This window comes from Phodopus roborovskii, unplaced genomic scaffold (assembly GCF_943737965.1).
Source record: "Phodopus roborovskii unplaced genomic scaffold, PHOROB, whole genome shotgun sequence".
In the NCBI taxonomy this organism is placed as follows: domain Eukaryota; kingdom Metazoa; phylum Chordata; class Mammalia; order Rodentia; family Cricetidae; genus Phodopus; species Phodopus roborovskii.
The window spans coordinates 27,368,571-27,440,659 of record NW_026125281.1 but is presented as its reverse complement, the minus strand read 5'-3'; the positions used below and the strand labels follow the sequence as shown (position 1 = coordinate 27,440,659).

The following is a 72,089-nucleotide window of genomic DNA, read 5'->3' as shown; positions in this document are numbered from 1 at the left end:
GGCACTGATGTTGCAAAATCCGCACAAGTCAACAGTCTTGCATGCTGGTACTGCTTGGAGGAAGAATCAGAACCAGTAAACTGCACTCTTTACCTCCAAATCCATTTCCACCAGCACTACTAGGAGTTTCTATTTTTGTGTTTGTTTATTTATTTATTTATTGAGACCGGGTTTCTCAGTGTAGCCTCGGCTGTACTGGAACTCACTCTGCAGAACAGGGTGGCCTCTGTCTTCCACACGCTGGGGTTAGAGGTGTGTGTCATCACTGCCCCACCCACTAAGTTTTTAAAATGCCCTTTTATAGCAATCAACAGTTTTCACTTTTCTGTTCCCATGTGTGTGGACCCCAGCCAGTTATCCATCTATTACTTTCCTCCGTACCAATGCATGGCCATTCTTACAGTACCGGAAACAGCTATATTCCATGCAATGGTCCCTCTTTCTCCTGGTTTTCTAAGTCATGTGTATTTTATCTTTTTTCTTTCCAAGGACCACCGTGCCTGAAGCCATGGGCCACTCAAGCCACAGGGTGAAAAGAACAATGCTGTGGTTTGGAGCTGTAGGGAAAACAGGCATCTTAAAGCCTCCTCAGTGGTGATATATTATTTATGATTTACTAAAGCTTGCCTGAGGACTCAGAAAGCAAAGCCAGCCTCAGGCTATAGAGATCAGGCAGCAGTGTTACCACCTTTAATCCCAGGGCTCAGGATTAGTTCAAGGCCACCATGGCCTACATAAGAGTGAAGAGTAACAGAGCTCATGCCTTTGATCCCAGCACTAGGGAGGTATACAAGACAAGAGCAAGGTCTCAGAGATGGCATGCATTCCCCAGCCACATTGAGGATAGGGAGACACTGAATCTCTGGATTCTCCGGCCATGCTGAGAAGATCTAGAAAATTCAGAACCCATTATTCTGTGGAGTTAAAAAAAAAAACCAGACTCTCCTTAGTCTCCTCAAGACTATCTTACCCCCAGGAGCTGACCTGGAATGAATGTGAACAGTTCTTGGCCACCCTCTGGATGGCTGAGGAGTGGACAGGATGTAGTTTGAGTATAGGAAAGGTGCCCTAGTCCAGGTGGAAAATCACTTGAGGACAGTGCAGCCTGAATAGAGTAGATTTTCCCCTCTGTCCAACCTGACTGGGACCTCAACACTGACCAAGGCAAGGATGTTCTGAACAGTTTTTGCCAGGAGCTGTTACTGAAGGCAGTTTCTAGAAAACCCACCACTCTAAGATGAGTGAGGCTATACAATGGCCTTAAGAAATACCTGCTAGGTTCCTGGAAAACACTTCTGTGAGGCTTATAAACCCAAACATGCAGGAAAACCAACAAGTAACCAATACTGTTTTGAGTTTTTTGTTTGTTTCTCTGTAGCTTTGGAGCCTGTCCTAGAACTCACTCTGTAGACCAGGATGACCTCGAACTCAGAGATCCACCTGTCTCTGCCTCCCATGTGCTGGGATCAAAGGCAGGTGCCACCAATGCCCAGCTTCCAACATTGCTTCTGTTACGCAGTTGGCCCCAAATATTAGAAAGAAACCTCAGAAGTCAGGAGAGTTTATGAACAGAGTTGGATGGTGGTGACACATACCTCTAACCCCATCACTTGAGGAGGCAGAGGCAGGCAGATAATTCCAGGACAGCCTGGTCTATAGAGTGAGGTACAGGACACAGAGAAACCCTGTCTCAGACAACAAAAACAAGAGTGGATGGAGATGTGCATCGAGTCCCAATTATTGGAGAGTGCTCAAAGGGCTTACAAAAATTGAGACTCTGCAGAAGAAAGGCAGAATAAAAGGTTGACCTGGGCAGTTATGACAGTGCTCAGGGAGGGGAATAAAAGAGGTCAGAGATATTGGGAAAGAAAGAAGCTAGACAAGTGTCAGTGTGCTTATTATAGGCAAAAAGCTCCTCGGAAGAATGAATGTCCAAACTGGAAGAGGGGAGAAGGGCTTTTTATCCTTCATTTGAACCAGGACTGGTGAAGCTGGGGCTGCATTTCACCGAGCCCCCAGGAGTACAGGGTAACATCAAAGGTAGGGCAAATCTGTCAAATTTCCTTGTCGACAAGGGAACAGCCCATTCAGTCCTGACAGAGCAAGTGACATCTTGATGGACCATTGTCCAAGAGACAACTAGACAGACTGATCTCCTTTCCTAGGTGACAGTGGCCTTGGAACAGGGTACTGTGACTTGGCTGCATAGAAGGCAGCCCTAGAATCAATGGGGCATCTCTAGACCCTGGTTATCCTGCCCAAACTTAAATTATTCCAGTCCCCAAACTACACACAGGAAGAAACCAAGTGGTTGAAGGAGAAGATACCACACAGAGGAAAGGTATGGCAGGTTTTGCCAGCTGGGAGACCTGTGCTCCCTGATGCCATCAGAAGACAGAGGGTCACCAAACTCCACCTGATGCCCATCTGGAGACATCCAAAACTGCTGAGTTACTCAGGTCCAGATATAACATCCTCAAGTAGACACTCTTGTCAAAGACATTGTATCTGAATGTAGCAGGTATGTACAAGTGAGCCCTGGAGAAGTACTAGAGGGAGCCTGTGCCTGAGGATGAACCCTTGGAGAACACTGTAGACTTTACAGAGATCTAACCATGGCTCTTGGGTATAAGTATTTGTTAATTCCCATAGGCATCATCTATGGATGGGTGGAAACCTAACCTAACTAGAGACAGCCTCCATAGTCACCAAGAAACTCCCCCAAGAGTTAATTCTTGGATTTGTGTTGCCTATCTCTCTGGGGTCAGACAATGGCCCTAGTTCACAGCCCAAGTTTTCCTAAATCTGACAAAGGTCTTACTGTTGATTGGAAATGGCACAAAGCTCAGGACAGATAGAAGAATCCTTGAAGGAAACACTCACTAAATATATCATTGAAATCAGTAAAAATTAGTTCCTAAAGGCTAGGTGTACCCCATATCAAGGTTTCACCCCATTTGAAATTATATTTGGAAGGCCACCCCCCTCCTCTCTAAGCTAAGAGATGTTCATGAGGCAGAACTAACCACCATTCTCTGATGGGAGATGTCTTTCTGTATATGTTCCTCATACTGGTTAATAATAAAGCACTGTTGGCCAATAGGAAAGAAAAATGGAGAGACTGGGGAGACCAGACGCCTGCCCCACTCCCCGGTAAGAAAAGACCACGTGGAAATACATAGATCAGCAGAAATGGGTTAATAATTAAGACAGAGCTAGCCGATAAGAAACTAGCACTTGGCCAACAGCATAATATCAAATACAGAGTCTCTGTGTAGTATTTGGGGCTGGTGGCGTGGCGGCAGGACAAGACCAGCGGCGGCATGCGGAAAAACAATACTCGTTACAAATGGCGCCCATGTGGTTAATAAGAACTTAAAATTTAACAAAAGCTTAAAAAAGGGTTTTAGAAACAAAAGAACAGAAATAAGCAAGGTTTCTTGGTAACAGCACTTTTCTCGGTTGGACTCTGACTTGCTAGAGACAAGCAGATATTCGCGCGGCTCCTTTAAGGGAAGGTTCCTGACAGCATAAACGGCAAAAAACCGCACAGCTTTTAAATAACTCTGCTAACAATTTATTGGTGTGTATGAGAGATGGCAATGGCAGTGACCACATCTCCAAGCCGGCAGCATGAGGCTGGATGGCAGCGTTGACTAGGGCAGTGAGCACAGCTTTCCGTGCTGGCGGTAAAATACCTGCCACCATCTTTGGTAAACCGCGGCTGACACAGCTATGACTTTCATTTTAGCAATGTTGTTGTTTACCAGATAAAATACTTGTGGCCAGACAAAGATAAATATTTACAGTAAAGACAGATTCATATTAAGAAAAACCTCTAAAGGTTTACAGTGTGTTTTAAAATATACGTAGACATGAAAAAAAAAATGGTTTTAAAGAAACAAAGAAGAACTGGGTGTTGTAGCACACGCCTTTATCCCAGCACTCAGGAGACAGAGGCAAGCAGATCTCTGTGATTTGCAAAGTAAACCTGGTATGCAGAGTAAATTCCAGGACAGATAAGAGTTACACAGTGAAACCCTATGTCAAAAAATAAAAAAATAAAAGTAAAATAAACAGAGTAATAAAGCCACATAAAGATGAAAAGCTCAGAGAGAATCTGGTTACTGTATGCTATTGTGTTGTCTCTGCATTGTTTGACTGCTGAGAAAATAACAACAACTGATAAAGGAAATGCTGATACATTAATTCAATTTATATATTTTAAAAATGCTTTGGCTCCAACATTTAAGTTCAAGGACAAGTTACTGGGGAAAAGGATTTCTATTTTTGTTTCCACAGAAAATAAAAAGCTGTGGATTCCTTCCATACTAATGTGGTTTGATCAAGCCAGACCCCCTGAAACAGAGTCGCTGGTGATCCTACATTCAAAACTGCTGAACAAAGCAGCCTTGCAGACTACAGCCAAGATTTCTGCGTCTTCTCAGGATCCCCCCATGACAGCACCCCCTGTCAGCAGGAAGTAGTTTGGAAAGAACGACGCCCAAATTCCCAAATATTGTTTATAAATGTTTGTTTTCATTTAAATGGACTTGGTTATAAATGGTTAATGATCACAACCAATATTCTTTTTAAAGGTAAAAAGGGAATTATGGTATAGATATGGATACTTTGTATTGGAATGGATTTTCATTTACTGATACAATTTAAGGTCAATGTTGTGATATGTATATTTCTCTTCTTGTTTAGGTATTGTGTTTATATAGCTCATTTAGGAATGTAATGTATAATGTAGTACAGATTATAGATAATTACCTATGATAGTCAAAGCTTAGAGTTAAGTTAGTTAGGTTTTCAAGATAAACAGAGATGTATTTGAGATAGATAGGCATTCTTCAAACCTTTCAAAGACCTACAGAATATGGCATTTAAAATGGTTTAGTGTTTTCGTGACAATGAGACATAATTGTTCCTGGCAACACCACCTGTGTCAGAAAGGAAGATGAAGATGGACATTGAAGAAACTCATTATGGAGTTTACTTCCAATATGGCAAGACTAGCCATTTGGACAAAATACTGCTCTTGTCTGGACTGTTTGACTTTGTGCTATATAAACTGGACATGCAGGGCCCACAGAAAAGTGACTGCTGATTCACGATGGACATTGCTACAGAGTTCCTGCTTCATGGAAGAGTCTGCGAGACAGTATGTAGGACACAGAGAAAAGTGACTGACAAACTGCCAATACAAGAAGACAGTATAAAGTTTTCTGCTTTACTGGAGAGTCTGTCAGACACACTATGGCCTATGGGCTGAAGATGGAAGATTACAAAAGAACTTCGGGTGACCAGGCAGTGAGTTGTCTCTGTCATTTCTAGAGTTTATATATTATCCTTCTGTGGTCTTTGAAGGAGTTGAAGACAGATAGTTATGGTTATAGTTTTCCTTAGTTAGGCTTACAGATAAGTTACATATAGGACTTTGGACTCACAAATATAGGATAGATGATATAATAGTTTCTTTTAATCTTGCTAAATGTTAATGGACTAAATATTGTTAACTGTGATTCTTATTGGATAACTGTTATGTGATATATTTTGCTATGTTAAGGTTAAAACCCTTGTTTTTATTTAGACAGAAAAGAGGAGATGATGGGAGATGTCTTTCTGTATATGTTTCTCATACTGGTTAATAATAAAGCACTGTTGGCCAATAGGAAAGGAAGATAGGAGGGACTAGGAGACAAGGAGGAAATAGGAAGTAGTAAGGAGGAGTCAAGATGGAGAGTCTGAAGAAAGCTGTATGCCGCCGGCTCCCCGGTAAGAGAAAAACATAGATCAGCAGAAATGGGTTAATAATTAAGACAGAGCTAGCCGATAAGAAACAAGTAGCTGGGCCAACAGTGTTGTATCAAATACAGAGTCTCTGTGTATGATTTGGGGCTGGCGGCGCAGCAGCAGGACAAGACCAGCAGTGGTGGGCGGAAAAAACCATACTCTTACAATTCTCTCCTTAACAGGCCCTGAAAGAAGCACAGAAGACTATTCATCAGATGGTCTGAGAAGCTGCATCCTTGCCAGTGTGAGCCTGTTCACAAAGTGCCAGGCTGGTGACCTTATGTGGGTAAAGACTATGCAGACCTGGAACCTGGAGGGTATGGAAGGTTATACCCTACGGTTCTCAGCACCCTTAGGGCAGTGAAGGCTGCCTGTCTCCTCCTGTGGCTCCAGCACACCTAGATAAAGAGGCTACAGAAGACAATGATAGGTGGGTCATTTCCGGCCCTCTGACTCACTAAAGACAAGATTGACATGGACCCTATGACTATAAATTTTCTTCTTTGCCCCTGTGGGAAAGATCCATAAGTCCCATAAGCCATCATGTCACCTACTTGTGGTCTTGGGCAATGCAATCCCTTATCTATAAAGGTTAATTAAGGTCAGGCAGGAAACTGAAGATCATTATTGGGAAATTGGTAGAACCTGGAGAGTCAAGTTACACGTAAATGGGAGAGACCCACCAAATATATTATCCAAAAGCCCACACCTGGGGCCATCTGGCCCACTGGCCCAAACCCCCATATTATGTTGGGATTGGAATTAATTAGGCAACAAGCTCCACTTCCAATCCTGACAATTGTAAATGGGACAGACATAAGCTCATCCTGGGAAACCTGAGGGACCTGCTTAACATCCCAAAGATACTACCCAGACATTTCCTCCTATGTAGATGCCTTTAACCACGCACAGAAGGTTAACTCCAGAAATGGCTATCAATTTCCAGGCCCCAGACATTGGCTGGCAGTATCAGCTTAACCAAGTGTGCTTCTTCTGAATTGTTCACACGGCAGGAGACCCCGCCCTATCCCTGTTATACCAGCATTCATCTATAATGGAGAAGAGGGCAAAGCCCACCTAAATCTAGATTGTGACTTTCCCTGTGCACCATAGTCCACCTCTATTCTTGTTCCTGTTCACAGAAGCAGGCATTGCAGGCTCCACCGCAGTAGGAATTTCTGCATTAATTGTGGGGCATAAAAAATTTAAGGGACTCACTCAGTGATCAAGTAGACAAAATCCTAGGCCATCGGGAATTTTTTTTTTTTTTTTTTTTTTTTTTTTGTCCACCTGGAAGTCCCAGTAGATTACTTAGCGGAGGCTGTTCTTTGGAATGCCTGCCAGTCAGGGTAATTAATTAGAGAAAGTTTAACCATGGTCAGAAATAAACTTAATGAAGGACAAAAGAGACACCGAGAACCTGACAACTTGTCTCAAACCTTGCTCACTTGGTTAACTTCTTCTCCCTGCCCCGTTACGTTTTGTTTTCCAAAACAGGGTTTCTCTGTGGCTTTGAGGGCTATCCTAGAACTGGCTCAGTAAACCAGGCTGGCCTCAAACTCACAGAGATCCACCTGCCTCTGCCTCCTGAGTGCTGGGAATAAAGGCGTGTGACACCACCTGGCTTTGTTAACTTCTGTAGCATGAATAGTAGTTGATCTGAACAATAAAAACCCAGAGACAGATACTGGGACTCAAGGTGAAGATCAGAAAAGCAAAAGAGCCAACCACTAGGGAGTTCTTACCTTCACCAATGCTCAGACAGAAGGGGTTATCTACCGAACCTCAGATTGCATCTCCATACTACACTGCTCCTCAGACTGCCTCAGATTGCAAGAAGTTCCTGACTCTTCCTGCCTCATATTCCTCTCTTGACCAGCCATGTCATTCCTGTCACCACCTGCCTAGTGCTGGGATTGAAGGCATGCCATCCCAAGTGCTGGGATCAAATATGTGAGCACTGTTTCTTTCTTATATGGATTCACTCTTAGGTAGCCCAGGGTGGTCTTCAACTCAGAGAGATCCACCTAATCTGCTTACTGAGTGGTGGGATAAAAGGTGTGCACCACCACTGCCTGTCCTCTACAGCTAACTAGTATGGCTGCTGGGATTAAAGGCATGTACCACCACAGCGTGGCCTCTCCAGCGGTGCCTGGCTTTGTACTCTGATCTTCAGGCAAGCTTTATTAAATCATAAATAAAATAGCACCACAAACTACTCATAGCAATTGCCAGGCCATTAATCCTTTTGCTCCTAAGCCTCACTATAGGGTCCTGCTTACTCAAATACATACTTAACTATGTAAACTCAGAGTGAATTCTATTAAATTGTTAGTGCTGAGATATATAACCCACTCCCTCTCAAGACGAGCCACCGTGATTTGACCCATGCCCACAGAACCAGTGAGAAATGTTAGCAGGCCACATTAGGGACACCATTGCCACTTTAAGTCCTAGCACATAGGCCCCAATATCTACCAAATTGGAACAAAGAGCTAGTCCATAGTTCCAGGAAAGTCTGTGAGTAATTGAGTAATACAAATACTCCAAGTGTACTTACTGTTTTTTTTTTTTTTTTTGGATTTTTGCTTTTGTAGTTCTGCTTCTTGCTGCTGACATGGTCCAACCAGGATATGGGTTTTCTGCATAAAAGAAAAAGAGCTGTAAGGCTTGGGGCTGCATGACTTGAGCCCATTCCTCATGGAGCCTCTGGCTGGCAATACAGACTTTCTAGTTGACTTGAAGAGTGTCCATGTGGTGGTCTCTGGTGGATTTATCTGACAATATAGGGACCATAAAGCTATAAAGGGGTCACTAGGAGAAAAGTGAAAGATGCCTTCAAGGAGGGAAGATAGTAGAATACATGTGAGATGAAGGCAGAGGAGAAAAATACTGAGGGTAGAAATATTTTTATATTTTTTAAAGCTTAAATATGTATGTATGTTATGATACTCTATCTGCAGGAATAGAAATATTCAAAGGAGAATGGGAGTGGGCCCATACAGAAGAGGAAGGAGTGGGAGAAAGGGTTAACCAAACTAAGCATGGGTAGTGGCTTAAAATGAGAGTGGCCCCTATAGGCCCCTGTTTGAATACTTGATCCCTAGTTAGTAGAACCGTTTCCACTAACTAGGAGGTATGGCCTTGTTAAAGGGTATGGGTCACTGGGTGAAAGGACTTTAAGCTGTTCCTAGTATCTCTCTGCTTCCTAGTTGTAGACAGGGATGTGAACCTTGAGCTGATAGCTAGTGCCATGCCTGCCTGCTGGCCCTGCTCTTTACCATGATGGTTATGGACTCCATCCCTCTGGAACTACAGGTCCCAAACAAATGCTTCGTTCTATAAGCTGTATTTATTGTGGTATTTTATTACAGAAAGAAAAAAGACTGAAATTACAGTAGGATATATGAAAAGTCATAAAGAGACTTACTAATAAGTTAATTAACCTTTTTTTTTTTTTAAGTATGAATGGAGGTACCCTGTGTGGGTATGCAATGCTGCTCCCAGAAGCCATGGGTTATTAAATGAAAATGTCCGTGCCTCTTCATGAGTGATGCCGCTGGACAACTGGCTATCTTTCACGGGACCAGAGGATGTTATACAGGCTGATGAGGCAGTCACCAGTAGATTTACCCAGTTGGGGACCTTGTGACTGATACTACCAACCATATGGGCAGGGGTGCCCAGTGGTACTGTATGGCTGGGTTTGAGGCCCATTCCATGAGAGAAAATTCCTGTTTGGTACAGTAAACTTGATGAAAAGCTCATGACTGTCAATACCATATGCCCGAGGGGTGATTTATTGTAATTTTGAGAACTAGACATGGTGCCAAATTGTTTACTAAGTATTTCTCCTTACACTTACGGATTAATACTATTCTCATCCTTAGCCATAGAAGCTGCTCTTTACAGTGGAGCTGCTCAAAGTGCTGAGAATGAGTGGCTATTGATTCATCAGTCCTAAGTGGGACATCTTTATCATGCCCTCTACAATTGAGAAAGCATCACAGAAGGGTGTCAGAAAGAGGTGTGGAGGATGGGAAAGTGCTGTCTTCTGGGCCAACATTCCATCAAGGATAGGGGAGGGGCTCATAAGACTCCACCCTCTAAGGAGGTACCAGCTGTTAATGTTTTCTGGTAGTCATATATCTCAATGGGCTAGACATGGTTCAGTTCCCAGGTGTAAACACAACTAAGTTACCCCGTGCTCCAGTAAAAAGCTCCCACCTCTGCCTCTAGTAACTGCAATTAAATTTAGTGAGTCACAAGGGCAAACCAACAATCAAAAGATATGAAACAGGAGAGGAAATTATTAGGATAAAGAAAGGGTTCATCAGGAGTGAGAGAGGAATGAGAGAAGATAACACAGGATGAAACTGACCAAAATACATTGCATATGTATGAAATTGTCAAAGGATAATAAGTTAACTCTTTAACCACCCCCAAATAACTTAGTATTATCTGCATCAAGGAGAAGGAACACTCACTTAATTATCACAATGTGTTAATTTGAATATGGTCTGAGACACAATGTATTTATAGCATGCTTACTAATTCTAAGGTATCTGCAGGCTCCAAACCCACCCTCTTGTTTTCAGATCTTACACTGTAAACAAGTTTCCTTTTGGTAATATATTCCACACTTTCAAACCTTTTCCTTACTGATTTCATTGCTTTAAATGGCTGCTACATACAGCACATACAGTGCTGAAGCTTAGTGTACCCCGCTCCCCAAGAGAGACTGTGATACACCTTAAGGAAAAGTGTTCTAGATTGTCTGAATTCAGAAAGGTGTCGCTGTGCTGTTGTCTTTGAGTCTGAAGTTAATGAATCCACAGCTTACATTAAACAAGATGTCTTTAAAGCACAGCATTAACAAAAACAAGGCTGCATAAATGATCTGTTGATGAAAATGTAACTCAAGGCTTGAGGGAATACATCCCTGTGTTACACACCTGGGAGCAATGGTCCTATGATAGTTAACTCAGCATCCGAGTAGCCTTATAGTTAACTCAGCATCCGAGTAGCCTTTATTTAGAATCAAACTTGTGAATAGCAACAATGGAATATACACTTGTTTTTATATTGTTTTATCCAATTATTTTTTAAATATTTTCATTGTTGAGAGTTTGTAATAGATAGAATAATATAACTCGTCCTCAGCAATAACTAACTCATGACCAATCTTGTTTCCTCTCTAATTCCCCCAACACTTCTCTCCTGGGAATTTGACTTTCTTTGGCAAGAGGGGCCAGGGAGACAAAATAATATAAAAATAACCTTAGTAGTCACAGTGGCAGGAGGAAACATGCTTAGTGGGAGGAGACTGGGGCCGAGGCTGAGCAGATAGCACACAGCCTGTGCTTTGGGCTTTGGTACATTCCTAAACTCTCTGTGTCACATTCCCTATGGTCAGGCAGGACTATGGGCTCCCACCCAGGATTGTTCACTGTGGGAAAGGATGCCCAGTTTTTAGAAAATGGAGTATCTGGAGAGATGGTTCAGATATTAACAGCACAGGCTTCTTTTCCAGAGGTGCTGAGTTCAATTTCCAGCAACCACATGGTAGCTCACAACCATCAGGTGCCATCCTGTCTTGCAGCCAGAACACTATATATATATATATACATATATATATATATAATACATAAATATATACATATATATATAATACATAAAACTTAAAAAAGAAAGGAAGGAAGGAAAAAAGAAATGGGACATATAAGAGCCCCGGTGGGATGGAAGGCTGTAGAAATTTCTGGGCTAAGTCAAAGCCTAAGGGGTGGGTGGCGTTTGCGTCTACTGTTGTCTGGGGTAGAAACTGCCCTAGAAGAATTCGTAACAGACAGGTGGCTGAAGTTCAAGGTCCTATCATGGACCATGTGTTAGCAAGTCTTACTAATGTTATGGAACACCATCACTAAAGCAGCTTGGGGAGGAAAGCCTTATACAGTTCAACCTCACAGAGTTTGAGATGAACTCAAACACAAGAACCTGGAGGCAGGAGCTGATGCAGAGGTCATGGAGGGGTGCTGCTTACTGGCTTGTTTAGCCCGTGTTCTTATAGAGCCCCGGACTATAGTGCATGAATGACTGCACCTATAATGAGCTGGGTCCTCCCACATCAACCAATAATAAAGAAATACAGACTTGCCTAAGTCTGTTCTCAGACATTTTCTTAATTGAGGTCCCCTCCTCTCAGCTTGTCTCAAGTTGACAAAAAAAAAAAAAAAAAAAAAAAAAAAAAAAAAGCCAGCACAGACCATGACTGACCCTGCCACCATGTAGAGCACACTGGATGCCTTTGGCTGCTCATGCTGGAATGTATGCCTGATTGATTTGCTTGGAAACAGTCTCTATCAACTACCCTCATCCCTGTTTAGTTATACAAAACTTGATAGAAGAACTAAGCCCAACCAATGTGGTGGGGTGGTGGGTGGCTATTCAGTACTGGTAGAGCAGGATGGTACAGTGGACACACACTGTAATCCCAGCATTTAGGAGGCTGTGGCAGGAAGACCATTACTTGAAGAGACCAGGCTGGGTGAGACTGCATCTCAAAACAAGAAAAAGGAAAGAAAGTTCAATTTAAATCATATTGCTTGGTTTCATTTCTGTAAGACTGTAAAGAAAATGTAAAGCTAGGAAAGTTTCCATTATTGTGTCAATAAAACTAGACTAAGGACTTTTGTTTTCTTAAAATCCTGATTTCTAAGAAAAACAGTTTGGTGGTCAGGAAGGTAAGTATTTATGGCTTCATTTGTATTTTTAGTCTGGTTTTTGGGTCCCATGAAGGAGCTTTACTCAAGACAATGCCCTACTAGAATTTGTATTCATTATCTCAAGACAAGGAAAGATGAAGAGATTCTCATGGACCTGATGAAGTGAAGGAAACACACTGCTGAAGTGTAATGTGGTATTCTAGAACAGAAAAGGAACCTAAGTGTGGAAACTAGCAGTTTGTTACGGGGTATTCATCAGAGAAGACAGTTTGGACATGGGTTTAAGCCAATAGAAAGTCTTTATTAGCAGACTAGAGACTACACTGGATATTGGGGATCCCAGTGTAGCCCTGCACCTTTCCAAGGGTGAGCTTTTAAGCACAAAAAACATGTTCTGGGTTGACAAACTTCAGTTAACACAGCCAGGTAGAAGTAGAATTACAGAAGCTAAAAAGTAAGGTTAGTACATCTTGAGACTTTCAGGAACTAAGTGGACTTGGAAGGGTTAGGTCTTTGTTTCCATTTTGGTTAGTAGTGCTGTCTAGGCATCCAGACTTTTCCAGCCTGAATGACACTTCCATCATGGAGTCAGTTGTGCTGAGGTCTGGGGCTCTATTACATGTATACCTGGAGTCCATCAACCGGCAGGCAATTTCCTTGTTTTTAAACTTTAGGGTAGTTGTGTAAGACAAGAACATTAGGGGAAGCTGAACAAGAGATGTGTAGGAACTGTGGGTACCACATTTGCAACACTTCTGTAAATCTAAAATTACTTCTAAAAGACACCTTTTTTTTTTTCTTTCTAAAAATACAGTTTCTAATTTAGTAAATTTAGCCTAGGTCTAAAAACTCTGCTTTTATAACAAATTCCTGGGAATAGTTTTAGTTAGCCCAAGGGACAGGAACTACATTTGAGAAACACTACTTAAAGGATATCGAAGGCTACATATTTTCTTCTGTCTTTTTCTTGCCGTTGTACATAATAATAATAATAAGAGTGTTTGGGAAATATGCAGGTTTCAAAACAGCATTTTTGCCTTATTTAGCGTTCTTAACTAGTTGGTTTAGCTTTGCATATATAATATTTAGATACCTTACCTTAAAAATGCAACAGTCAATCCTATGACTTCTTACTATGTTACTTAAAGATAGTTTATGTTACTTAAAGATAGTAGAGATTCTTAAAAGTTTTAACTTGAATGTTGGAAAAAATTCAAGGAAAACTTTAAATAGTGCTAGTGAACAGAATGAAACTGGGAAAGAACTATGCACACAGTTAAGTACTTACTATGTGTCTCTCTTGGCATCTGTTATTCTTCTTGGGTGGTGAGTTTCTTGATTCTCAGTTGAGCATACATTTCACAACACATGTTCCAGTTTCCCTGAAACTAAGTATTTTCAGAGAACAATGTTGTGGTTACTAGGAGGTAGACAGAAGTGGGAAATAAAATTGCTATGACATATCCTCAGAGAGCTCTGCCCTTCTTCCTCCTCCTCCTCTCTTTCCCTCCCTCTCTTCTCTTCTTCCTTTCTTCCTTCCATTCTCTCTCTCTTCTTTGTTGTATGATGGGAATTCGATAATGATAGCTGGAAGCAGAGTAGCTAGCTACCTCCAGGCCACAGGTGGAAGCGGCAGGGCCCTAGAAGTGAAACCTGGGGGAAACATACTTTTAGTTACTTTTGTTTCAGATTTTAGCTACCATGTCCCATTATGGGTTTGGATCTAAACAATGTCCTCTGAAGGCTCACACGTCAAAAAGTACACGTTAGCTGGTGGGTTTTTTATTGTCTGGCGAACCCTGTAACCCCATCAAATGATCAATCCATAGCAAAATGAACAATGTGGAGGTGGGGCTGGGCTGGAGGAAACAGGTCTCTAGGGGAGTGCATCATTGCAAGGTATATTCATCCTGTCCATGACCTTTTCTTTCTGGTGTGTCTCCTGCCCAGCAGGAAGTGAGCCACTTTGGTTTGTTCAAAGTTCCCCCAAGAACAGAAGCAATGGAGCCAAGTGACTATAAATGACATTATGAAAACATAAGCCACAATAAATCTTTCTTCTTTGTTTTCCTAGGTATCATGCCATCCGGATGTAGAGTGGCACAATGAGAAGTAACAAATTCCCATTAACTTTCCCATCGATTAATAACAGTTTTCAAGCATATGAAAGCAACTCAAATTAATGCTCAGCACTAACCCATTTTTTCTTGAATCAGCATCATGGTGATAACATGTTTTGAGCATACATTCCATAAGGAGTATGATCAAGCATACATAGTCTACCTATCACTTTTCCTTACCCAGAAACAACTTTCATTGTGCCTTAGACTGCTAGGCTTCTTCTAGAAATAGCCCTAAATGCTGTACTTAGGGAAGTGAATTTGAGACTTGCCTGTTACTTTCTACACACCTAGCTTTCTAGTGAATACATTTTCTCTTTCATAAAACATGTCATTTCATTGGTTGGCTTAGTGCATACTTGAGAAAATAATGACATGTAGTAGTTTCAGCCTTGGACAACTTTTGGATCACACTTACAGAAAAGAAACACAGACTACCATTTAAACTTCTGTTATTTTGAATTTAATGGTGCCTGTGGTTGAATCTAACTTGAATGTATACAAAAAGACATCCAAAAGTTATAGTTAGGATTTTAATTGCATAGTATGCCAGGTCAGACACAGTGAAGGCCTTAAGGCAAGCCGACCTCTTCTTTTCTGAGTTGTGTGTTCTACAGTAGGAAGACCATGGGACTGACATACTCACTACTTATTCATGGCCCTCTAGGAGAGTAGTCTATCATCTAGATTCTGCAGAAGCAGTTCCCCAGGTTCATTTACAGGCTCTTAGCAGCACTGGAAGTGGTTTTATCTACTTTCTAGACATACTTCACAAAGTTGAGGATGGCTGGGGGCAAAGTCCAATGAAGAGTAATTGCCTGGCTTAAGCAAAGTCCTGAGTTTTATCCCCAGCGACAACAAAAACTTTCTATTAAGTGGATTTTACAAGCAGGAAATCTGCATTTTACTCATCAAGTTCAGACCATATTGTTACGAAAGGCCATAATAAGGACACAGTTTATTTGCAGGGCAGGAATGAAGGACAACAGAAATTCATAAAAATGTTATACCATTAGACAGTGTTATAGGATGCTATATAGAAACTGTAGAGCAAGGTCGGAGGAAAGCATCCACTGCTGGAGATGAGTCACAGAGGCTTGTGAATGACATGTTTGGGAACTGAACTCCAGGCTGCTGGGAAAGCAATGCATGCTCTTAACCAAGGAACCACCTTTTCAGCCCATTATTTGTATTTATTTATTTTTCATTTGTATGTGTGTGGGTATACATGTGGAGGGAGGTCAGAGGAAAATTTTTAGGAGTGGTTTGCTCCTTCTACTATGGGTTCTAGGTATAGAACTCCCATTGTTAATTTTTGTTACAATTGCCCTTACTTGCCCAGCCATCTTGCTGACCTTTGATGTATTTCTTAACCTTACTGTGTTTTTTTCTTTGTTTGTTTGATTTTGAGACAGTGTCTCTCTACATAACCTTGGCTGTCCTGGAACTCACTATGTAGAGGAGGCTATCCTCAACTCACTGCGATCCACCTGCCTTTGTCTCCCAAGTGCTTTGTTTAAAGCCATGTACCACCTTACCAGGCCTTCAATTTTTCTAACAGAAGATAACACACAAGATACTGTGAATATTTAATCAATTACTGTGTCTGACATTTAATGAATAATAAGTTACAATTTTGATGCCGGGACTCATTTACCAAAGGAAGCAAGAACGAGCTGTACACAGCCTCAGTTGTGGGAGGCTTACTGATGTCACTGACTATACATGCTACTCTCGAAGCCAGGGTTTAGGTTCCGTGACTTTTCCAAGGTTACAAACTAATCATTACCAGGTAAGAATTCAAGCTGAGATTCATGGGATTCCAAAGCTGTGCTCCTCAGATAGGAGCAATAAACTAATCATTGCCAGGTAAGAATTGAACTGAGATTCAAGGGATTCCAAAGCCTTGCTTCTCAGGAGCAAAGGCAAGGCGTCCCCTTTCCTATTCTTTCTCTTGTGTACTCTCAATTTCCCAGCCCATGCCTCTTCCAGCAAACTCCTTAAAAACTCACACTGTCGGGGGGGGGGGGGGGGGGGGGGAGGGGAGAGTGGGAGATAGGCAGAACAGTTGGGAAATGGAAGGATTCGAAGTCTGGGACTGAGAACAGAAGAGAAAGGGATGGATAGGGCTGACCACCCAAAAAGCAGTCTTCACACAGTGCTTCTGAAATATTGTCATACTACGACAGAGGACCGTGTGATCTTTCCAAGTCCCTGCTTTATAAGTCAGCACTTAAATGGCGTGTTTTTTGCTGTTTATGGATTTGACTAGTTATGCCATTTCTTTACTAGGAGTCCACGCTACAACCTGTGAAGAAACCCTTCTTGGGAAGGAAATTCAATAAAAATATCAAAAGTACAAATGGACTGACCTCTTTTGTTCTTGCCAACTGAAAAGAAAGTAACAGTACTAGTTTCTGGTGGACTTTTTAACATTATTTTTTTTTCCTGAGGTGGGGCGCGGCGGTCTTGCAACTTGTTTCACTGTCGGAAGGGCTGCTTTATTCATAAAAACACTCCCGGCGCGAGCCGCGCACGTGAACCCGGCCCCGCGGTGGCTTTTTGCGGGATCCGCCCGCACGGCTCGGGGTCGCCGCGCAGCCCCGAGCCCCGTCCGTTCCACGCATGCGTCCCGCGCGCGCGCCGCCGCGTCCCCGCCCCGCCCGGTGACGTAACTGCGAGGGCGGAGCCACGGTCCGTGGCGGGAGTGGGGGCGGAACTGCGAGGCGTGCGTGGTGGACGTCAGCCTGGATAGCGGAAGGTCAGGGCGGCCCGGAGCGGAAGTGGGGCTCGGGAGCTCGTCCGCCATTGTGGGCCCGAAGAGCGGAGGGCGAGCGGGGACGAGCAGCGTGCAGGCGGCGAGCTCGGGCCCCTTCCGCGACTCCCTAGCGCGAGCCCGCTTTCCGGAGTCCCCGCGAGCGGAGCGGCGGCAGCGGCGGCAGCGGCGGCTGGAGCGGAGCTTCGCGAGGGCGGGCGGCAGCCGACGGCTGTGAGTGCGAGCGGAGAGGCCCAGGCGGCGGCGGCGGCGGCGGCGGCTCCTCCTCTCGGCTTGCGGTGAAGAATGTCAGCCACTAGCGTGGATCAGGTGAGGGAGCAGGGCCCGGCGAAGGCCCGAGCCGCAGAGCTCCACCCTCGCGGGCGGGCGGGCGGCGCACCACCCGAGCCTCGGCTCGCTCGATCGCCCTGTAACGGCGCCGCCGCGGATGCGGCTTCCCGCTGCGGCCGCCCGGGGCGGCGTGCGCGCTGGCCGGCGCCCGGGACCGCTCCGAGGGCCGGATGTCCCGGCGGCCGCCGCGGGGCCGGGAGCTGGCGGCGATGCGGAGGGGCGGTGGGAGGCCGGCGGGCGGGCGGGCGGGCGGAGTGGGTGCGGAGGATCTGCTGTGTTCACTCCTACGCGGATTGTTCTGAATAACTTGCCTCCGGTAATGTCTCTCATTAACACACTTTTCTCTCCTTTCCTCCCCCCTCCCCTGGCCATATCTTTCGTCCTGCTCCAGAGACCTAAAGGGCAAGGAAATAAAGGTGAGTTTGGTTATTTTGTTTCTCAGATTGTTGCTTTGATGTTGGTTTTAAACTGGGAGCAGCTTCTTGTTTCCTTTTTTTCTTTTCTTTCTTTTTTTTTTTTTTTTTGCTTTTTGTTTTTAAATGCTAAAGGTTAGGAAGACAAGTCAACATTTAGGTAGTTCCTGAGTCTGAAGCGACCTTTGTAGAAACCGAAGCCCTGCAAGAATAAAACACTTGTCTTTATGATATTCCAATTAATGTAGTGGTATTTCTTTACTTTTGTTTTATCGTTACATAACTTACGTCACACAAATTTTTTAACATTTGTGTATAGTTAAGTACGTTTTTAAAGTGAACATTCTGTTTGAAGTGTCTGGATTACATTTAAACTTGCAGTTCACATGGCGTTCTATGTCACATTAATGAAAGTTACACGGTTAATCACTGATTCCATAGAAGTTGCTTGCAAGGAGGCAGCAGCGGTACAGAACTCCTAACAGCAAATATGTAATCTTACGGTATAGCTCTGATTGCAAGGTCCCAGACTGGTATCTTACAAAAGCCTGACAAGGAAGTTATTTGTGCAGTTATTACTAGTATTATATGACTTGCTATTTAAAAGCTACCATTGAAAGTAAGGCTTTTAAAACATTTAGTTTGTATTTATGCCTGTGGATCTAAGTAGTCAGCTGATTGAAACATTATGGCATAAATCATGTGATTTTAGTGTTGAACAATAATGCCTTTCTTGGGGTGGTGCCAATTAAAAGTACAGTTAACTATATATTTATAACGTTTTTTTGTAGTGCCGGAAGTGACAATACAACTACACTTCCTGGTCACCCTCTCCCCCCAGTAAACCAAGTACTGCTTAGAAAAGAAGATCTATAATAGCCGTTTAATTTTTTTCTGGGTTTTCAGTTTGAAAAACTGATTGTTAATGAAAAAATAATTGTGCTCTTGGCAAAATAATTTCCTTCATGTTGTGTTACATTGTATGTCAGAATTTGTATATACCAGAGTAGTGTGTTAGGTAACAAACTTACTGAAGCTTTGTTTTAATTGATGTTTTCTTTCAGCATATAACTATTTAGAAAAATTTTAATTTAGAATTTCAGTTCTAATTACAAACTTCAGAATTAGAGGATAATTTAAAATTATCAATTAAACACTTGCAAATTTAAAGGGACTGTCTTTTTTCTTTTTTGGCTAATCCGACCCTGTGAAACTGATGGTTGTTATTGCTAGTATAAACGATTTTGTCCTAGAACTATGGGGAGTGGCACTTTGCAAGGCTATTTGAAGTGCTAGGTGTTTTGTGTTACCTGTCTTAAGGTAAGTGACTTCTGTGAATGAAGTTCTGTTTGGATAAAACAATTGACAATCTAGTTTGGGTAGTGTTGGCTTGTCCTGTGTTGCCACAAATTTAAGTATCACTTCATTTTAGTATGGCTCAGTGACCTTTTCATTGTTATATATCACTTATAAATCACCTCACAGATAGAAGCTAACCACAGACTGTCTCACCTGTGACTACAACTTTTATGTGAGACTTTTTAACTATTAGTATCACTTCTGCTTTAATATTTAGATACACACACAAATTGTTTCTTGGGTAGTTCTTTATTCTCCCAGTTTTTCTTTTACTCTTCTTGTTGATTTTATAATTATCCTGGGATTACTGTTAGGGTTTCCTACAGTTCTAGATTCTAATACCACATGTAGCTCCTGATTTACCAAGTTTGCTTAGCATATAGTATCTTTGTTAGTTTCTCCTCTAATCAAGAAACAGTGATTGTAAATCCTGTTGTTACTAGGATTATTGTAATTACAATAGTTTATTCTAGTCACTATTTGTTGGATCATTTTTTTTTTCTTCCTCTTTTGAGGAAGAGAAATGTTACTGGTCCTTTAAAAGTGTTGGTATACTTAAAGTTATGTAAGTTGATTTAAAATGATAGAAACTATAATAAGCTTACAAATACATTACAAGCCAAGTCAAAGCTATTATCAAATTGTAGTTAGGAGCTTTTGTGTGTTTGAAAAAAAATTTCTGCCTGCTAAGGCAGTATATTGTCATCAAGCAGAAAGTATAACTATTTTTCTTACTTTACAACTTTAAAGATTTGGTAAGTAATTTTGAATTCTGAGCTTAAGAACTTTATGTTCCTGCTGGGCAGAGGCGGTGCATGCCTTTAATCTCAGAAGGCAGAGGCAGGCATATCTCAGTGAGTTCAAGGCCAGCATGGTCTACAGAGTGAGTTCCAGGACAGCCAGGACTGTTACACAGAGAAACCCTGTCTCAAAAAAAAAACAACAAAAATAAACTTGTGTTCCTAAAAGTTGGTATTAGTTACAATTTTGAAATTAGTAGACTTAATATGATTTCTGAGATGCTGTATTTCTTTTCTGAATTGCCTTTGGCTAACATTTTTTTAGCCTAACGCCTGGATTTAGTGTCTTATTTTTCTGCAAAGTGTTAAGGCTTACTATACTAAAGGAAGGAAAAGGAGTTCTGTCAGTCTGCTTGAGAAGTCAAACATGCTTCCTAATTTTAGGCTACTTATTTTTACATTCTTAATTTTTTTTAACTAAAAATATTTTTTTCCGATGTAAAATATCAGAACTTATTGTTATACTTGGCAAGATAGCACCAAAGGATAGTTAAAATTTAAGGATAATTGTTTATTTTGTTGATCCATAATATTCTTTATTAACAAGAACTTTTGCTTGCTGTGTCTTCATTTGTGTGTCAGATGTCCTCTTGGGCCTTCTTCCTTTCTTTTGTCCCTTAACGTTTATATAAGTAAGCAACATGTGGAAATCGACTTTCTTTTTCCTCCTCCTTTTTTCTCCTATAGGAGGGACACATCATTTTATACAACTGCAGTTTAAAAGAATTAGGTTGAAATTGGTTGTTTGAAATGTTTCAGAAAAGAAGTGTATTTTGGCAGTATTATTTGTGTCCTCTCTCTTTCCCCTCAAGAAATGATTTCAAAGCACCATACCACCATTATTTTGGTTTCATATTATTATTAATCCTCACAACATTCCTTTAAGGAGATAGAGGGTATATGGTATTGTCGCTGTTTTTGTAGGTGGGAAAACATGATGCACACATCTGTTGACTTTCCTAACTTGATGTAGTCAGGACCAGAGCAGAGAATCACCTGGCTTCTAAGGCCCATGTTCTATCTTGATTTGACTTTGCTTCATAGGGCAGAGGAAACAGGCGAAGAATCATGTAAGTCATCTGTTCTTTTTTCCCTGAATGAAGAACTTTTGCACAATGTAGAAGTGGCTTAGATTTCATTACTGTTCAGTGATTTTAAGTCTCCAAGACATTAGATTGTCCTTAAGCAATGATCAACAACTAAAATCTCATATAAAACAGCTGTTTTAAGAAAAATATCAAAGGGCTAGTTAGTATCTAATTGGGAGCCTTTAAGTGGATACTTTTTTTAAACTGTATTATCAGTATGGACTAGATAACCAAGAACTAATGGATGTAAGAGAAATGATTGTTTTAAATACTGAAATACTGGCTGATATGCATTCTAGTTTGGTAGTCTAGTAGTAGTAGTAAACAATCTTTTTCTTCTGATATGCATACTAGTTTGGTAGTCTAGTAGTAGTAGTAAACAATCTTTTTCTTCCTTCCTTCCTTTTTTTTTTTTTTTTGTTTGTTTTGTTTTGTTGTTGTTGTTGTTGCTGTGTGTTACCACTGTTGATAAAGGGTTCAGTGGGAGAGGGAGAACAGGATTATCAGAGTCTGGGACTGGAGTGGTTTCCTGAGTGCTCAGATAGCATTGGGTATATCCTGTGGCTCCTTCCTTCCATTCTGTTAGTAGTTACTGTTACAAACTTAGTTCTGATGAGAGGTTCTTGTGAAATGTAATGAAGTCTTGGAAGGGGAATCTGGATCCATTTGATTTGAGGGGCATTGTAATCACAGAGGTCTGATTTGAAGGCTCCATGCTTGAAGTAGCTTTACTTTTGAGCCATCCCTGATCATTATTGGATGGAAAGAGTGAAGTGATCTCACAGATCTTTGCTCATAAGCCACTGCTTGCTCACTGACAACATTACATTTTAGGTGATATACACTTAAGGCAAAGTTAGAGTTGATGTCCTGATAGACTTAACCCTATATTAGTTGGCAATACTTTGTGAGAGTAGTTCTAAGAGTTTGACATCTCTTAGAAAATCATTTGATATGACACCATATCAAATATCCCAGTAACCTTTGCCTTCCTGGTTCATAATAATTTTGAGTTTTGTTTGTGGGCATCATAGTATTATTTATAAAGATTATTGGATATGGTAATTTAATACTAAGATGAAATGAAGTAGGCACTGAATAACCTGAGAGTCATGAGACTAATGAGCTCAAATCGCTGCAGGTATCCACCTGCCTCCTTAGTAGTAGACCTGATACTTATATTCAAGAGGTGGTTTTATATATTGTCCTCAGGCACTACTGGGACACTGTCCAAACATGTTTTTCTCTTGAATACAAATACATTTTTGCAGTGTTTAGGAAATAACTTTTGAACTAGTGTGACATTCTGATTTATCTCTTGTTTGTTTTCTCATATGCTTTATGAGTAATCATCTTTGGTGTCTTAATTGTGGTTTTTCTTTCATGTGAAAGTCTTACTTATCGGTGTTTGGATTTGAACTCAAAGTCTAGTGCATGCTAACTCATTCACCAGTAGTTGTTACACTCAGCTTTTGACAATCAAGGCATGTGTACATACATGTTAGTCAGTCTTCATGGATTTTTAACGAGAAAACATAGCATACACAGGGCCCTGGGTTGACATCTCCAGTACTATCAAAAGGCAAACCAGAATAACATAAGGACATTCCTTTTTAGTGAGGTGGTCTTGCTCCATAGCCCAATCTAATAGGCAGCTATGTAGTCCATACTGGTTTATTACCTTGCTATCCTGTTGCTTCCGTTTCTCAAGTGCTATGATAACCAGTGTATGGCATCAGACCTAACCCTTCCTAGATTAAAGACTTTGACTCAAGACACTTAAGTGATTTACAGGAACTTAGGTCATAAGTAGTGAAGGGTGGGCCTGGTGCTGTATGCATGTGTGTATTCCCATGGCTTCACAAGCTGAAGTAGGAGGGTTGAGAATTGAAGGTTAGCCTGGGTAACACAGGAAGACCCAGATTAAAGTTAGGTCACAGTCTCAAATGTATTGTCTACATCATTACTTAAAGATGTTTTAAAGTTACACCAAATTTTAGGGAGCCCTTTCTAGCATTTCTGTGTTACTTCGCTCACTACAGTGTTGAAATTGGGGTATTTACAATTTTGATCATAGGGAAGTATATAGATACGGCTTATATAATGTTCGGCTTTTAGATCATAGGATTTGTAAGTTTTTCGTGACACATACTAAATATTTCTAAATGCTGTCCTTAAGAGAATTCTTAAAACAGCAATAAACTCAGGTTTATTTATTTATTTGAGTTGTCTTGATAATTTTTTTAAATGTTAGATTGTATTGTAAATTCTACAAGGATTGTAACATTTCTAATACAAATATGTTTTTTAGTTTCAGTACAAAATGGTTCGATTCATCAAAAAGATGCTGTAAATGATGATGATTTTGAGCCATACTTAAGTAGCCAGACAAATCAGGTAAGTTTCTGTAGATTCAGATTTTAGGAAGTTAAACCTCTTTACCTCTTAGTTTTTAACTGATTCTCCCCCCCCCCCCCCTTGCTGGACATCTAGTGAATATGAGATTAATATAATGTGAATTAGTTCGTTTAGTTTGCCTACATGTGGTAAATAACACTTGCCTGTTTATGGCATAGGAGACTACTTTTGAGATTATAGGTTCTGAATGGGGTTCTAAAATATTTAAAGATAAATATTTTATATATTATGCTTAGAATTGTTTAATATTAAGGTAGTTTAATCTTTTACTGTTGCAATCATCCCTCCTTCTCTTTCTCTTCCCCCCCCCCCCCCCCCTAAGACAGGGTTTCTCTGTGTAGCCTTGCCTGCCCTGGAACTTGCTTTGTTAACCAGGCTGGCCATGAACTCATACAAATCCTGCTTCTGCCTCCCAAGTGCTGGGATTAAAGGAGTGCTCTACCATCACCTGCTATAGCCTGTTTTTTAACTATAGCAAATTTGACTTAATTAGCTTGGATCTTTTTCTGGATAAGCACTAATTTGTGTCTTGCAACTTTCGTTAAATGTATATTCTTTAAGACATTCAAATTTGAATTCCATTAAGTTACTGCTGTTTTTAATTTGACAGTATTAGAATAGAATTAAGGACTTTATAAATCCTTCTTTATTATTTCTTCATTGTGGACATGGAGATTATATATCAGTAGTGACCCCCACTCCCAATTCTGGGATTTGAATCTGATATTGTACATGCTATGTCATGTCACAATTGAGCTACATGCCTAGCTCCTACTAGCTTCTGAGAGTTTGTTTATAAGGGTAATTTAAATACTAAGAAGCAGTAAATAATATCACTTGATATTAAGTACAATTTGTTTTGTCACTGGTGGAATTAAAATTTTGAGAATATTCTGGAATGAGATTTCTAGTGTTGTTTCTTTCACTTGTAAAAAGATACATACTTTACCCTAGATTATTAAAAGCATAAGAGGAAAAGCCACTAAGTATTCCCATAGAACTGAGCAATTAGACAATGTGAACAAAAAGTTTCTGCTTTGTGGGATGTAGTTGAGTTGTAGCTTTTAGAAGTGAAGGCTTTGTTCACCTTCATCTATTTGTTGGGCATTTCTATTTCTCTTTATCCATTTTCCTTCATGTGTTGGCTTAGATTCTTAACATATTAGAGAGGAGTGAATACATTAGGAGTAATGAAAACAAGTGCTAGAATTTGTGAATGCTTGGCAGAAAAGGGTAGAAAAAAATTTCAGCATTGTCTTTCCACAGTACCACAAATGATTACCCCTTACAAGACAGGCATTTTAAGAGCAGTAACAATGTAGAATGGTGGAAACTACGTTTGTTGTGTAGAAAAAAGTAGAAAATTGTTCAAAATCTTAAAAGTAAATTACATTGTATTTTAAATAATTCAAACATTCATAGCTGAACTATAAAATTAAAGTAACTCAAGAGTATTAACAGTTTAGTGAAAACTAAGGTTTTTGCTGGACTATCTCACTTTTTATAAAGTTGTACAAATGAATTAGTTCCTTGTATGCTAATCTAACTAGTTATTCAGTAAAAATTCAGTTTGATAAATTGTGAGATTCCTTTTAAGATTTATTTTTATGTGTATGTGTGTGAATGTGTTGTGCGTGTGTACTTGGTTCTTGCAGAGGCCATAGGAAAGGTTGGATCCTTGAGACTTGGGAATTTTAAGTTGTAAGCTGTCCAACCTGGGTTCTGGGGCCAGAACTTGAGTCCTTTGGAAAAGCAGGAAGGCTCTTAACTGCTGAGCCAACTCTCCAGCTCTATACATTGTGCTTTTAAAGTTAATGTCTTCGTGTAACTTTAAAAATTAACAACTAACAAAGATGAATCATCTAATGGGAAAGGTATTCTAATACTTCTGACTGATGATTTAAATTGTTTTATACACTTGGATTTAATTCATATCATCTAACTCTAGGATTGGGTTAAAAATGTTGGCCTTACTCTGACAGCAAACTTCTTCCATTTCATAGTGTTTTATTTTTTAAAGAAGGAAGGATCAGGTTATTGATTCCCTGTAGATCTTCAGAATAATGTGATTGGGTCCAGGTCTCATGTTTCAGTTCAGTTCATCTTTTGTTGAAGATGCCATGTAACTGGCAAATATGTTTAAAGATGATGTTACCTGTGGTCAGTGTTGATGTTTTGTGTTTCCAGATTCTTGGCTATTTACTCACAGTACTGAAATTAAAACCCACACTGACTCGCAAAAGTAGCAAGAAAATTTTATTTAAACCAATCAGTAGAAAAAGTTAACATATGCTGCAAGGAAGAACCCAGCCACACAAATGAAAATATTCAAGGCCCCAAGGTTCTTTGGTTCCCTCCTTGTGCAGTCTAAAGGAAGTATGGGCTGTTTGCTAAGGGTGTAGCTTGGATGATTCTCTTATTTTGATTGATAGATTAGGTCATGCAATAATTTTCCATTGTGCATGTTTCTTCCCATATGTGTCTAATTTTATTCATATACATGGGAATAAAGTGGATGTAGTAGAGTATTTATAATACCTAAAAGAATGAAATTTTGTTTTACTGTTCATGTAACCCAAACAAGCCCTGGCTGCATGTGACCTCCAATCCTCACACTAGAATGCCTGAGAATACTTTTGAGTAGAAACTTTTCAAGTTTGGTTATTGTTAAAGTAAAACCTTAACCCTTGTTCAGAGAGATATCTTCATGTGCGGGTGGGGCTCTGAGGTTGCTGGTTGCATTGACTGGAGAGGAGTGTGTGCATAGTAAACATAGAAGAGGGGTATGTACATCCACAAACCAAGTGGAATCCCAAGTCACTAAACCAGTTCCTATGCTTTCATAATGGAGGCTTGGGAAAATAATTATGTTAGAGTTTTATTCTGTTTTGGCATTATGTGTCCTGTACTTTTTGTACTTTAACAATGGTTTGCTATTGATGTTATTCCCCCCACCCCTCCACTGGCTCTTCAGTAACTATCATTCCACAGTCCAAAATCCAAGTCTTACTGCATGATTGCCAATACTAATAAAAAAAAAAAAAATTACCTGCCAGATGTAATGGTGTACTCCTAGCACTTAGGAAGAGGCAAGAAAATCTCAAATTTAGGCCGACTGGGATGCATAGTCAAGTTAACTTTATCCTGTATTATATAGCAAGACTATCTCAGGAAAGTCAAAACAAAAAATAGCATACACATAAAACCACTACTACAGTTTTCACAGGAGTGATGGTATTGTCATATAAATGCATTGAAATGGTATACATGATGTAATACTTCCTTGTATAAATGTACCACATTTTCTGTATTCATTCTTTTGTTGAGAGACGTCTAGGTCGTTTCCAGTTTCTAGGTATTATGAATAGTTGAGCAAGTGTTTTTGTGGTAGGATGGAATGTCTTTTGGATATATGCCCCAAGTGGTATGTTGGATCTTGAGGTAGATCATTTCCCAACGTTTTGAGGAACTGCCTTGTTGATTTCCACAACAGCTGTACAAGTTGACAGGCGTTAAGGTGGAATCTTGAAGTAGTTTTGAGTTGCATTTCCCTGATGACTAAGAATGTTGAACATTTCTTTTTAGTGTTTCTCAGCCACTTGGGAGTTATCTATTGAGAACTCTTTGTGTATATCTGTTCCCCATTTTTAGACTCAAGTTTCTTGAGATATATATGCATGCTCTTTTAGCTTTGGAATTGGAATCTTTTCTATTCTGTAGGTTGCCATTTTGTCCTATTTAATTGCATCCTTTGCCATGCAGAATCTTCTCAGTTTTCAGGAGGTCCTGTGCTAACGGAGTTCTGTTCAAAAAATTTTCCTGTACCAATGTTCATTTAATCTTGATTTAACATTGGTAAGTGGTATGTATTGAAAAGATTCATTTCTTTTTGATTTTCCAGTTTGTGGAATACAGGTTTGTAAATTGTGTCCTTTTGATTTTCTAGGTTTCCTTGGTGTCTGTTGTTAATAATCCCCCTTTTGTTTCTAATTTTATCAGTTTGGGTAAGTTTGTCATTCTTACTGATTTTTCTCAAAGAACCAAGTCTTTGTTTCTTTGATTCTTCGTATTTTCCTCTTTGTTTCTGCTTTATTGGTTTCAGCCCCAAGTTGCAGTCTTCTTTTCAGTACAATTTCTTTTGTTCTAGAGCTTTTAGGTGTGCTAGTATGAGATCTTTGCACTTTTTTTTTTTTTTTAAATGTAGACATTTAGTGCTGTGACCTTGCCTGTTGGAATTACTTTCATTGTGTCTCAAAAGTTTGGGCATGTTGTGTATTCATTTCATTCAATTCTAGAAAGTCTTTAATTTCCATATTCTATTTTTGGCCCATTTTTTCTTCAGTAGAGAGTTGTTCGGTTTCCATGAGTTTGTAGAGTGTCCATTTCTGTTTTTGAAATTCAGCTTTGCTCCATAGTGGTCTGGTAAGCTGCAGGGGGTTATTTCAATTTTCTTGTACGTATCTGTTGAGACATGATTTGTATCTGAGTATGTAGTCAATTTTGGAGTAAGCTCCATGAAGTGTGGAGAAGGAAGTATATTCTTTTGAGTTTGGGTGAAATGTTCTGCAGATATATTAGGTTGATTTGGTTTAGAAAGTCTGTTTAGTTTTTGGAATGACCTGTCCATTGGTGAGAGTGGGTGTCCTACTATCAGTGTGTGTGTGTCAATATATGATTTAAGCTATAGTAGTATTTCCTTTGCAAATGTGTTTGAGATCTCCTCTAGGTTAGGAAAATATTCTTCTATGATTTTGTTGAGAATGTTTTCTGGGCCTTTTAGCTGGGCTTCTTCTTCCTTTTCCTATTTTTCTTAGATTTGGTCTTTTCATGGTGTCCAGATTTCCTAGATGTTTTGTGTTAGAAGTTTTTTAGATTTAACATGTTTTGATCGATGGGTCCATTTTTTTTCTCTCTCTCACCTTCAATGCCTGAGATTCTCCGTTCCATCTCTTGTATTCTGTTGATGAAGCTTGCCTCTGTAGTTCCTTCTCAGATTACTAAATATATCATTTTGCAGAATTCCCTCAGTTTAGGTTTTCTTTATTCTATATCCATTTTCAGTTTTATTCATTTCTTTCAACTGTTTGTTTGTTTTTCTGGATTTCTTTAAGGGGTTTATTCATTTCTTCTTTAAGGATCTCTATCCTAGTCACATCGGCTGTTTTGAGTTCTTTTTGGGGGCTTCAGCTGTGTTGGAATATTCAGGATCTGCCATGATAGGGTTGGCAGTATCTAGTGAAGACATTTTCCTGACTTCCTGTGTTTTTACCCTGCCATCTAGGCATCTGGTATTGGAATGATTATAGGTCTAGGTGCTGATAATCTGGTTTTGTCATTATTTTGTGGGTGTTTTGTTCTCTTGGTTTCTGGTTCCTCTCTGGATTTTAGGAGAGCGTGACAGTTTTGTGTTGCCTGGTAGGAAATTTCCCGTGGACCTGTTTCCTTAGCTCCTTCTGTTGTTGTGTTCCCGGGAAATGCTTGCTGGTGTTGGAGGCTGGGATCATTGGATGAGCTGGGACAAGGAAGGCTAGGGGAGAAGATAGATGTATGTGATCCGATGAGAAGAACGTCAGGAAAGGGAGACTGAAGCAGAGCTGGAGATGGGACTCGGGGACTGGAGCTGGAGGAGCAGAAGGAGAGGGGAAGATATGAAGACACGTGTCTTGGCAGAGTGAACTTTGGGTTAGCAGGAGGTGCCTGCTGCGATAAAGTAGGGGTGGAGTTGAGAGGGAAAGATTTTTGCAAGGGACAGGTTAGAAGGGGAAGATTTGTGGGATCTGTCAGAGATGGATGCAGGGAGTCAGGGAAGGCTGCTTTTGAAGGTGTTTTGTTGCAGAGCTGGGTGTGAGATTGGGGGGGTTGGATCTCGGAATATACTAAGAGGCAAAGCAAAGATCTGCCTTAAAGACATTTTCAGGGGAAATACCTTATTTTCAGGGAAATTCTATAGTATTTTTTTTATATTGACTGTATCAGTATCAATTTTGGGTTGGTTTATTTTTTCATTAATGCCACTTGATATTTTCAGTTGGGAAAATTTTAAATGTACTGTTACTTAATATACAGACAAGTTTGATTTTTTTTTTTTGTAATAAAAATACTGTTTCTATAGTGAAAATTTCTGATTTAGAAAGTTGAAAGTGTGATTCTTCATAGCTGTTGTTTCGGCATTTGGGAAATAAGGGGGAAAAGATGGTATTGAGGGCAACCTGAGAACATGAAGAGTTAGAAGTCTGCCTTGGCTACGTATACATAGAAAGCCCTTGTCTCACCACTGTTTTAAGTGGGTAGTCAAAGTTGGTAAGTAGTAAACAGCATAAAGATTAAAAAACATGATTTGCTCCCTTCTTCCTTTCACCACCCCCCATTTAGTGTTTTTGAGACAGGGTTTCTCAGTGTATCAGCTCTAGCTGTCCTGGAACTCGCTCTGCAAGCCAGACTGGCCTCGAACTCACAAGAGCTCCATTCACCTGCCTCTGCCTCCCAAGTGCTGGGATTAAAGGTGTGTGTCACCATGCCCAACTCATGTCCTCTTATGTGTAAGACCTACTACGTTTAGATTTGCTTGCATAAGCTTTGATAGAGGATTGCTGTACCCCAGGAGCATCATCTTCCTATGACTCCTTCAAGAGTTATGGAGCCTTATGAATGGTCCCTTCCCTATTCATGATATAATGCTCTGGCTCTAAGTCTTGTGCAGATCTGGGTATAACAGCTGTACCATGTCTAGAAGATAGGCTTTTTTTCTTTTTTCCAGTACTATCTATACTCTGGCTATTAGACTCTTTGCAATCTCTGTTTATGGTATTTCTTGAGCCTTGGAGAGGGTGATACAGCTATCCCATTTTAGAGCTAAGCATTTGTCTCTTAACACTTTGACCAGTTATAAATTCCCTGCATCAACTGCTACCTGCTGCAAACAAGCTTCTCTGACCAATGCTTGAGCATCATTAATTTATGAGTATAGAATTTGACACCGTATCCATTTAGAAAAGGAGCAGTAGTAGGATCCTCTTTAGGGCTTATGACCTCCACAGCCATGGCCTTTTGACCAGGTTTACAGTACTACATATAAATTCTTGCTGGGGTGCAGACCTAAAATCTACCCAGGCAGCAAGTGTCTCCAGTTCTAAGAGTCTTGCCAGGATTGCACCATTGAGTGCATCTTGCTTGGCAGGTTGGTGTTGTAGTGCAGATGTCCACAGTTGAGTCCACATTTGTTTCCTTTTCTATCCTAAGATCTGTTACCTTCTGACACTGTGAAAGCTGTAAAGCAGAGAGGAAGCCTCTAATTGATTTCCTTCTTGATACTTCCCTCCTGCTTTCTTGATTACTATGACTGAAAGTGTATGGTATCTTCAGGAGTGGGCTCTTTTCATCTAGTTCTGGTGGGTGACCAAAGAGTAGTAACAGTAGCTTGTATTGTTTTGCAGGCCTCTGGGGTCTCCCTGATTAGCAGTGGATTTTCTTTTAAAAATCTTATGACTTCTAGGGGCAGCAATAAGAGATATAAAGTATATTTTATTTCATTTTACAAATAGAGAAGAGTAAAGCAGTTACTTGTGTTTCATGGTGTGCCCATAATCTTGATTTTTTTTATTTTCTTCTCAGATACAGCATTTCTACATTTTGTCTTTTTCATAATTAATTACAATATTTAAATGGCCAAATTTGATTCCATCATGAAAACTGCAATGTAATTCCTCTATTTGACATACATTCCAGATTTCTTAAAACCTAGTATGTATATTATAATTTTGTGCCTATAAAGCTTACTAGCATTTTCTTTTTCTTTCTTTTTTTTTTTTTAATTTCAGTATTTTAAAATTCGGATAGAAGCACAATCTTTAATCCTATACTTTCTACCTAAAAATGCCATAGTTTTATAATATTTTAAAATTACCACTGACATGGTGGCATATGCTTATAATCTTAGCACTTAGCAGAAGCAGGACTGAGATTGAGGCCAATTTGCTGGAGTGAACTGGGGTCCAGCTGGGCAGTAAGCGTGTCTTGGGGTGACGGTGTTCATTTGTAAATATTTCTACTGGTAATACTGATTTTAATTTAATTATGTGGAACAGACACATCTGTTTCATCTCCTTAAAACTGCTTTCAGTCTTTGCGATAACCGTTTTCTCCTCTCTAAGAGAACCTTTGACTACTGATTGTGGTTCTGTTTTCGCAGAATAACAGCTATCCACCAATGTCAGATCCATACATGCCTAGTTACTATGCTCCGTCCATTGGATTTCCATATTCTCTTGGGGAAGCAGCATGGTCCACGGCTGGAGACCAGCCTATGCCGTATCTGACAACCTATGGACAAATGAGTAATGGAGAACATCATTATATACCAGATGGCGTTTTTAGTCAACCAGGGGCATTAGGAAATACCCCTCCATTTCTTGGTCAACATGGATTTAACTTTTTTCCTGGTAATGCTGATTTCTCTACATGGGGGACAAGTGGATCTCAGGGACAATCAACACAAAATTCTGCTTATAGTAGCAGTTATGGCTATCCACCTAGTTCTCTTGGGAGAGCTATTGCTGATGGACAGGCTGGATTTGGAAATGATACTTTGAGTAAGGTGCCTGGCATTAGTAGTATTGAGCAAGGCATGACTGGACTGAAAATCGGTGGTGACCTGACGGCTGCAGTAACAAAAACTGTAGGTACAGCCTTGAGCAGCAGTGGTATGACTAGCATTGCAACCAATAATGTGCCCCCTGTTAGCAGTGCAGCACCTAAACCAACTTCTTGGGCTGCTATTGCCAGGAAGCCTGCCAAACCTCAACCGAAACTTAAACCCAAGGGCAATGTGGGAATTGGGGGTTCTGCTGTGCCACCACCTCCTATAAAACACAACATGAATATTGGAACTTGGGATGAAAAGGGGTCAGTGGTAAAGGCTCCACCAACCCAACCAGTTCTGCCTCCTCAAACTATAATCCAACAGCCTCAGCCATTAATTCAACCACCACCATTGGTGCAAAGCCAACTGCCTCAACAGCAGCCTCAGCCACCACAACCACAGCAGCAACAAGGACCTCAGCCACAAGCCCAGCCTCACCAAGTGCAGTCTCAACAGCCACAGCTGCAGAATCGCTGGGTTGCTCCTCGGAATAGAGGAACCGGCTTCAACCAGAACAATGGAGCAGGCAGTGAAAACTTTGGTTTAGGTGTTGTACCTGTTAGTGCTTCACCTTCTAGTGTAGAGGTTCATCCAGTGCTGGAAAAACTAAAGGCCATAAACAACTATAATCCCAAAGACTTTGATTGGAACCTGAAGAATGGACGAGTGTTTATAATAAAGAGCTATTCTGAGGATGATATACATCGTTCTATCAAGTACTCTATCTGGTGTAGTACTGAGCATGGTAATAAGCGTTTGGATGCAGCTTACCGCTCGCTGAACGGGAAAGGCCCACTCTATTTACTCTTCAGTGTGAACGGCAGTGGACACTTCTGTGGAGTGGCTGAGATGAAGTCTGTTGTGGACTATAATGCATATGCTGGTGTCTGGTCTCAGGATAAGTGGAAGGGCAAATTTGAAGTCAAATGGATCTTTGTCAAAGATGTTCCCAATAACCAATTACGACATATTCGCTTAGAAAATAATGACAACAAACCAGTAACCAACTCAAGGGACACTCAAGAAGTACCCCTAGAAAAAGCAAAGCAAGTGCTTAAAATAATTGCTACTTTCAAGCATACCACCTCAATCTTTGATGACTTTGCACATTATGAAAAGCGTCAGGAGGAGGAGGAAGCCATGCGAAGGGTAAGTAAGAATCCAGTAATTTTTGTGTGAGGATTCATCCTCATGGGTCAATTTCATGGAATGGCATCCTTAATATTATAGTTTATGAACTTTATTCTGAGAAAAATCAGTAACCTACCTCATATCCACAGCCCTTCTAGTCACTGCTTTAATGTTAGTTTTATGAGAAAATACATTTAAAATTTGAAGCACTATTTTCAAATAAATGTTTGCTATTGCTTTGTTTTATGAGAAAGGTATGTGTGTCTGTGTGTGTGTGTGTGTGTTTGTTATGTAAAACTATATAGTACCAAAATGTGTAACATAGAACACGAATTCCATATTAGGAAGGAAGATTAGAAAGACAGTGACTTTAGAATTAGATCTGTAGCATTTGATTCACATTAACAGTTTCTGTGAGACTTGGGGAGACTTCCTGAATTTACATACATTTGCATAAGGCTGGAATGTGGTTCCAAGGTAAGGTAAGCTTGAGTTGCTTACTTTTCAGAACTAAACATCAATTTGGGGGCCTGATTTTAGATGTAAAGAGAACCATGGCAGTGATTCATTTCTTTCTATGAACTCAAAATATCTCATGACTTCTTAAATATGTGCTGCAGAGGAAACTGCCTCAGCTAACGTTGAACACTCAGTGGTGAATTCTGTTGAGATGAGGATCTATAGTAGTTTCTAAACCTTAAAGCTCAGAAGTACTTAATGGAGTGTTTGTAAAACTATTTGGTAAAGGACTTTAGTTACATTTCTAACAAGCACCCTAGATGATTCTGGTGCCAGTTTTTGCTGTGTTGAACTGGTAGAAACTTGGATTTGTAGTGATTTAGACTGCAGTTTGCACCTCTGTAGAGCTGTTTAAATGAATTGCTAAATAGAGGTTTCTCCTGTTAAATGTGGGAAGCCAAGAACATAGGGTCAGAAGTTGCCAGGGAATCTTTTTAGCTTAGCAGTTAAGGAATAGATTATAATTGTTATTATAAGACATTGGATCAGTAGAACAATTTGGAATGTGGACAGTGTGATGTTGTAAAGATGTCATTTTGGTACATGCTTATTTTAAGATCTTTGAGAAATACAGATAGGGTCTGCCTTGATTTAGACAGTTGAGAGTGATGGGAATCAGACTTGGGGCTTTTTGTTCCATAGACTTAAGTGAGTCTGGTAAAGTGGTATAAGATTGTCCAGGAGAAAAGATATGACAAATAAATACTTAGAAGCTTTTTCTTTGTTCTATCACCAAGTACATTTTTTTATGTCTATTTCCTACCTAGTCTGAAAATTTAGTTCTGGTTTTACTAATTTTAATGTTCTAATGTATACATTATTTACTGAGTTTTCCCCACTCCTGATTATTTGGGCAGTGGGAGTTCTCCAGCTTGCTTTTCCAGGCAACACAATTCCTGTGGAGGAGCTAATTTGGTATATCCCATCTGCCATATAAAATTTAGATGTCAGGTTCTCTTATTTCAGAATGAGAAGTTTCATGGACATTTGAAGCTGCAGTAGAAATCTATTCCTGTCAGTATTTGTATAGTTACTATCTCACTGTTAGACGTGGATAAATTTCTTAGATTTGAACAGCCAGTTTTCATTAAATTTGAGTTTAAATTAAATGAAGTTTCATGAAAGGACCAAGATAAAAATTTGGATAATTCAGGGAGCCAAAGATAGTTTAAAGCCAGGTGTAGTAGTGTACACCTTTAAATCCCAGCCTTTAAGAGACAGAGGGAGGTGATTTCTGAGTTTGGGGCCAGTCTGTTTTACATAGTGACTTCCTGGACAGCTATGGCTATGTAGAGAGAATCTTAAAAAACAAACAACTACATACATACATACATACATACATACATACATACATACATACATACCATGCGCGCGCGCACACACACAACAAAAAAAAATCACAATTTGTTTTTTTGTTTTTTTTTTTTTTAGGAAGGATTCTTATTCCTATAAAATTGGAGCAGAATAATAAAATGTTTCTAAAAACTTAAAACATGATTATCAAAATAATCAGATTAAGGAGATTAATGGGAATATGCTCCCATGTTAGATCTGTTGAAGCTTTAGAATTTCAAATTGAAAAAGTTAACATATGGAGGAACTATAAAAGGGAAAGATGTAATGGAAAGAGAAGTAGTCTGAGTTTTTAAGCAGCAGGAAAAAAAAAAAAACATCACTGGGAAGGGTAATTACAGGAGCCTTTCTAGAACCCCTTGTTTTCAGATAGCATGGATGGGCTTACTAAATGATTAGTGGGCTAGTTGAAAGTAGTAAAGAAAAGACATGAAAAGAGAAAAATCCTTAAAACTTCTTAAGCAAAAGATACTACATAGGAAAGATACACAGGGTAATCAAAAATGTCTCCTCTCTGACCCTAGGTATGAAATGTGAAATCTTTCTCCCTCTGGTATGTAAAGCAGTGAAGTCCAGGCTCAGAACTTAGCCACCATAGGCCTTTGTTTTGTTTTGTGACAGGGTCGAATTCTCTGTGTAGCCTTGGCAGTCCTGGAAATCATTTTGTAGTCCAGGCTGACCTCCAATTCACAGAGATCCACCAGCTTCTGCCTCTGCCTCCTGAGTGCTGGGATTAAAGGTGTGTGCCACCACTGCCCAGCTGCCTCCATAGTTTTTTAAAGAAAGGTTGAAAGGGCATTTCAACAAAGTGGGGGTGGGGTGGGGTGAGGAATTGAAGAAATGCTGATAATTCCTGGTAGCTATTGGTTATACTGGAACAGGGTCCACAGGGACCCTGAGCACATTTTCAATTAAACAGGCTAAAGAGTTTTAAAGTCTTAACTAACAAAATGGGCTTATGATTGGGAACCAGTCTTTGACAGAGGGAAGAAATATGGAGAGAAGAAGAAAAAACAACTAGATAATCTTTGTTGACACAGGTGTATAAGCTGATGTAAAGAAAGAGTTTGCTCTCTGCTCACTTCTTAATGTCAGGTTAAAGGACTGTCACAAAGGTTTTAAGAAGATACTGCCAAGTGAGTAAAGGCTCAAAAGCAGAGTATCTCAACCTTCCTTAAAGCTTTCACCCTTTACTACAGTTCCTCATGGTGACCCCGTACCATGACATTGTTTTCCTTGTTATTTTGTAGCTGTAATTTTGCTACTGTTATTAGTCAAGGGTAAATAACTGTTTTCTGATGGTCATAGACCACCTCTGTGGGCCTTTAACCCCTAAAAGGGTCATGACACAATAGATGAAGACCATTACTCTAAAGACTTTAAAGTTTTTGAGCGTGGGGGAATTTTTCTTCCTTATTCATCTGATCTCTACTGGTTGTTCTGTGTATATAGTAAATGCTACCTGTTGATTTGATTTCTCCGTTTGTACAAACAGTAAGTTATAGAAGTTTGGTTCTAGCTGTAACATTAGGAGATGAGTAAGAGACACATGCACATTTTATCTTACTGAAGTTAACACAGTTTGTTCAAATATTATGGTAAGTTATGGGCTAGTGCCTTAGGCATATTATCTAAAGTCCTGAGATAAAGCACTCACTTTGATAAACTTATTAGGAAATGCAGTATGAAATTACTGTGTGGAAAGTCATAGCAGAGGAACTTTAAATGGAAATGTGAGGGGAAAATAGTAGGAGTTTTTGCCTCTTGAATTCTACATATGTACTTATTCAAGTCCATTATCTTTATTATCTTAACTTCCAGAAGAATTATTTGTATGCACTGCCCCTTTGGTAAAGCTAATATAATCATTGAATATGAGAAGAAACTAAAGAAGACCTGATTGCATTTGTCCTGTGTAAATTTTAGTTATCCTCATACTAGTAGACTGTTTAGGTAATCCTTTTTTCCTTTGACCGAATCATTTTATAAATCCCTATTTATCAACAATTTGGTGTGAGATTTTTGTTATGATAAAGCCTGAGGAACCCTTGCAGGTGAGGTTGACCGAGTTTTGAGGGTGGGGAAAAAAGGGGGAGGGGGCACAGACATGCCAGGATCTGCCCTTGGGAAACATCAGGAAAGAGAAGAGCAGTGAGTGCAAGTTGGTGGAGGAGGTCTTTCTTAGGGGTCCTTTGCATCTGGGCTGACCAGGGTACTACTGCCTGAGTGCGTTCTGCCAGGTGACAGGCAGGCCAGCATAATGCCTGAATTCTTAGTTTTGGGGTGTTTTGTTTGTTTGCCTGTTTTTTTTTTTTTTTTTTTTTTTTTTTTTGTTTTGTTTAACTCTTACAGATTTTATATGTGCAGATGTTTTCCCTTGAATGTATGCCTGTGTACCACATGTGTGCAATTCCTGTGAAGGGACTGGAATTACAGATGGTTTGTGAGCTATACTGTGGGTGCTTGGAATTGAACTCAGTTCCTTTGGAGGAGCAGTCTGTGCTCTTAATTACTGAAGTATCTCCCCAGCTCTAGGTTTTAGTTTTAATAGCTGGCCTATTTTTGTTGCAGTTAACATTTTAGGGCATTGATCCCCCCTCGACCACCTCACCACCCCAGTTTGTAGTAGCCGTGGTATATTCCAATTCTCCTTTCTAGTTCTTCAGATAGTCATAGGCCTTAGGTATGATAGCTCCTCCATACTGTAATTGTGATTCCATATCATTAAGCTGGAGAGTTTCAATTAATAAGTGCATTACTTTCCTTAGCTAATTGAGGGCCATATGTATTATGGGCTTTATTTGTTATTTCTTGCCTAGGACTTGTAAATCTGCTTCTGCCTTCCAAGTGTCCGATTATAGGAATGCACCTTAATTCTTAATCTTTTTCATTTAATAAACATAAGATGTATTTTCTTATGAAATAATTTTTTTCTTTTTCTTCTTTTGGTGTTTTGAGACAGGATTTCACCATGTAGCGCTGGCTATCACAGAACCCAGTCTGTAGACAATGCTGGCAATAGGACTCAGAGATGCACCTGTCTCTGTTTCCTAATTGCTGGGAATTAAGATGTGCATCACTGCTACCTGGCTCAGAAAATATTTCATGAAAAGGAAATTACATAGAATCATGTCATTTTTGGCAGAATTTAGTTGAAAGCTTGCTGGACAAAGGACATTGTTTTGTCTCCATTTGATAATAAGCTACTTTCTACCAGGCTATAGGAGTAGCTTTCTTGGTAGATAGCTTGTTCAGCATTCAAGAAAGATAATTTTTCTGTTAATTTCTTCATTTTTCTTTTTTTGTAGTACCCATTTAGTTTATTTGATCTTTGTAAAAAAAAAAAAAATGGTTCATTTATATATTAGGCTTTTTTCAAGCCTGAAATTAAAACTATTCACATGGGTGTGGCTGTATTCAGAGTTATACAGTGCACAGGTTAGAGGACAAATTTAAGTCTGTCCCTTCTTGCATTTTGGGTTGTGGGATTGGACAGATGTCACGTGTGCTGCATGTACTTCAAACCTCTGAGCCAACTCATGCAGACTTAGGCACTGAGTCCCTTAGCGTAGTTCTAGATCATTGTGTGGCTGTGCAGAGAAGGGCAAGGGCGGTGTTATAATAGAAGGAAGTTTAAAATAACCTCTTTGTTTTAAAGGGCAAGCATACTCATTGTTCCAGGGACTGTAATTCAGGGTTTGTTGTGTACTCCAGACTAGTTCTGTTTTCTTTACATTCTTTTGCCTTGCTTTCCAGTAAAAAAGGAGCTATCATTGATGGGACATATCATGCCAAAAACTTAGCTCAGTCTTACTGTAGAGAAGGAAAGGCTCTTACCCACTTCACTGAGTGGATAAGATTTTTAGTCCAATGTAAACTGCCCTTTCTATTTAGTGTTCTGCATGTGTGTGTTTGGAGTATGCATATGTCATAGCGCATGTGTGTCTGTCAGAGGGCAGTTTTCCCTTTTCTATTTCAAAACCCTGTCTGGATACCAACGTTGTGTTTTATCGTGTCATCATAATTAACCCAGTCTGTTAGGGTTTATCTTTGTTTCTCCTTGCAATTTTAAAGAAACTGACTACGTGGGTTTTTTCTTGTTGATGTTGTTATTTGTGTGTTTGAGTGTTTTGCCTGTGAATGTAAGGGACATTTTAAAAAACACCTGAGCAGGAGGTTTAATTTCACATTGCTTCAAGTAATCATCAGATTGAGGTTATGAATTTTGGCATGGCTATAACAAATGTGTTTATTTTATCATATATCGCTTAGCATTGTGACTTTAACTTTGATTGCTTGTTTGTGTTACTGTATTAAGGTTTTTTTGTGTCTGTATAATAGCTTAACTTTTTGTACTTTACTGGGGTTTTTTTTTTCCTAATTTAAATATTATTAGTAAGTGAGTGATCATTTAGACCTTTAATATATAAACAGCTTTTTTTTTTTTTTTTTTTCCTAATTAAGATTTTGTCAGGTGGTAGTGGCACACACCTTTAATCCCAGTACTCGGGAGGCAGAGTTGGGCAGATCTTTGAGTCTGAGGCCAGGCTGGTCTACAGAGTGAGTTCTAGGACAGCCAGGACTACACACAGAAACCCTGTTTGGGGATGAAATTAGGTCTCTTAAACTACAGGAAGTATTGTATGTTGTTTGTTTCATTAGACTTGTAGCAGGCACTCAGTATCAGCTCAGAGCTTCTGTTCTGCTCTTTTTCTTACTGGGTGCTGTGATGTCTAAGATACCTTATAGCTTATTTTCAGGCTTTGGTCTGGTTGTGGAAATTATACTAAAGGTGACAAGTCTTGAGGTCATTAGATGGAAAATTGGCAGTTTTCCTGTGATGTAAAAGAAGCTGCAGGGCCTTCTTAGGATATTGGAATGGTCCTTACTATGTCCAGAAGCATCTATCTCAGTATTTATTAGACTTCCTCACTTGTAAACATCTTAACGCTAATGTAATCTATTTGTTTCTGTGCCCCTGACTTTTTCCTCTATCTTTAAGATGGCAAGGTACTATGATGTTTCTCTTTTTTTAAAAATCATGTAGATGTATTTATTGTGTGCCTGTGCAGGAAGTGTGGGGGAGGGAAACATGCATTTCATAGCATACTTAGAGGTTAGGGGGACTTTGCTACTTTCCTTACCGTCTATGGATGGGTTCTGTAGATCAGATTTAGGTCTTCTCAGAGAGTACCTGTTCTCACTGAGCAACCTTGCCAGTCCAATACTTGTCTTAATTCCGATCTAATACACCAGTAAGTTTGGTGGCTACACTTCAATATTCATTCTGGGAGTTTCTCACTGGCTCTGCCTTTTTAAAGGTTGTTCAATTTGTCCTGACCTTCTCAGCTTACTAGCATTTTGGCATTCTTGGTGCTTTCATTTCATCTTCATAATTATTTATTTATGAGTCAAAATGTCCTGTGTAGCCCTGTCTCATTTGGAATTCACCCTTTTGCCTCAGACTCTGAGGTACTGTGAGAGTATTGGTGTGCTACCAAGACTAGCTTCAGTTCAGTTTACAAACCAGTCACTCACACTTACAAAAATTAGCTTTTAAGTTTTGTTTTGTTGTGTTGGGTAATGTGCATGTTGTGTCTTTGAATAGTTTTTGAAATTCTATTCGTGTAAATTTTTAGTTCTATAATTAACATTTTATTCATGGAAAAATGGAAAAATGTTCTAACTTTTTTGAAGAGTTTTATAGATGTAAGAATTTTTAGGTTTGTGTGTGTTTGTGTGTTCTTGCTTATGTTCTGCTTCTGAAATTGAAGTACATTCAGAAATGGAGTGTGTGTAGAACTGATTCTTAGGGCCAGCAGAAGGTTCAGTAGGTCAAGATGCTTAAGTGCCAAGTGTGATGAACTGAGTTTGAACTCTGGAACCTAAATCCACAAATTGACTGACACTCCCCTCCCACAGGTGAGTTCTTAACACACACAGACACACACACACACACACACACACACACACACACACACACACACACACACACACAGAGGGGGGCGGGCGGAGGAAGAGGCAGAGAGAGTTAATTCTTAAAAAGAAAAACAACTCTGAACCCTGGCATTATTGGGGTTTGCATCTGGGCTGCCATGTGGTCCTGGTCTTGTGTTCCAGTTAGAACACACACTCTGAATTCAGTTTTCTGTGGTTTTTATGTTTAATTTTTGATGTACTTGTCTGTTACATTCTCCAAATCAAGAATTTGTTAGCTATTTCTTGTAATTCTATTTAGTGTAAAGTTTTGTTTGGTATTAGCTTTTGGAAACTTGAATGTACCACTTAAGCCATTTACATGTCTATCTGTAGTAGGAGATTTCACTTTTGATGATTGGATATTTTATATGACATCATTTGATATATGTTGTAATGTGTTTCTGCTATTTTAACTTTTCTCTGTGTTTTGGATTTATTTAATTTATTTGGTTTTTGAGACAGGGTTTCTCTGTGACTTGGAGGCTGTCCTGGAACTAGCTCTTGTAAACCAAGCTGGTCTCGAACTCAGAGAGATCCGCCTGCCTCTGACTCCCAAGAGCTGGGCGTGCACCACCACCACCCATTTGGATTTAGTTTTCATAAATATGTAATATGAGACTTAAAAATTGTTTCAGTTTTCATTTTCATGAATCACTGTGCATTTATGGTGACTCACGTTATAAAAATGTAAATATATTTGTTTACCCTCTTATTTTATAATCAAAGATCTTTTAGTGTTATCTCTTAGATTAATGGAGTTTTCTTTCTTTATAGTTGTTTTTACTGTCTCCTTTTCTGTCTCTTGAATTGAAAGTCACACTTTATGAAGAGAGATAAATTAAGTATATGATCTGCATATTTTAGTGATTCTGAAAAAGTTGATTACAGGTACTGGAGAAATGATCCAGAGGAAGAGCACTGACTGCTCTTCCAAAGGTCCTGAGTTCAATTCGCAGTAACTACATGGTGGCTCACAACTATCTATAATGAGGTCTGGTGAGGCAGAATACTATATATAATAAATCAAATAAGCCTTTCTTTTTGGAGTTCTTTATTTAAGATGTTTGTAGCAATTGTCCCACTGTAATATATGGAGATAATAATTAGTAATTAAAGAGCTATGTCTTGAGACAATTTGCATTATATGTGCTTGTAAATTAAAATCAATACATAGTGACTATATTGTGTTATAATGTTTATATTTTTCTTTCAGGAGAGAAATAGAAACAAGCAATAACCACCGTGTGGAAATGTTCTGTTAAAATGACAACACTAATGATGTAGACTCTGGAAATGCCTAATAAGTCAAAGAAGACGTTATTAAAGCTTTTTTTTTTTTTTTTCTTTTTTTCTTTCTTTCTGCATATGGTGACATCTTTGAACACTTTAACACGAAATTGACTCTTCTTGTAATGGTTTTCATCAGCGCATCTGCCCTTATACTCTCACCAAACACTTGAGAACTGTAACTTCATCAAGCACTTTCTGTCCTGAAGCTTTGACCAGTACCTGCTGTCCTTTGTAATTATGCATCCTAGCTAAGGCACAGAAGACTGAATGAATGCAAGGATTCATTAACTCTTTGAATTTGTTAAGTACTAACAGTTAACCATTAGAAGTGGTTCAATGATGTAAGAGTCTCACTGCTTCAATCTTTTCTTTGTTGTAGTTTTTCAATTGTCATTTTTAGCTATTTGACAGATTAAAAGCAAAATAATCATGCCATATTTAGCCCTGGAGTTCAAGTCTGAATGTTTATGTGAAAAATTATTGTAGTAAACTTTTAATATGGCAAAGCAACCTTATGCTCTATTTTAGCCAAAAGAAACATAATCTAAAATTATATTAGAACATTTCCCTTGTCTTCAAACTATTTGGTGTAACAGAATATTGATATGCAGCTAGGTGGACTTCACCAGTTAATGCACACCCCCTCCCCAATTATATGTACACTGAGAATGTGCATTGGCTTGAGGGATTATTTTGTTTCTACCACTTAATGAGTCTCAACACTTTGAGTAATGTACCTCAGTCTAATCAGACTTTTTATGACCTTTATAACTACATTTAAAACCCTTCAATCCTGTTTCTGGGTGTCTGTGAGCGGATTGCTATCATGAAGTAAAAATTTATTACTCTAGGTACTCACTAGCTAAATAAACATAGTTCTTGTTTAGCAAGCATAGACTGTTCCTCAACTCCTCTCCAGCTGTTGCAGTGTCCTGGCATCCTTTGAAAAAATGGCCTTGATCCATGAATTAAATCAGTATCTAAGTGAATGTGTTGATGTTTTATTGATCAGATCTATATAAGTGGGAATACAGCATATATCTGGGTATTCTTATAGTTATCTTTCTAACATCTTATTTTTTTCATTAATTAACATATCAACATTAATTTTGTATCTTGAGGCAAATTGATTTTGTATGATTGAATGTCTTGTGCATCTGTATTGAGTGATTTGATGGCATAAGGTTATGAAAATAATGTCCTGCCCCTTACTTACATTACTATTTTGAAAGGAGACAGCTATGTAGAATGATATGTTAAAGGTGAAAATAGCAATACAATAGATTTGAATACCTTGATGTTTCGCATTACTCCATTTATGTTTACCTCGTGTTTAGAAATATTTTCATTTGCTCTACTCACTTCAACGTGAAAGCCTCGTGGTGGATACTTTTTGAAACTTTGATTTATGTAATTTTTTGTATAATGTTTTAGAATGTGCAAATATTGTATTTTTAAATTAGAATACAGTATTTGTAAATAACCATAGGTATTTCACAGTTATTTGGTAGTCCCGATGTAGTTATGTCAGTGTTTACTGAAGGGAACATCAAAATATTAATGGTATATTAAAGAATGAAAACTTTCATAAAGGAAAATTGCACCTATTTTACCTTTTTGAGACTAAGCCATGAAATCTTGTACACGTCTCTTAACTATTTATAATGAAAATTGGCATTTGGGTATAGTCAGCACAGCAATGTTCTATATCCCTAAGATTGCACAGGTAGGACACTTCAAAGACGATGTGTCATTCTGGAGCTCCTACTAGAGAAAACTGTAAAAGGGTGACCTTGTAGGAAGGGGCTGAGTCCTCCCCCTGAGGTTCTCTTTTTCTTGGTGCTTTATTAGCAACTCTGGATATTTTTATAAAACTAGTGGCATTATAAACTAATTCAGTCTTGTTTAATTTACATTAGGTTTTATGTGATAAATGTCATCGAAATTCCCAACGAGCAGGCTGATTGCAGTAGACTCAGACAGGGCCAGTGTAGCTGAGAGTCTGTTCGTGGTGAGAGGAACATCCCAGTGCCTTTAACCTGAATTTCTAATCTTAAGTGAAATGGGTGCAGCATTCCTTTGGGAAAAAAAGCTTCCACTTGGTAATTTTGTGTTTTTCTCACCTAAGTATTCCCCAAAACTCCAACCTTCTCTTCCTTCTTGGTCAGTCAGTATACTGCAAAATTATTTTTCCATTAAATGAAATCATTACAGGTTGTCTCTAGAGCACAACCAACAGAATGTTTCTTAATTGTGGGGACCAAAAGGGAGAGAGTCCGGGCTCTACAAGAGTAGGTATATAATAAAATGTTTGAATAATCTTAAATTAAGACATTATCGGTCCCGTGATTTCTTGCTTAATGTTTTTTCCAATTTGTCATTTGAATGGTTCTTATTAAAGTTATCTTATGTGGGTATTTTATTTTTAAAGGTATTATAGTTTGTATATTTAACAGTAAGGGGGAAAGTGTAACCAAATTAGTATTTACTTATATTGGTACTTGAAAATTCCTTTTAAAAAAAAACAAAACAAAACAAAAAACTCAGCCTTTTAGTGCTTAATTCCTCATTTTAACGTGATCTTTCTAATTGAAAAGCTGTGTTATTTTTTGAGTACCATGCATGAGGGTTAAGCTGATGTTCAAACAGTTTGCAATAAAAGAAAAAAACCAATCAGCTTAAGTCATTCAATCATTTCAAGTGCATTCTGCATCCTATAAAAGTAAGTTTGTGAGATTTTAAGAGAATTGTGTTTTCATTAAGCTTTGCATATCTTTTGTTATGCCATGTAAATCCCCTTTTTCATATGATTAAAGGAAGGGTGTGATTGAATGATTAGCTCATTTACACTCACTTGTAGCAGTTATAATGAGAATTTGAATTTTGTCGTGTTTGGGTTTGTTCATTCCTGTGAATGATGGTACAGTAGGTGAGATTTTTTTTTTTGTTTTTTTGTTTTGTTTTTGTTTTTGTTTTTTTTTTTTTTTTTTTTTTTTTTTTTTTTTTTTTTTTTTTTTTTTTTTTTTTTGTTATGGTACCGAACTCACCATTTGGTCCTCTTTAATCTTTGAGGGTTTCAATAAAAATTATTCACTCGTATCTGTGTTCCTTCCTTTTTATCTATCTTTATAGATTCATGCTGCTTGCTAGAAAACAAAACAAAAAACAGCTTTTGCTTATTAGTAAAATTTTCCTGATTGGCAAATACATGTAAGTTACTCATTTCAGTTGGTCATTTAGATAAAGTGAATTAAAGACAGGGATCGAGGGGGTCCTTTATCCAATTTAACCTGCCTATTGAATCACAGTTCTTAATACGTATGATAGAAGAAAAGTGGAGTAGACGCCCTCCCCTCTTTAATGTAGTAGGAGGAAATAAAAATGCCAGCTGTCTACGAGCCTGTCTCTTCCTTGGCCCCAAGGAATGCTTTTCTAACAGTTTTTTTACATTATCTTTTAGAATTCATGGAACTTTACATGGATAGGTCATTGTAATTCTGGATGGTATGTTCATCATTAACTTAGCTCTCTATTATTAGTTTTGTGTTCTCCAAACTAGTTGCTTATATATGAACATCTGGCTTTGTCTGGTGCCCCTACTGTGCAGCATTAGGAGCCTCCTTTTGGTCATCTCTCCAAGTATGTAATTATCAGTGTATATAGAATTGAGGGCAGTCATTCATTAGTCACCTATAGTTAGAACATGGTTATTTTTCACTGACCTTTCTTCTTGGTGTTAGGGTTGGAGTTCTGTTCTAGGAACTAAGATATTCTTAGAGTTAACTGACCAAGGTGGTTATCTTTACTTTCTACTTACATAGTGCTTATTAGTATATAATCTCAATGTAGTAGAATTTTCTTCCTGCTAAAATGGTGAACAGAATTCTTCTGTAGTACTTATGTAGTGGTGGTAAACTAAGTACAGTTTATTTATAACTAGTGCATCAAATCCAGAATTCATTTTTTGGTTATCTGTATAACACTGGAGCTAAATTTAAGTGAAAAACTATTTCCATGAATATATAAAATGAAGATAGAAATTCAGACCAACTGCCCAGGTGGCATCCACATCTGTTCTGCCCCCCTACTTGGTCCTCCAAGTTTGATTTTTACATACTATGCTTGAGACACAGGGTACAATTGTACCTAGGGAACATAGAAATATGTCACTTGAATAACATCTTATGGGGTGACACCAAACCAGTCTCTTTGTCATTAGTATGCATTTCTGAGTTTTTGTAACTGGTTTATTTAGGTAATTAGATTTGTAGGCTGTGGTAGTGTCTAGCAATAACAAGTGTTTTTCCTTTGAAAATAAATGGTCACCCATATGATTTATGGTTATATTCAGAATATTGAACATGTGTCCTAAAGACATCCATGTTTTTTTCCTTCTGCCATTTCACAGTCTCTCTTTATTATTCATAGATCAGGTTAGAACAACTTTACAGAAAGCTGAAAAGGTTTTCTAGCCAAAGTTCTTAACTGCCTTGTGCCCAGCTCTTGACTTCCTGATATCTTAGGAACATTATAATGAGTGTGGATCCTTCACTTCCTATTTGTACACTTTAAAGCTTTTGTTAGTTTTTACCTAATGTTCCTTTTGCCAGGATCCACCCAAGAATACCACAGTCCTTGTTTTAACATCTCCTTGATTGTGATGGTTTCTTAGACTTCTGTTTGATGGTGATGGTTGATACTGTGTGGAATGTCCCTCCTTTGGAATCTGACTGGTAATTCTCATGTTTATTCGGGTTATAAGCTTGAGGAAGGAGGATTACACATGTGAAGGACCTTTTTTCTGTCATGTATCAAGGAGAAACACAGTAACATGTTTTCTGATGTTTTTGACTGACTGGTGGCCTTTGTCAGGTTTCTTAACATCTCCGTTGTATATGATGCCTGAGATTAAACCTAGAGTCTATTCAAGTACTAAGGGGATGGTGGCTAACCCTGATGCCAGCTTTTTGGACTGAGAAGTAAGTACCTTGTGAGATTATGAAGCCAACCTCTGGAGTGCCTCTGTGAGGGCTTTTCAGGGATCACCTGAATGTGGAGGTAGCATCATGTAATAGGCTGGAATAAAGGAGGAAGAAATGTAAATATCCCTGCTTCCCAGCCTGTTACCTTCTGCCATGATAAAGCCAGGAGCCAAAGCATCTTTTATTTCCTCCAGGTATTTGGTCAGTGCTAGAAAATGTCTAACCAAAGCACAAGGTCTTTGTGACACATTCTGTCTTCAGATTTTATAATCTGCCCTTTGCATCCTCTGCTATGATTGAACGTGTACATTACAACGTCCCACAGGTTACTCCTGAAGCGCGTTCAAAAGAAGTCCTAGTCCACATGTGAATAGAAAATTAGTAACACTGTGATCCTTACATTTTTGCACAGAAATCTAGGGATATTAGTTACCCACAGTTGCTGAAAGCTCATATGTCAACATTTCCCTTGTTGATAGTATCCTTTACTTTCTCTACCTTTTTTAAGGGGACAGCAGAAATCTTGCAGGAATTTTAATAGGACTCATACCTATTATAAGCATAATTGTATGAAGAGGCAGTGATTCTAATAAAGGGGTAGAAGATAAGCAAGTTAAGTCTTAGGTTATGGGGAAATTCTGACTTGTGTGTGAGTAGGAACTAATATTCATCTTTTGCTGGAGAAAAATCTGAGGTAGGAGATGTATGCTATGATTAGACTGGTGCCTTCCTTTAAAAGGAAAAGTGTAAAATATAGTAGCATCTTTTATAATTTAATCTTTTCATATATATTTTTAAAATCACCATAGCATTTGCACATATTTGTGGGGTTCAGTGATACCTGTCTGTAACATGCACCCGTCAAATGAAGATAGTTTTGCCTGTCAGACTGAATCATCAGTTGCTGTCATCATAGCTTCTTTACTATGTGAGAAAGCAACTTGATGCTGTTCCTGCCCTATTCCTACTAACCACCTCTCCCCACGTTTCCCAGATTTTGGTAAGTACTGCCCTATGCTCTCAGAGGTCACGGGAAATCATGCAGTATTATACCTTCCTTTGCCTGGCTTACATTTGCTTGGCATGTTGATGGACTTCTTTTGAACATTCTAAGGTGGTTTTATATAGTGGCCAAGAACATGAGCTTTGGAGGTGGGTAACTAACTTCTTGAAATCCGGGACCCTTACCTAAGACAGTCTTACTTTCTAGTGCAAATAGTAATGATGGGATTTGTTTCACAGTGGTCAAATGAGATAATAACCATCACATGTTGAGTTCTATCCCTGGGCTTACTTTAAGCCCTCAAAAACTATCCTTTTGTGTTTATGAAGCATTTAGGGTAATCCTTACTGCTTGATTGCAGCTTAGAGTTTGTAGTCAAAATGGACTACATCCATACTGCTATACTGAGAACCCCAGAATATAACCACTGTAGTAATAAAGCTTTGCTACTTGTGTACCCTTCAGTTTGCTTCTTGGTGTGTGCATGGGTCTGTGGAGACAGGGCTGTCTAGCTGGGTGGTATTTTGGTTGCATAGTTTTACACATACACACATACATACATACATTACTAGAACATGGTCTGCAACCCCAAGCCAACATCCTCAGGCCCAAATGCAGAGTAGTCAGGCTTCCAAACATAAAGCTGGGCAGTGGTAAAGCCTTTGATTCCAGTACTCAAGAGGCAGAGTCAGGCAGACCTCGAGTTCAAGGACAGCCAGAATGACAGAAAAAATTGCTCTCTGGGAGGGAGAGCTTAGGTGGGTGTCTGCTGCTTTTGTCTTTCAATGGCATTAAAGCCAGAGTATACTGAGTATGCTGAGACATCCAGCTGTCCTGATTTGTATATCTCAAGAGGGATCTTTGTGAGGGCCATAAATTCTAGCCTTGCTTTTCTTTGATAACATAAATCCAAGTGGCCATGCAACAGTCAACAGAATACAAATCATTTTCTGAGCATAGGGTGTTGTAGAATCATGCTGGAAGCTAGCTCTGGCTCTTTTATCATGTGACAGACACCCTGTGGGGTTAAGGAGTCCTGCATCAACTTTGTTGCCCTGCCCCCCGCCTTCACATTAGGTGAACTGAGGGGTATTATGGAATAGAGAGCGACTTTAAAATTGGCAAGTGCATTAAATAAGACTGCCTCTTGGTGGCATCTTCTGAAAACTTATTTTCCCTAACTTGGTTACTTCTTTCTCTCTTAAGTCCAGACCCTACACATGTTTCTCAGAGTCAGTGACTTTTCAAGGATGACAACCCACTTGGCTTACACAGGTGAAACTTGGAAGTAAAGATGGCACTCTTCAGGAAGCTAACCACTCCTGATTTGTACTCCAGCATACAGGAAAAGGGTTGAACAATTAAGATAGGAGCAGGCTTCAAACTTGGCCAAGTGTCAAGGATTACAGTAACATACAAACTGGCTTAATCTGGCATCCAGTTTTAAAGATAGATTTTTAAAAACATAAAAATGGACAGTAGAGGGAGCTATTGAGACTTGATTGCAATTTTTACTATATTTGTTGGATTTCACTAGTTGGATTGTTTTTGCTTCAAATTAGGCTTTTTAAATTTTTGTGTTTATATGTGTACATGCATGTAGACTTGTATGCATGCACATGTGGAAGCCAAAGTGTGTGGACGTCTTGGGTATCCTTCCACAGGAATGACACTCCCCACCTGATCTTTTGAGACATGATCTGTTGCTGGCCCAGTGTTCACCCATTTTTCTAGTCTGGCTTGCCAGCCAGGGAGCACAAAGGATCTGCATGTGTTTGGAGTGGTGGAGTTACTACCATATCTACTATGTTTTTCTTTTTAATATCCATTCAGAGGATCTGAACAGCTCCCTCTTTTGTCCATTTCTGCAAGGCAAGCTCTCCACTTACTGATCAGTGTCTACTATCCAAAATACAATGTTTTGATTTAAGGTTTGTTTTTTTGTTTTGTTTTTTTAAGCTTCCTCATCTCAATTATTACTCAGGAAAAGTTTTGTCAGACTGGCTATATCGAGTGGAGGGATTGCAAAAAAAAAAAAAAAAAAAAGGTGAATCTAAGATGTTGGCTTCAAGCGTCCTGTTGGGAAAACAGTTAAAAGAAAATGGTTGTTTATGTTTGAACTGTGTATTTCTTAAATCTAATTATCAGGAAACTGACTTCTTAAACTTTTAAAATTCTATTCCTTTGTCACATGTGAAACTCAGAGGACAACTCATAGGAGTCCATTCTCTCCCAGAAACCATACTCATTTCTTTTTCTCTACGGCTACTTGTGGGTGTGAGGAGTTATCTTCTAGAAGGACAGCAGAGAGGTCAAGGTGGAGCTGCGGTTTCAGGGAAAGTGTATGGTCTTGCAATTTTGAGTCACTCTCTGTAGATTGATTTCTCTACTGCTGCCTTTTCAGGCTTCGGAATTGTAAGCAGTGTTTGCCGAGTATCAAAATCTTCTCAACACCAAAGTTTTGAATGAACAATGAATTAATCTACCCGTGGCTTTTGTCCACATCTGATAATACTGGAAAGTATCTAGTTGTTGTCATTTATGTAAAGTGATTAGTCAGGCTGTTCCTCCTGCTTCTTGAGAAGCGATTTGATCTACAGTTAAGCAAATTGGCATACCTCACTTCTCTGGGACTTGCTTCCTGCACTTGGTCCTGCAACAATGTGAAAAGCTGTCACCCCAAGGTGAGTGAAATGCATGGCAGAAATAGATGCTGTGAAGAATCAGTTTGAGCTGCTACAGTTCCTCCCTAACAAGGCTGAACATGTGCTTGCATATTTATTGCCCCCAACCCCTACCCATTAACGGTTGCTTTTTATCGGCAATTGTACAAGTGGTAGTTGGCATCTCATCTTTTTTGTTTGTTTTGTTTTGTTTTTAAACCTTGTTTACTCGTCTCTCTTAAGAGCAAATCAAAGGTTCACTTTTTTTAGTCATCGTGGCAAATGGAATCAAAGAGAGAGTGCCTGAATAAAAGGGAAACAGTTTGTACAGGAGCCCAGTATGCCTCAAAGAGGTCAGTTCACTCCCAAGTCACCATGGCCTAGCCATTGCCCAGAAGATATATGCCAGGGCAGCGGGAAGTTCTTTCTGTGGTGTTTTGTTAAACCTCTGGAGTGGGTAAAAATGGCCCCAGTTACTTTGTTGTGCCTGGTTCCCCACTTCTAAAAATAGAGATGATCTTCCCCTTGAATAAGGCCTTGGGACTGTGTAACCAAAAGCACATAGTGGATGGGATCATCTTACTTAATGACCCCAAAGTTTAAAATGTCAGATTCCAGTCTTGTAGTTTAAGGGCACCACTTCGGCATATGTAAATCTGGCTGTCCTATGGTGGAGATCACAGGATACAATACACAAAGAGCCAGGCCTATCTCAGCACCCAAGAAACCTTTAAATGGCTTTTGTCATTCACAGCAGAATTTCCCCAGTGAGCTTGCTCAGCCTATGGAAAGGTGAGAGAATATAGCATGATTGTTTCCTTTGGTCTCTACATTTGTGGTTTAGAAACCGCAAGAGGTCATTTCTTTGAAGTGGGCAGTTCCTGTAAGAAACCCAAATGTTTGCATGTGTTTGGCTTTGGGATGAGCAGTAACAGGAAAGAAGTTAGAGAAATGGTGAAGAGAAAGCCTCAACTCAGGGAGACAATTAGCATAAGATGAAAGAAAGTTTGGCAGGAAGTTGATCAAATGGAAACTAGCAACTGTATCTTGTGATGACCTGGTGATAGCTCTTGGCATGTGCCCACCTCATTGTCCTTTATAACCTCACAAAAGTAGTATCAGTATTCCTGTGAACATAACTTATAGTAAAGGATGTGAAATTTCTTTCCCAGTATCACACTGGGGAGGATGATGCAAACTCATAGATTTTTATCACATTTTGGCGAAAGGGATTTTAGAGTAAAACAAAAAATACTAATAGGATCTGTCACAGTGGCCAAAATATCTGAGGAAAACAACTAAGTAGAGCAATAATGTTTTACTCTGGCTCAGTGTTTCAGAGGGCTCAGCCCATGATTTTTTTGGCCAGGACATCCTGGAAAAAGAGACTATACTTTACTTTTTGATGGTCAGAGACCATCAAAGGACAACAGTAACATTGATTAGGGTTGTTTACATGAGCATGGGCGAGGAGATTTAGAAACCCGTGCATGGGCAGCATAATGATGGTATGTCATTGAGTAATATGTCTCCTCTCCAGCAACCAGTTAACTGCCAGTAGCTTCTCAGGGAGGTGTGGGTCCTCATGTGCTCTCCCCACCCCCTGCTAACAACCAATAACTGCCTCTGTTTACACAGGAGGAGAAAGACCTCATCAACTACTCCTGAATTCCTTTTTTAACTTATTCGTTATATATGTAGTGCTCTATCTGCATGCCAGAAGACAGCACCAGATCTTATTACAGATGGTTGTGAGCCACCACATGGTTGCTAGGAATTGAACTCATGACCTCTGGAAGAGCAGCCAGTGCTCTTAACTTCTGAGCCATCTCTCCAGCCCCCCAGCTCCTGAATTCTTGAGTGAATGATAACTGATCCAATCTTGTGCATGTCATGCAGGTAGGTAGCCAGAGGTCCTGAGGGTCCATAGGTTACCCCAGTGACAGATTCCTACAATAGTCATCTTTCTGTGTCTCTTACATGCTTTCCACCCTCTCTTCCATGATGTTCCCTACACTTTGGAGGGTATGATCTTGATGGCCTATTTAAGATTGAGCAGTCCCTTATTCTCAGCCTTTTGACTGGCTGTGTTTCTGAAGTAACTGCTGTCCAATGCAAAAGAAGCCTCTCTGACCAAACCTGAGTAGCACTAATCTACAGGCATGCATTAATAATTGAGAAGCCAGTCTGAGGGCACATCCTGCCTATTTAGCCCAATAACAATGGCAAGCTGCTTTATTGCCTTTGTTCCTTGCTAACCTCAGCAGCTACTCTGTTACTTCCATAGCCACTGCTTTTGTGTTTTTTATGTCACAACTCGGCTTCTTTGGTCTTCTGATGTGAACTGAAGGCCAGTGCCAGGAATCCTCCAGGCCCTCAATACTGATTTGTACTCCCAAGATGTGCAGGCTGTGGTACACTGGGCAGCAACCAGCTTCTTAGCACTGTTTGACTACCCAGTCTATATCAAAAAAAGAGAAAGGAAGGAAGGAATACATCCTGTCAAATATAAAAACAACAACTACAACAAATGACAATCGCTCCCCAACTCCTGCCCAGGACCCCATCTACTCTTTACCAGGTTTACAATGTCAGATATGGCTTTCCTTCTGTGGAATGAGCCTCAAATCCAACTAAAGTAATTGGGTACCCTTGTAACAGACATGCTACCCTACTACTGCATCAGACTAGCTGCCAGTCAGTAGTATTGCATGCAGAGTCTACAGCCAAGTAAGGCAGTAGATAACGTTCTTCAGAAGCCTGCATAGCACTTTTGGACACCATGGGGGCTAGCAATCAGGGAGAGACTGAGTTCTAGATTGACTTCTCTATATCCTACGGCTAGGATATGTGGCCTCTCCAACAGCAGGGTTTTCCTATCTCGTTCTACTCAGTAACTAGTGGAGTAGAAATTGCCTGTATTGTTTTGGGTTTTCTGAAGTCTCCCAGAATTTTGTGGTTCTTGGAAAGAATCATTCTTAAGAATTATTCTACTGCAATATCCTTGGAAACAGTTGCTAGAGAATTACACATTTTTGGAAGAGTCATATTTTGTGTATTTTTAAATTGATGTTCCACTTATGTTTGGATGGGTGTTGTGATGTTTATGTAGGTTGTCAACTGCATCTGGAATCATCTAAAAGGCAAGCTTGCGAATGGTTTCACTTATTTAAGTTTTTAGATGTATTTATCTTATGTGTATGGCATTTTGCCTGAATATGTGTATGTACCATGTACATACCTGGTGCCTGTGGAAGGAAAAGAAGGCATCAGATTCTCTGGACTTGGAGTGTTGGATGGTTGTGAGCCACCATGTGAGCGGGAACCTCCTTTCCAGCCCTATTAATGATGTCCTTGATCAGATTACTTGAAATAGGCAGACCCACCCAGATGTCATGGGGGCACTTTCCACTTGCAACCTTGCTTTTCCTGCATGCTTTTTGTATTTTGCTATCTCTGGTAGGTTCATTATCTACTGTACAGAAACAACTGCGGCATTCCTGTGCTGAATTTAAAACCCCGGTTCAGGTCATCAGTGTGGACTGAAGATCAGGAGCTCTCTAGGAATCATCTGGGCATTCAGCACCAGATAGAGACTGCTGAGACAACCAGCCTCCTGAACTGAGCAACTGAGTTTTTGGCTTCTCTTTTATAAGACAGCCATTGTTGGAGTACCCAGACAGTATCATGTAAGCCAATCTAAAAAATCCCCTTTTAAATTGTATTCATTCTATCCATGGATAGAACTAGATGGAACTAGAAAAAAAAAATCATCCTGAATGAAGTAACCTGGACTCAGAAAGACCAACATGGTATGTACTCACTCATATGAGGATATTAACTATAAAGTGAAGGATAACCATGCTACAATCCTCAGACTCAGAGAGACTAAGGACCAAGGAGGACCCAAGGAAGGATGAATGGATCTCCCTGGGAAGGGCAGATAGAAGAGATCTCCTGGGTGGACTGGGGTGGGTGGGGATGGGAACTTGAGGGATTGGGATGGTGTATGAGTGGAAGGGAAGGGTACTGAAAGAGGTGATTGGAAAGGGGTGGCTTTTTGGGGACAGGAAGAAACCTGACTCCCCAAAATCTACATGCATGACCCCAGCTAAGACTCCTAGCAATAGTGGATACTAGTCTGAATTTGCCATATCCTGTGATTGATGACTACCCCAATTGTCATCAGTAACTGATGGAAACAGAATATGGCCTGCAGCCAAACATTAGACTGAGATCAGGGAATCCTACTGGAGAGAGGAAGGATCATTGGAGCCAGAGGGGTCAAGGACATCACAAGAAAACCCACAGAAACAACTAACCATGCTCATAGGAGCTCACAGAGACTAAACCGACAACCAGAGAGCCTGCATGGGATGGATCTAAGCCCTCTACATATGTGTGACAGCTGTGTAGTTTGTCCTGTTGGTGGGACTCCTAACAATGGGAGCAGGGGCTGTCCATAATGTGTTGGCTGACTCTTGGGAATCTCATAATGGAGTGCCTTGCCCAGCCCGAATACAAGGGGAGGGTTTAGTCTTCTCAAGAAGACTAAGCCATGTTTTGTTGATAACCGTGGGAGGCCTTCCCATTTCTGAACAGAAACAGAGGAAAAGTGGTTGGGGGATGGGAAGGTAGGGAGAGGGGAAGGGAAGAGAGGAGAGGGGAAACTGAGCTTGGGGTGTAAAATAGATAAATAAAAAGAAAAAAAAAATGAACTTCGGCATGTTCCTCGCTCACTCACTTTGATGAAAAACTACAAGATAGCTGATCTGCCAGAGGTCAGTCTCAGCCTGGAAAGTGTTGCTCTGTTACGTGCCTGGTCCCAGAGCCGCATCAGTCCCAAAATAACACACAGACACTGTATTAATTATGAAAGTGTTGGACAATTACTAGTGTTTCTTATTGGCTAACTCTGTCTTAAATATTAACCTATGATCACTAATATATGTATTTCTACATGGTCTTATCTTACTGAGAACATCAGACTCACGTTCTCCCTGAGATCATATTGCAACTCCACTACGTTTCCCAGAATCTTCCACCTCTCCTAGTCCCACTTATTTTGGTTTCATATAGGCTAACAGTGCTTTATTCATTAACCAATAAGAGAAACAGTATGACATCTCCCATCATCTCTTTTCTAAGTAAAAAGAGGGTTTTAACTTTAACATAGTAAAATATATAATAAAACCGTTATCAAATAAGAACTATAGTTAACAATATTTAGTCCATTAACATTTAGCAATGTTTAAAGAAAATGTTCTATCATCTATCCTATCTTTGTGAGTCTAAAGTCTTATATGTAACTTATCTCTAATCCTAACTAAGGAAAACTATAACCTTAACTATCTGTCTTCAACTCCATCAGAGACCACAGGAGGATAGTATATAAACTCTAGAAATGACAGAGACAATTCACTGCCTGGTCAGTCACCCAAAGTTGTTCTGTAATTTTCCATCTTCAGCCCATAGGCCATAGTGTGTCTGGCAGACTCTTCAGCAAAGCAGGAAACTTTAAACTGTCTACCTGTATTGGCAGTTTGTCAGTCACTTTTCTCTGTGTCCTGCAGACTGTCTGGCAGACTCTTCCATAAAGCAGGAATCCTGTAGCAATATCCATCTTATCTCAGCAGTCCCTTTTCTGTGGGTCTTGCATGTCCAGTTTATACAGCATAAAGTCAAACAGTCTAGACAAGAGCAGTATCTTGCCCAAATGCTAGTCTTGCCATATTGGGAGTAAACTCCATCACTAGTTTCTTTGATGTCCATCTTCCTTTCTGACGCAGGTGGTGTTGCCAGGAGCAGTTGTGCCTCACTGTTAACAAAAACCCTAAACCATTTTAAATACCATATTCTGTAGGTCTTTGAAAGGTTTGAAGAATGCCTATCCAATTGAAATATATCCCTATATATTTAGAAAACCTAACCAACCTAACTATAAACTTTGACTATCATAGGTACTATTTACAATCTGTACTTAATAATAAATGATATTTTTAAATGAGCTATATAAACACAATACCTAAACAAGTGGAGAAATGTACATATCACAAAATTGACCTTAAGTTTGTATCAATGAATGAAAATCCATTCCAAAAACAAAGTATTAATTTCTATACCATAATCCCCTTTTTACCTTTAAAAGGAGATTGGTTGCAATTATTAACCATTTATAACCAACCCCATTTAAATGAAAACATTTATTGACAATATTTGGGAATTTGGGCTTCATTCTTTCCAAACTGCTTCCTGCTGGTTGGGGACACTGTAATGCCATGGGAATCCTGAGAAGCTGCAGAAATCCTGGCTCTAGTGGTCTGAAGGCTGCCTTGTCCCAGCTGTTTTGAATGTTGGATCACCTGGGACACATTTAGGGAGTCTTCCTTGATCAAACCATGTTAGTCTGGAAGGAATCTACAACTTTTCATTTTCTGTGAAAACAAAAAATAGAAATTCTTTTCCCCAGTCAAAGCATTTTTATATGTACATTGGATTAATTTAGCAGCATTGATAATAAGGTATACTTTAGCAGTTGTTCCTTCGTTAGCAATTGAACAATTCAAAGACAACACAATAGCATACAGTGTCCAGACTCTATGTACTTTCCTTCTTCACATGGCTTTTTTATTACTCTATTTCTTTTATTTCTATTTTTCATTTTTTGAGACAGGGTTTCTCTGTGTAACTTTTGCCTGTCCTGGGATTTACTCTGTATACCAGGCTCACTTTGAAATCACAGAAATCTGCTTGCCTCTGCCTCCCGGGTGCTGGAATTAAAGGTGTGCCACCATACCTAGCTAGTCTCTTTCTAATTTTTTTAAATCACTTTATACTGTTTCTTTTTTTCTCCGAAGCCTACACAATTTAAAACATACGAAAACCTTTAGAGGGTTTTCTTTATCTTAATCTGTCTTTACTGTAAATCTTTATCTTTTTCTGGCCACATGTCTTTTATCTGCTAAACAACAACGTTGTTAAAATTAAAGCTGCAGCTTTTCAGCTGCTGGCTTTCCAATATGGCAGGGGTATGTTTACCGCAAGCACTGAGAGCTGTGCTCACTGCCTTGGTCTATGCTGCCATCAAGCTGCATGCTGCTGGCTTGGAGATGTGGTCACTGCCATTGCCAACTGTTGTACACACCATTGCTAGCAGGGCCTCTTAAAAGTGCCTTGCAGTTTTTTTTCTGCCTATGCTGAGTCAGAAAAGGAGCCGTGTGAGTTTCTGCTTGTCTCTAGCAAAACCGAGCACACCCAAGAAAAATGCTGCTACCAAGAAGACTTGCTTGTCTCTGTTATTTTGTTTCTAAAATCCCTTGTAAAGCTTTTGTTAAGTTTTAAGTGGAAGTTCTTAGTAGTACCCATGTTGCAGGCGGCATTTTGTTAGGAGCACTTTGCCACCAGCCTGGTCCCAGAGCAGCATCCGTTCCAAAATAACAGAGACAATATATTTATTATGAAACTGTTGGCCAGTTATTAATGTTTCTTATTGGCTAGCTCTGTCTTAAATATTAACCCTTAATCACTAATATATGTAATTCTACATCTGAGTTGTCTCTCTTTTTTTTTTTTTTTTTTTTTTTTGAGATGTAGTTTCTCTGTATAACATCCCTGGTTATCCTGGAACACACTCTGTAGACCAGACAGGCTTTGAACTCCAGAGATCCACCTGCCTCTGCCTCCAGAATGCTGGCTCTGCTCCACTGTCTTGTTGGTGCTGATGCTGTGCTTATACTATAAATGCAAATGTGTTTCAGGAGTTTCCTAAGTAAGGGGAATCTGTGTATAAAGAGAGGATAGTGAAATGAATATACTACTTAGGCTTCTGCTTGCATGCATCATGCATGCTAGTTAAGAAAACAATGATTCACAGTTACAGTAGGAGAAAAGAAATTCAAAGGCACTTAGAAGGGCTGAATAAAGCCATGGCATAGGGATGCAATTCACTACAACTGTTTTGTGAGGCCAGTAGGAGGGACAGAAGAACATGTATTATTGTCATGAAATTCAGCTGTTACAAGCCAAGTTGTTATCAAAACTGTTGTCAGCTGGATCATATTGTACACGACACATCTATTGTTTAAGATGTTTTGTTAAAAGGTAATCAAGGCCAGTTGCTTTTAATTGGCTGTATTTTCAATACACATTTATGATTCTACCAGAATATGTGAATTTTCATACTATCTACAGTGTGTGAGCTGAACTAAGAACCAGATCTCTCTCCCATCAAAGGACTTGGGTTCACTGTGTTGATGACACCAGACTGGTGGGCCTTGTGTTAGTTATCTGGTAATATTTCCAGGTCACATTTTACTCTAATGGTAACTGTTTAAAATAGCAAGGCAGATGCATGCAGTGGAGTACAATCCACTGAATCATGGTCAATAGGGAGATGAAGATCAGGGGCTGGGATTCTTTTAGACTCTTAGCAACCTGAAGACTTATCAATAGGCATGACTTCTAAAAGTTTTCACCACCTTTCAAAAATGGCACTATGGGGGATGGAGCTTTATCACATGGACCTTGGGTGGGGGAGCATTTGAAATTCAAATAACAGTAGATATTATCATCTTTAGAGGGTGTTCTTGCTTCTCACTCTGTAGGAAGCAAAAGTCAACACCCTTCTCTACACCTTCTGGTTTCCCACTTCAGTAAAGAGATGTTGTTATTTTCACATAGTTAAAGTTGGTAACACTTATATTCTGTTCCAAGTGACAAGGTCAAATGTAATATTTACTCCTAACATACAGATACATTCAATTAAAATTTAGTATGGAAATTTTCACGTGCCATGGTAGTTTCTCAGGAAAATTGGAATCAGTCTACTGCAAAATCCAGCAATTCCACTTTTAGACATATACCCAAAGGTTACACATTCATACCACAAGGACATCTCTTCATCTTTGTTCATAGCAGCATTATTTGTAATAGTCAGAATCTGAGTGCAACCTAGATGCACCTCAACCAAAGAATGGATAAAGAAAATGTGTTACATTTATACAGTGGAGTACTACTCAGCAGAAAGAAACAAAAAACAAACAAACAAAAAAATGACATCTTGAAATTTTCAGGCAAATGGATGGAACTAGAAGAAACCATCCTGATGGAGGTAACCCAGACACAAAAAGAAAAGCATGGTATGTACTCACTCATTAGTGGATATTAGACATAGATTAAAGGATAACCAGCCTATAATCCATAACCCCAGAGAAGCTAGGAAACAAGGAGAAACCTAAGAGAGACATATGTGGACCCCCACCTCCCCATGTAGGGGAAAGGGACAAGATCTCCTGAGTAAATTGGGAGCATGCGGAGTTGAAGAGAGAGAAGGTGAGGGAGGAAGGGGAAATAACAGAAAAGGGAGCAAGGAAAGATACCTTAATAAAGGTAGCTGTTATGACCTTAACCAGAAACCTGGCACTAGGTTAATCTCCAGGAATCCACAAGGATGACGCCAACTAAGAATCATAAGCAATAGTGGAGAGGCTACCTTAAATGCCCTTCCCCTATAATGAGAATGATAACTATCTTAAATGATATCATGTAACCTTCATCCAGTAGCTGATGAAAAGAGAAGCAGAGATCCACAGCTAAACACTGAGCTGAATTTCTGGAATCCAGTTGTAGAGAGGGAGGAGTGATGAGCAAAGGGGTCAAGACGATGCTGGGGAAACCCATAGAAACAGCTGACCTAACAAGTGGGATCTCAGACTCCAGGCTGACAACTGGGGAACCAGCATAAGACCAAACTGGGACCCCTGAATGTGGGTATCATTTGGGGTCCTTGGGCAGTCTATGGGGCCTCTGGCAGTAGAACCAATATTTATCCCTAGAGCCCATCCCCCATGGAGGGATGCTCGCAGCCTAGATACATGGGGGAGGGCCTAGGTCCTGCCCCAAATGGTATGACAGTCTTTGATGATTCTTCATGGGAGGCCTCACCCTCCCTGCGGAGTGGATGGGGGGGGGGATGGGAGGACAGGAGGGAGAGGTAACTGGAGTTGATATGTAAAATAAGATTGTTTTTAATTTAAATAAAAATTTTAAGAAGGGAAGTGATAGAGCGATTTAAAAAACGAATTTCCACATACCACTCACTATTCACTTCCTCTGCCCAAGGACATAGTCTAACTTTGTGAATGGTAGAAGTTTGGGCTAGGCATATGGCTCACTGGAGGAGAACTTACTTGCTTGGCACCTGAGGTCTTGAGTTCATTCCCAGGCATACTTCAAAAGATAAAAGAAGCCCATGCACAGTTTACTCACAAGACCTAACTCTTCACAAGCTCATTGCTTTCTCTGTTGTTTCATCTGTTGCTCCTGTGTGAGGACCTCCCTCTCCCTTGTTCTCTGCTTTCTCTTTTAACTTGGACTGCTTGTCTCAGATCTTGCTAGTCAATGCGTCTTGCTTCTGAGATTTATTTCCACTGCTCTCTTATTTAATTCCATTTTCCCCTGTGGCCCTGCTGTTTTTTTAATCATTCTTGGATTTGTTTTTCAGTGTCATTCTGAAAATATGTTTCTAGTATTGGTTAATGAATGAAACACTGTTGGCCAGTAGGAAAGCAAGATAGGCCGGAGTAGGAGAGAAGGAGGATTTGGGGAGACGTAGGAGGTGATTTAGCATGTAGGACAGGGAGAGCAGAATGCAGGCCCCTCTCTCCAGTAAGGTAAGACCACGTGGAAATACTTAGATTAATAGAAATGGGTTAATATTTAAGACCGAGCTAACCAATAGGTAATGCTAGTAACAGGCTAACAGCATTATATCTAATACAGGGTCTCTGTGTGTTATTTGGGGCTTGCGCTGCACTGGGACCAGGCCGGTGGCGGGAAAACCTACTTGTAACAATGATCAAATAATTTTTCATAAAAATACAATGTTTCCATGTAAATTTTTTCATGAATGAATTCCTGGTTAAGCTTCTAAGTCTTTGCATGTGAACAAAGTTGTTTTCTAGTACATGTGTTGTGACAACTTGACACAAGCTGGAGCCCCTTGGGACGAGGAACCCTCAACTGAGAAAATTGGTTTGTGGTACATTTTCCTGATTGATGATTGATGTGGAAAAGGTCGGCTCACTGTGGTGCTGTAAGAGAGCAGGCTGGGTAAGCCATGATAAATAAACCAGGAAGCTGCTTCTTTGGAAACAGTAGGCTATACCTTGGATCTCAGTTTAAGTGCAAAATTCTCTGTGGTGGGAAGGCATGGTGGTAGGAGACAGGAAGCAGAGAGAGAGATGAAAGATGGAAGTCCAGGACCCTAGCACATAGAATGATGTTGTCCACACTTAAATATTTCTAACATAGTACAAGTAAATACTTAGGGAGTTTTGCCACTTTGTAGTGATATGTTATTCATGATTTAATAAGGCTTACCTGAAGGTTCAGGATGCAAAGTTATAGAGGACAGGCAGTGGTGGCACACACCTTTAATCCCAGGGCTTAAGAGACAAGCAGATGAATCTCTATTAGTTCAAGGCCACACTGAGCTACATGAAATTGATCTAGACATAATGAGAAGCATCTCATACAAAGGTGATCTCAGCACTTGGGATCACATACCTCCCAGCACGAGGGAGGTCTAAAAGAAGAAGCTAAGTATCTCATAGGAGAATCTGTCTCCAGCCACACTGAAGAAAGGCAGCAGTTTGGGATTTCAGTCTAAGGTTTGGTGGAGACAGGACAGCCATTTCAGCTTAAGGTAGAGGTAAGAGCTAGTAGCCGGCTGCTTTGCTTCTCTGATCTTCATCTTGAAGCTTGAAGACTGGGTTTTTATTATTCATGCTATATTGTTTGTTTTTGTTTTCATCATAAATATTATGAACAGGTCCTATGGTACAAGTATGATCCTGGAGTAAGTCTGTCTCCCTTAGTTGAAAGATGTGGTAGATTGAGTAATTTTGACATTAAGTTAATAGTGTAAGTAGAATAGCTGCTTGTCTATTCAGGAGTGATTTCACCAAGTAACTAGAAGAAGTATCCAAATGTGCACAGCAGCTGCACTAACAAGGTTCTGGGGGAGAGCGGGAGATGTGGTGGCAGCCTCCTAAGATTTTGAAGGGAATATCATCCTGCCTTTGTGAAGCGTTGTTTACATTTTTAATAACACAATGATCTGTTCATGCTCCAACTATGAAAAGGAAATTGAATTTGTAATGGATATAAAAATTGTTTAAGATCAGACTCTGCAATAATTGAAAGAGTTTGGGAGCCAAGTCCCTGAGTCAGCTGTTACATCAAAATGTGGATTCTTCTTGACACATGACCCTAAAGATGTTATCTCATATTTCCTAAGATCATGACAAACAAGTTTTATCCTCTACCAAAGTTACAGATGGAAAAGCTAAAATCTACAGAGAAACAGTGGATAAGTCACTGGAGAGAATATCTCCATTAGAGTAGTAAATGGTGCCAGTCGTATTAGGAATTATGAGGGGAATGTAATGTGGGGGTGGGGTGGGAAATGGGAAGATAGTTGAAAGTTGAGATTGGAATGTATGAGTCAGATGTTTTCTTTCCCTAGATGAATTTGAATCTTTTAATGGCTGGGGGGGGGGGGTCTGAGGAGCCTGGAAGAGCCTTTTTCCATGAATGAAGGGCCCTATTTTCACACCTCCTAGTCAGCAACAGTTGCCAGTTCTAGTCAGCAAAGAGAGTGACTGCTGTGCCAACTGTCAAAGGCTGAGAAACAAGTCTGAGAGGAGTCGTCACAGCGTAGAAGCCACAGCCTTAGAGTACATTTCGTCACAGCGTAGAAGCCACAGCCTTAGAGTACATTTCCAAGATCCAGGAATACTCGAACTTGGACTCTCAGGGGACACCAGCAGCTAGAGTACCATTTTTCACAGGTGCCTGCTTAGGAGAGCCCACACTAAACCTCTTGGGACAGGGAAATTGCATCACCTATGTGGGCACCTAGTCCTATTCCAACCTACATGAGATCTGAGCCATGAGAATAATAGATGCTTATATAACCATTGCCTAACATTTGAAATTCCTAAATAAGTTGAAAAAGAAAATCAAGGTATTATCTTCTGGGAAATAGATATTCAAAATTACCCAGAACTTCATACCAAAGTTAGTATTGACAAAACACCCACACCACCACAGCTCTGATTTTTTTTTTTTTTTTTTCTGAGACAGGGTTTTTCTGTGTACCCCTGACTGTCCTTGAACTCACTTTGTAGACCAGGCTGGCCTCTGCCTCCTGAATGTTAGGATAAAAGGTGTGTGCTACTGCCACCCAGCTACAGCTCTTATCTTAAAGGGAATAAAAGATAGTTTATTTTGGAATAATTCCAAGTCACCATTGCCTGAGAACATAGGTTTAGGGTACCCCAAATTCCATCTTCCAATGTGTAAGCACTTTCACCCAAGTTTGATAGTTTTACAGAACAGAGAAAGTCATAAAGCAAGACAAGTTTGAAATATATTCATGGGTCCATTAGAGAGGCAGATAATAAAAATGATGGAAGGTTTTCTATAGGTTTTTGATGCTATCTATGGCATTCTTAGCTTTTGAATTGGTAGAAGGTAATTGCCTGTTAAGTCAATAGATTCTAAAAGGGTTTTATCTGCTGTCAAGATGTGAGTTACACACATGGGAGCCAATCAGTGGCTGTTCCAGAGGGCCAGAACATAGCTCAAGATAAGGTGGTTAGCCTGTGGACCTGCAGCATTCCAACTCTCCCACAGTCCTGAGATGCTGATCAGTGGTCAGTCTCTGCAGACAGATACAGGATTTTTTTTCAGGAGTTTTTGTTCATATTAATCATGGATTTTTGCAGACTTTCTACAGATCCTGGTTAGCAGAGTTCATGAACCCACGTTTACCAACTGTGTTTTTCAGCCCCATCTTGAATCAACTATGTGTGTATGCCCATGTGTATGTGTGCCCGTGTGTGTGTATGTGTGTGTGCCTATGAGTGTGTACCTGTGTGTGGTGATAGTTATGATTTAATAAAGTTTGGCTGAAGTATCAGAATACAATGCTAGCCACACTAGTTAGCTTTAGAAGCTGGGTAGTGATGGCATATACCTTTAATCCCAGGACTTATGAGACAGAGGCAGATGGATCTCCATTAGTTCAAGGTCACATGGAGCTACACAAAATTGATTGTCTAAAAGGGAAACAGAGCTCACACAGAGAAGATCTCAGCACTTGGGATCCCAGAATTTGAGAAGTATAAAAGGAGAAAGCAAAGCATCTCATGTGAGATTTATTCTCTAGCCATGCTGAGGACAGGACAGCCCTTTCAGTCTGAGGGAGAGGTGAGAGCTAGGTGGCTGGCTGCTATTCTTTTCTGATCTTCAATTTGAAGCTTGAACCCCAATATCTGTCTCTGGGTTTTTATTTTTCATGGTAGACCCATGTGTGCATGCGTGCGTGTGTGTGTGTGCGATATCTGCTAACAATCCAAACCCTACCCACTAGATATTCCAGACAACCAAGTCTGCCCCCAGATAAAGGTGTTAGGGGAAGAGGCCCACAGTGCCCCATGTTGCATGTCTGTGGATGGGATTTGTGTTAAAAAGCTGGACTTTAGGTAAAGTAAGCATTTTGTGAAAAACCCAGATGGTAATGGCAGAGGCGGTAAAGAGGCTGCCAGCTGCTGGGTGTGTTCACTCCCTTCCAGGGGCCACACTGAGTGAGGGACAGCCACATACTCCTGCTCCTGTGATCTGGGGGAGTCTACAGTAGCGCACTCTATGCATTCATACGAAACCATAAGAGAGCTATTTGAATAAAACAGAGAACCAAGGCTTGTGTGTTCCGGTAGTTGATTCTACCCTTCTCCGTTTATTCCAGTCCTGCCTCCAGTCCCTCTTCACACCTCCTACTTCACATTCTCCTGAGTCTCAGTCTCCCTTCCTTCCCAGGAACACAAGACTAGCATTGCTGCTTCATTTAGATCACAAATGGCAGGCTGCTATCCCTGTCACCTTCCAGTCACTGTCTGCACCCTGTGTGGCTGCTTCCTACCTTCTCCCTCTTGTTTTTCCGTTGCAGTGAGACCAGTTTCTCCTACTAAAATGAATTCCATCGTAAGGGCCCTGGTCCTCCCTGCTAAGAAACCTGTCACTTACTGCACCCCTCCTCAGTCTTTGTGCCTTCTTTTGGCCCAATAGAACACAAGGGTTTTTGATTTTCCCCCAAGATAGAAGTCAGCCATTTTCTCTTGTCTGCTTTCTTCCAGCCACCTTCGTATTTTTCTCTTCCTCTACCTTAGACACATTTCTTTAAAGACTCAGCATCCCGTAGGTTGCCCTTCTTGCTGGCAACAGAAACTGCATTCAACGGAGTCATCAGTTGCCCCTAATGTGTTACTAAATCTGTGCTTTGCAGCTCTTACCTTCCTTGAGTCTTCAGAGTTGTTTGCATTCTCTGCTGGAAATGTTCTGTCCCCTGGCTCACATGAAGCTGAATTCTGCAGTGTTAACTCTGCTGCTCCTGGTACCATGCTCCCAGGCTTCTGTTTCTGAAAGCTCTATTGGGTGAATTCCTCAGACAGTAGTGCCATTGACTCCAAGTGTCCCCCTTTTTTTTCCAGTACATCTCATATCATTTGTTTTTCCTCTTTAGTCTGCATTTACCTATTCAACACACTTAGATGTGATTGCTGGAACCACCTGTTTCTTTCTAATGGTCCTGCTAGAGATCTGCTTGGACACATTACTGCCCAGCTTCTGTCTACCCTGAATAGTGTCTTCGCCGGTCCTGTTGAATATAGATACTTGTTCATTCATGGCACAGAATTGGAGACTTAACAAATGTCAGTTAGTTGTGTCATTTCTGTACCTAAATTCCAAATCCATTCTCTGGCTCTGGGCTCCACACACTCAGATCTCTGCTGCCCCCACCCAGGCTGACCTTGCACATTTTCCCTTTGCCACCATGTACCAAGCACACCACCTCTTACATTTCTCATTCACCCAAACTCTTTGCTGAAAAGTGTACTTACCTTCTGTCTTAGTTAGGGTTTCTATTGCTGTAACAGTACACCATGACCATTGAGGTCAGGTGGCTTACAGTTTCAGAGGTCCAGTCCTTTATAATCATGGTGGGAAGCATAATGGTGTGCAGGCAGACATACTACTGGCTTCATCTTGATCAGAAGGCAGTAGGAAGTAGACTGAGACATTGGGCATGGATTGGGCACATATAAAACCACAAAGACCACCACCATAGTGACACACTTCCTCTAACAAGGCTATACCTACTCCAACAAAGTCACACCTTCCTGAAGGGGCCATTTACATTTAAGCTACCACACCTTCCCTCTTGTTTGGAGTATATTCTCATACCTCCTTGAAAGTCTAATTCATTGACATTCTTTAGATTTCAGGGTAAATACACCCATCACACACACACAAAAATCTTCCTCAATACAACATAGGAGAACCATTGTTCATACCATAACCATATTCCCTTTGTAGCAATTATCACAATGACTACTTTCACTATTGATCTGTTCATATATGTGTCTATACAAGTAGAGTCTCCTTGTCTTGGGATGTCTCAGTTATTACTTTATTCCATATTCCCAGGGCCTAGTGTAGTTTCTGGCATACAGCATGAATTTAAATAAGTATTTGTTGAACTAACAACAGTATAGCATACGAACACCTGCAATCTCTTGGCCCTAGAAGGGTGCTGTGATAAATTATAGCACAGAGGCTGGAGAGCTTGTGTTTTATAGTCAACCTGGCTTTCATTTCTAACACCTCCTTGGTGCTTGCTGGCTATCAGTCATCTGTAATGCTAGTTCCAGAGAATCTGATGCCTTTTCCTGGCCTCCACAGGAACTCATGGCAAGTGTGTGGTGTATGTGTATGTATACATAAATATATCTATACACAAAAATAAAATAAATAAGTTTAAAACAAAGTATAACAGAGTCCTGCCATGCTGCCCTATGTGTGTGCTCATATTAGGCATAAATACTTTGGACTGGCCCTTATAAAGTCCTATATGCAGTGTGGGTATAATTGAATATTTAGTGTATACTCCTCCATCATGTCAATGCTGTGCAGCAACGTTTGGGTTACCAAGAAATGCACAGTTCAATATAAAATAAGAAATAAGCCAAGCGTTGGTGGTGCACGCCTTTAATACCAGCACTCAGGAGGCAGAAGCAGGTGGATCTCTGTGAGTTTGAGTCCAGCCTGGTCTACAGAGCTAGTTCCAGGACAGGCTCCAAAGCAATAGAGTAACCCTGTCTCAAAAACAATTTTTTTGAGAAATAATTTATGAGTACATATTATTGGGGAACATATTATACAGATGACTTTGACTCAAGATATAGTAATCTACCAATAAATCCATCCTGTTGAATATATCATAAATTAGTGTTGTATTTAATACTACAAGGCTACTGAACTCACAGCTGAACTTGCTTTAAATGTGTTCAGAATTATAAGGCACTTGCAGAGACTCAGAAGTGGCTATCACAAGAGACTATTATACTGTGAATTTCTAGCCTGAGAAATGATCAAAGGTTAAAATTTGACCCCTGCCTTCTGCTAGAGGTATATTGCCTTCATACTACTAAAGCAAAGAAAAAAATTATAAGGCAAACCACTGTAGTGGATTGGCTGTATGTAATGTGTATGTGTAACATGTATAGATACCAGGTATCTATACAATATCTATTCATATCTGAAATAAATTAACTTAAAGACATTCCAGGAAACATTTCATAGCCAGTATTAATTGTAAAGGGCTTTTCTTCTTTTGGCATTGGTTTTGTAATCATTTCCTACCTAATTTTGACTTTGAAAATATATTATTCCAGATCAAAAATGAAAAGCACCAGCCATGATCCGAACAAGCGGGAGCTCATTCATGGACTCCAGACTGATAGCTGGGAAGCCAGCATAGGACCAACCCAGACCCCTGAATGTGGTGTTAGTGTTAGTTAGGAGGACTAGGCAGTCTCTGGGGCCTCTGGCAGTGGATCAGTATTTATCCCTAGTGTACAAATGGACTTGGGGAACCCATTCCACACGGAGGGATACTCTCTCAGCCCAGACACATGGGGAAGGGCCTGGGCGCTGCTCCAAATGATATGACAGACTTTGAAGACCCCCCCCATGGAAGGCCTCACCCTCTCTGGGGAGCAGAAAGGGGATGGGATGGGGGTTGATGGGGGCAACAGGGGAGGACAGGAGGGTTCAGGAGGACATGTAAAACGAGCTTGTTTCTAATTTAAATAAAAAATTAGAAAAAAAAAAAAAAAAAAGAAAAGAAAAGCAGCAGCCACTGTGGCCGATGGCCACTCAGTGTCACCTTGCTCTCAGGCCCTGCTCTTCCCTGTAGCAGCATCTCATCTCGCCTTGCCAGTGTGTTTGTGTTAGCGGCTACACCACTCTGGAAGGTAGGGAAGCATGGGGCAGTCTTGCTCACTTGCTCCCTCTCTCTTGGGTTGTGGATCAGATCCAAAGGGCAGAGCAAGGCTGCAGTGGTTCTTTATTATTATCTCTGTGTGTGTGTTCCCCAATGAGACACCCCTTTCTCGTTTACCTTGGGTCTAGTGAGCTCATTACAACCTCACTTTCAATTCTTATCCCTGTGAACTTAGATGTATGCTGGACGTCACCATGCATGTAAAGTTTGTAGAAGCAGACTGAAAGCCTAGCATTACCGTTGTATTACCTTTGAGTCCTCATGCATGCACGTGTGTGTGTGTGTGTGTGTGTGTGTGTGTGTGTGTGTGTACTGAGAAAGTAAACTAGAGATGCTCATGGAGCAAGGAACCGAAGGTAAACTCCGGCCACCTGAAGCTCTACTTTGTATCTCAGATGTTAGACAAGCACTTGAGTAACACAGTTCATTTTTTTTTAAATTAAGTTTTTATTAGCACATGTTCATTATATATCTTTCCCTTCCCAGAGAGTTAGTTCTCTTTCTGCTTTGACATCTTTTTGGTGAGCCAATGAGTTTAAATAGGGTTCCTTACAAGGCCTTAAGTGAGCAGTTATTTAACTGGAGCTTGGGCAACTTAATAGCAGCTACACCATTTTCAAGTCCAATAGGTTTTAAGGGAACTAATCTGGCCCACAACCACCTCAGATATCTTGGGAGCAAATCCTTCTCCAACTGAGTCTTAAGATGAGACAATTAGCTCTAGATAACACCTTAATGGAGCCCTCATAAGAAAGTGTGATACTGGAATCCCTGGTGAACACAATGAGAGAAATAAATGTAACAGTAAACTATTGTCTTGAAATAATTACATGCCAACCAATAACTAATACAGTTTGCTTTGATGACAACACTAAGGGACTGTAGTGGTTTGAATAAAAATGGCCTCATGGGCCCATAGGGAATGGCACTATTAGTAAGTATGGCCTTGCTGGAGTGGGTGGGGCTTTGTTGGAGGAGGTGTCTCACTATGAGGTGGGCTTTGAGGTCTCAGCAGCTCAAGCCTGACCAGTGTGTCACTGTCATTTCCTGCCGCCTGTGGATCTAGATGAAGAATTCTCAGCTACCTCTCCAGCACCATGTCTACTTGGGTGCTGCCGTACTTTCCACCAGGATGATAATGGACTAAACCTATAAATTTTAAACCAGCCCTAATTGTTTTCCTTCATAAAAGGCCCATGGTCATGGTGTCTCTTCGCAGCAATAAAACCCTAACTAAGACAGGGACTGATGTACAATATCATTGAAAGACCATGGTGTGGTATACTTTTACTTGTATAACCTCAGTGCTTTTCAGATGAGCTCTGTGTTTTCTATTTTGAGATAGAATTTCATGTCGCCAAGGATTGCCTCTACACTGCCAAGGATAACTTTGAACTCGTCTTTCTACTTGTACTCACCTAATATTGGGGTCATAGATGTGCACCACCTTCCATGCCTAGCTCCGTGTTCAGTTTAAAAGAGATTTATTTTTTATTTGTGCATGTCAGTGTGAGAATATGTCATGAGATTGCAGATGCCCCAGACCTAGAGCAATAGGCACTTGTGAGATACTAATATGGATTCTTGAAATTGAACTCTGATTTTGTGGATGAGCAGGACCTGCGTATGATTGTTTTCTGCTTGCCTTGACTATGGACCAGAAAGCTTCTCTGATGTCCAGAAGGGTGTAAGATATAACTACATCTTCTTCAAAGGAATCTTAGCTGTACCTGGGAGGTTCCATGTTGGCCTTTCCTTGGAGATAATTTCAATTCTGGGGTACTATATAGGTTTTTCTTTTCGTCCACTTTAAAGTTACTCTTGAGTTGGTGAGGTGTCTCAGTGGATAAAAGTTCTGTTTAACCTAATGATTTGAGTTCTATCCCGGCACCCACATGGTTGAAGGAATGAATAGAGTCCACAAATTGTCCTCTGACTTGCACACACACACACACACACACACACACACACACACTCACACACACACACACACACACACACCACACACCAAACCAGAGCCTATCAATCCTTTTTTAATGCTTTAATTTTTGTGTAGTTTCAGGCTCCTGGTTGGCCCCAGACTGATGTAAGCCTCTTGAGATGTGGAGAAGACTCCTGTGCTCACTAGTCCTCTGTGACCCCTCTCTGCAGTGCCTCAGGGAAGACACACCACAGAAGGAAAATATCTGAGGCTGGGGCTCAGGATCCCACAGGCCTTTGGTGTACTGATTAACTGGACTGGAGTTCAGGCCAGCCACTCATTTCCTTTATATCAGAGTGGAGAATCTATATGACAA

At 40.0% G+C, this 72,089-nt stretch overlaps 1 protein-coding gene across 2 annotated transcripts; it reads left to right on the top strand.

Annotated features, from left to right (window-relative positions):
- Nucleotides 1-17,612: 17,612 nt before the first annotated feature.
- Nucleotides 17,613-45,831, top strand: Ythdf3 (YTH N6-methyladenosine RNA binding protein F3). Of its 2 annotated transcripts, XM_051198396.1 has the most exons (6): nucleotides 17,617-17,726; nucleotides 18,139-18,163; nucleotides 21,244-21,389; nucleotides 23,719-23,804; nucleotides 32,014-33,612; nucleotides 42,659-45,831. In XM_051198396.1, exons 3-6 carry the CDS (start codon nucleotides 21,332-21,334, stop codon nucleotides 42,680-42,682), a joined length of 1,767 nt encoding a protein of 588 aa, XP_051054353.1. In that variant the 5' UTR covers nucleotides 17,617-17,726; nucleotides 18,139-18,163; nucleotides 21,244-21,331; the 3' UTR covers nucleotides 42,683-45,831. The 2 variants fall into 2 exon arrangements, with proteins under 2 accessions (XP_051054359.1, XP_051054353.1); XM_051198402.1 differs by lacking the exon at nucleotides 21,244-21,389 and having other exon boundaries at nucleotides 17,613-17,726.
- Nucleotides 45,832-72,089: the final 26,258 nt, after the last annotated feature.

Coding starts and splice junctions, on each gene's coding strand:
- Ythdf3 (XM_051198396.1), top strand. CDS start 21,332: ATGTTCTATCTTGATTTGACTTTGCTTCATAGGGCAGAGGAAACAGGC. Junction 21,390..23,718: donor GGAAACAGGCGAAGAATCAT/GTAAGTCATCTG, acceptor TATGTTTTTTAG/TTTCAGTACAAAATGGTTCG. Junction 33,613..42,658: donor AGGAGGAAGCCATGCGAAGG/GTAAGTAAGAAT, acceptor TTTTTCTTTCAG/GAGAGAAATAGAAACAAGCA.